The 62,676-nt window shown below is 36.4% G+C and overlaps 3 protein-coding genes across 3 annotated transcripts; 1 reads left to right on the top strand and 2 right to left on the bottom strand.

Annotated features, from left to right (window-relative positions):
• Positions 1–4,285: 4,285 nt before the first annotated feature.
• Positions 4,286–9,209, bottom strand: LOC121737112 (proton-coupled folate transporter-like). Its single transcript, XM_042128665.1, has 5 exons — positions 8,178–9,209; positions 7,577–7,678; positions 6,982–7,203; positions 6,244–6,400; positions 4,286–4,484 (listed from the first exon to the last, which is right to left on the bottom strand). Exons 1-5 carry the CDS (start codon positions 9,127–9,129, stop codon positions 4,385–4,387), a joined length of 1,533 nt encoding a protein of 510 aa, XP_041984599.1. The 5' UTR covers positions 9,130–9,209; the 3' UTR covers positions 4,286–4,384.
• Positions 9,210–19,453: 10,244 nt separating this feature from the next.
• Positions 19,454–50,448, top strand: LOC121737113 (proton-coupled folate transporter-like). Its single transcript, XM_042128666.1, has 5 exons — positions 19,454–20,583; positions 33,268–33,369; positions 36,543–36,764; positions 47,082–47,238; positions 50,289–50,448. Exons 1-5 carry the CDS (start codon positions 19,617–19,619, stop codon positions 50,362–50,364), a joined length of 1,524 nt encoding a protein of 507 aa, XP_041984600.1. The 5' UTR covers positions 19,454–19,616; the 3' UTR covers positions 50,365–50,448.
• Positions 50,449–56,152: 5,704 nt separating this feature from the next.
• Positions 56,153–59,457, bottom strand: LOC121737115. Its single transcript, XM_042128667.1, has 3 exons — positions 58,492–59,457; positions 58,056–58,189; positions 56,153–57,381 (listed from the first exon to the last, which is right to left on the bottom strand). Exons 1-3 carry the CDS (start codon positions 59,292–59,294, stop codon positions 57,215–57,217), a joined length of 1,104 nt encoding a protein of 367 aa, XP_041984601.1. The 5' UTR covers positions 59,295–59,457; the 3' UTR covers positions 56,153–57,214.
• Between the last annotated feature and the right edge of the window lie 3,219 nt (positions 59,458–62,676).

Raw genomic sequence — 62,676 nt, forward strand, 5'->3', positions numbered from 1 at the left:
TAGCCTTATAGCGCAGTCAACAGCGAACGTGAGGCATGCCCGCGACTATATTGTCATTTTTGAAGTTTTGGATAAGGTCAGATAATGCGTCGCGGGCATGCCTCACGTTCGCTGTTGACTGCGCTATAACGCATGCCCTTGACGAACAGAAAAAGGCACAGTGTGGACAAAGCTATTGGTTATGGCGTTGAAGTACCGCTGACGGCAGATAATTTCAGAGCTTTCCAGAGAAAACTTGGAGAGTAGCGCACAATTAAGAGTTTGAATAATGGTTTTCAGCCGCGTATTCCTTGTGGTCAAACCAGTTTTACGAATGATTTTAGCCACGAGTGAACACTAAACATCCACACTGATACTATACACTACCTAATATTAAAATTAATAGCAATAGCCTGGATAGTTTGTTGCTATTCGAAAATTTATTAGAGATTTAGTAAACTGCAAACTTCTATTAATGGCTACGTGCATTTTCAATGGAATAAAAATGTTAATCTCATGACAGGATACGTCACCTGATTGAAAATTCGCAAGACGAAGGGAGAGTAGATAGGAATCCCCACCCATTCTACCATGCAGCGAAAATGTAATTACAAATAAGCGCGGTTTACCAGGGATAAGACATAGCAAGACGTAATAGAAAAGAAATTTTTTTTCTTGTTCATGTTGATGTTACGAAAAAATATAATAGTTAATTGAATTTATCGAAAAGCCACTGTGTTTTGAAATTGGCCTCTGGGGCTACATGTAAAGATAAGAAAATATTACTGCTCCCACAGACTTGCCTTAAGCAACTTATTATTTTCCTTATGCTATTAAATGGGATAAAAATAATTCTTTGGCCGCTTTGTGGATGAAAAGAAGTGAAATATATGACTTTTCCTTTACTTTTTGTTGGTACAAAAAAGTTAAGGAAAAGTCATATATTTCACTTAATATACATAAAAATAAGATACAAAATATTATAACGATAAGATAGATTTTTTAATATCAGGAACTTGGCCTGCACACTTCCATGCGCTTAGATATAAAATTATTTTTTACCTAACCGAAATATTATACGAATTTTTGATGTGTAGAATTAAGAATAGTTTATTTATACGTGGGAGAGCCATGCTTCGGCACGAATGGGCCGGCTCGACCGGATAAATACCACGTTCTCACAGAAAACCGGCGTGAAACAGCGCTTGCGCTGTGTTTCGCCGAGTGAGTGAGTTTACCGGAGGCCCAATCCCCTAACCCCTACCCTATTCCCTTCCCTACCCTCAACTATTCCCTTCCCTTCCCTACCCTCCCCTATTACCCTATTCCCTCTTAAAAGGCCGGCAACGCACTTGCAGCTCTTCTGATGCTGCGAGTGTCCATGGGCGACGGAAGTTGCTTTCCATCAGGTGACCCGTTTGCTCGTTTGCCCCCTTATTTCATAAAAAAAAAATAGTTTAAGTAAGTACTGTTTTTGTGTTTTTCTAGTCTTGGTCTTACCACCTTCATGCTAAAAAATACCAACTTGTTATTCCTTGCAATCAAACCTTCAGAGATTTTGCTCTTAAAATCATAATATTACAAAAAATCATGATTTATTCAAAAAGTTACTGTAAGAGAGGCGATTGCTCAAAGGTCAGCAAAAAAACTTGAATAATTTCTAGAGCAACCTTTGAATGAGTAAATGAATAATTTGGAAAATTCGTACGAAACTTTTTTTATAATAATATTTTATTGTGTAAGTAAATTATTTAAATGTAAAACGATGAATAAATATGTAATCATAACTATATTGATATCACAACAGATTAAATATATTATGACTATCATAGGTCTAATACAGGGTGCAATTAAACCTTCCTGCCAAATTTTTTCCAGGGCTTAATTTTGTATCATTAGGACTCTCCATTTAACCAAAAAAAATTGGGTGTTATATTTTTTTTTCAATGACATATTTTATCCCATTTAAAATCGTTGCAGAACGGTCACTCGCGGCGCGAGGGAATGAGAGGGGGTGACGCGGGATGAGGCGCGCGCGCGGGGCACGTCACGCGCGGTCGACGCATCGTGTCCATTAATTGTAGTGTTTTTTAGGATAACTTTCGGAAGGTATTTCTCGAAATTTTAGAACTGAGTGACTATAAAAGAAAAAATACATGTATTTTTATTTTTAACAAGGATCAATATATCTAAATTTGGCAGGAAGGTTTAATTGCAGCCTGTATAATTACTTCTTAAAATTAATGAATATAATATTACAGATATTCAACAGTAATCTTAGATGATAATAAATGTGCAAATTGTCCAACAATTAGACATCGCATTTTGATGCAAAATCATGTTCGAACAAACTATATTGCATATTGGAGTTTAACTGGGACCGTTTTGACTATGTCTTTGGCGTTACGTTTCTTGTAAGTATTTTTAATGTAAAATCTACGTCATGCCGTATCCTGAGAGAGAATGTTTCGAAATATTTGATAACAATATTAATTGAGACGCATTACACTACAGCTAGAAGAGTACTTAGGGAGTACAGTACAGTCATGTCTTGTCTAGGTACATACAGTCTGCATGGCGCGGCCATGCAAACTGTATGTGCGTCGCAGACTCGATCACACAAAAAGTGTGCCGTCTGCGATCTCCCTTATGCTACCTAACTAAAATAAGTTAAACTTTTTAAATTGCACACCTTGTTGGACAAAACTAATAAATACCCAAATTTTACACATTTTGATGATTTTTGGAATGCATTTTGAAATATTTTGAGTTCCAAACATATTATAATAAAATCACGCATAAAAGGCTTATGACGTGTCAATTCGCTCCGGTTCATTTTGATTCAAATGTAAACAAAAGGAAATTCAACCATTTAATATAGGGTGTGACAAAGCTAAGTAATAATACTTTAGCGTGAGAATGTGTTCCTTGTAGATAGTTCAGTGTGAAAGCAGCAGCGCCGAAAGACCAAATTTTTCTTTCACTTTTATATGGGCAAGCGCCCCAGCGTCACGAGGTTCCCCATACAAAAGTATGGTAAAATAAATTGGTGTTTCAGCGCTGCTACTTTCACAGTGAACTGACTACGAGGAGCGCGTACACACCCTAAAGTATTATCACTTAATTTTGTTACACCGTGTATTTATATTTTTAAATTATCGGTAAAAAATCGTCATGATTTGCATTAAATAGCAAACCCTTAGCTTTGTTTACACTTACATCAAAAGGAATCGAAATACAAAAAAAGACGGGTTGCACTCCGGGAGTGCCGGCAGAAGTGAAAACTTAATTATAAGCGTTGTGCATTATTTTTTTAAAACAATTTTTTATGAAAATCGATTTTTTAAAAAATCGATTTTTTTAATTAATCGAAACCCATAAGTACAATTTTTTAACACATTTTTTATGAAAATCGATTTTTAAAAAATCCATTTTTTTTTAATTAATTGAAACCCGATTTTTGATGAGAGATTTTAATCGATTGATTACAATCGATTAAAAAATATCGACAATCGAAAAAAAACAATCGAATGTTCGATTAATCGATTTCGATTCGATCAGCACGAGAATCTGACGCGAGTTTCACAGTTTTTACCCATCCCACAAAAGTGCTCAACGCCGCTAAAGAAGTTTTCACTTCAAAAATACGCATGTCACGAAACTAAAGGAGTATGTTTTTAAATGTATGGAGTCTGGTCGAAATTTCCACCACTAACCTTTAAATAATATTAAAATTGTCTACTGAATACTGAATCATTATAACCAGACCGCAATCAAAAATACCCTGTCAGAGAAAAGTTGTGGCTGAATGAAAAGTCGTGTTTTTTACCATTTTGTATGAAAAATATTGTAGATATAATAAACATAAATTGAGTTTGGTGCAAATGTCCACAACCTATGACATTTGCGTAATGGTCTGCTAAATTCGGTATCATTATAACTGGACCGCAACCAAAAATATCCTTTAAGTAAAAAGTTATGACGAAATGAAAAAGTTTTCTAGCATTTTATTCCATATAAAATAGTGTTAATATGATCCATTGCACTTTTTAACTACTCAGTCTATGTTATAATATGTCATGCCGCTTAACATTTCCTATTAGGTTTTCACTGAAATAGATAAATATCAATATCAATATTTTCACTCACAAAAATAATTTTTCAATATAGGTATTATGGTCATAACTTTTTACTAACAGCTTATTTTTTAACTGTCTCATAATGAAAGTTACTCTATATTTTATATATAGAGTAACTTTCATTATGGGTCTCGTTTCAATATGGGTCTCGTTAGTGGTGAAAATTTGGACCACTTTACTTCATTCTCCTCTGTGGCAGCCCTGATTCTGTGACGTCACAAGTCAGTACAACACTGTGACGTTATCTTTGTATAAACTAGATTACTCTACAAAACAGTGATGGCGTTTTCATGTGCATACTGCTCCTTCCGCTCTGGATTTTTGACTTCATCTCGTTTCTGATGTCGGTACATGATATAGATGTGGCTGAAATAGTATAAAGATTCATTAAATAATTTAAATTTAATTTATTCGTGTAATAATTTACAAAATTATTTTTCAAGAAGAACTACAGCTAGTGCAAAATGGAAGATTTTATAATATGGATAAAATTAAACGCGGGACGCAACAAAAATAAGCCTATACTTAGTAATATTATTTTGATCCAGTGCACAAAATACTCTCTTCATCACATCTTTTATCAATAGTGCATTGAGCATTTTTTGCGTGAAAATTATAGTTAAGTAAAAAAGTAAATAAAATAAAGTAATAAAACAGTCTTTCAAACTTTTGCATCATTAATCACTAAGTACTTATTAGTACAGATTAAATTTCGATACACGAACATTAGATTTCGAAAAATCTAAGAAAACTATATTTTAGGTACGTAATTGCTAAAGTACCTTTTGGTTTTAAATAGCACAAACTTTCAGGTTAAATTATGGTATATACTTGTAAGTTATTATCATAGCAATATTAAAAATCTTTATATTATTGATATGATAATAACGGACGAAATAAATTAACCGACTTGGTATTTTATGGATCTCACAACTTTTTACGGTAGAAAAACTGAGTTTTGAGACTTGGTTTTTTACAGCATGTTTTTGATGAGATGTTATTTTACAGTTAAAGACAGAGCTGTGTAGAGTGGAGACAAAAAGCTGTATGTTGTTAAATATTTTATCATTCACACTAGGTACCACTCATTTTACATAGTTTATTTGCAGCAGTTCGCAGCTCTGTCTAAACCTTAGATATTTTTTTTTGTTTTATACTGTATACATTTTACAAACAAAATATCAACACAAATTAAAAAATTATGGGAAATGATTATTATTATGGACCATTTTCAAGCAGGATCTACATAGTTTTAATGTAATTGTTTAATCGTATATAATGAGAAAAGTTGAACATTGTAACGTAATGATCCATTAGACATCAAGTCGAAGGTTAGATGTATGTCTGTATGTAATTATGATGATTGTCATATGTAACAATAAACTTTATTGTTTATTTATTCAAGACCTAACATCAAAATGTTCTAGTGCTTATAACTTTTGCAGACAATTCCTCGGTAAATTCAATTCGCGAAAAAAATTTGATATTTTAACAGTTTAAAAGTGACTGATAAAAAGTATAGTATTTTTCCGAAAATAATTCATAATATTATAACGATAACATAAAAGGCGGAACAACAATAAAAATAGGATTCACATTATGTGTGAGAAAGTGAGAAAAAAAAGTTATAAGGGGAGATTTTTTAAAGATAGTTTGATAAGTTGAGAGCATTAATATTTTAGAATTCTATTGCATGACAGGCGATCATGATCATATCAGGCAATTAATTCTGCAGCTATTTAGTGCCTGATGTATTTCATTAAGAAGTAACTGTAACAATTAACGACAGTCGCGATCATGAGAAAACTAAAACTTTCGAGGACAAACTACCATTTGAAGTGAATTCTGTAGTTGATAATAATTTTACGACGATTACAAGAAAATTTATGCTTTCAGATGATTTTTTGTCATTAATAACTTGGTTACAAATTTATTAAAAACTTTAATTAGCCAGTGACACTCTATCAACAAAAACAAATCGAAAAAAAATATGTCAAATCAAATGCGGGAAGCTGTTGAGACCATAAAGTTAATATACCGAGTGGAACTAGGTATTTTAACTTTTAAATGGTTGAGACTTGCTATAGCATAGAAAGAAAAACAAAGAAAAAGAAAGTTCACTTACATATAAATAATGATCGTTGGGATAGTCATGATACCGCCAACTATGTAAAACATTCCTGGTACGGTGTCTATATACATCGTGTAAATTTGAGTATACATTGGTGTGTATATAGCCGGTGCAATCGCTTCGACAAAACCAATAACTGATGCCATTTTTCCTGAAATCGAAATAAACAAATTAAATAATATTGTGAAAAAATAACGTTTTGCATCAGCTGTTTGGAACGACAATCTCAAGACAAGAAACCCCAAGACACAATAGTGGCTGGTATCAGAAAAAGTGAGGGATCTTGATCCAAAAAGTTCTAGGATATTTATTAATTTCTTTAAGTCTTACGATTACGTAGTGAACAATAACGAATATCCTAACACTTCATTCACTTCAAGCTACGAATAATAAAAATTCAAATCATACCCCTTGTCTGTCGAGCGACCGAGAGTCGAGTTCTATGCTAATATAATTAAATTTTTAATATTGATTAAATACATTAAAGTTAAAGGTGTACCACAGGGGTGTATTATAAGTCTCCCTTTATGCGCAATTTAAACCAAGGTACTAAGCAGTAAGCACTTATTTTATTTTCACGACCTGTAGACAACATTCCCATTTTTTGCAATCGCCTGTTTAGTGTATTATAGTAGGAATATAAATCTCTATCTCATGGGTAGGTAAATGGCTTAGTTTGAGTACAAATATCAGCAAAGAAACTACGAAAAGTAGCAGTAACTGCGAACTTACCAATTTCTTCCGGCTTCACTACTTTAGTACCAAGGGATCTTACTACTGGAGTTCCCGAAGTTCCAAAAAGATCGAAAATGGGTCCGGAGTAGAACCAGAAATTCGTTGGAGCCCAACCATAAATAAAACTAGATGTTACTTTACTCGTGGATGCGATGATACCAAGTAAGCTGTCATGCATTTGCAGATATTTACTGAATAAAGTTACACAAATTGCACCACCTGAAATGAAAAAATGAAAATCTTAGAACCTGATTTTAAAGACGCACGTTCTTTGAAAATGTGTCACCTATGCACCGAAATATAGGTGATAGATGATTGATTAACTTAACATCTTATTATCATTCATTAGCATCGTATGCAGTAGCTTTATTGTTCAATTACTGAGCAACGCAAAGAGGAACGGCGATGATGTATACGTCTGGTATAAACAAGTTACATTATAAGCTTTGCATACCTAGACACCGTTAAGCGAGTATTTCTGACCTTCGTTTTTTAATAATTTTATATCGAGATGTATCAGGATATGATATCACGAGGTTCGGAAGCAAAAAATCGTCAATTTATTAAGAAACAAACAAGGAAAAACGCTCACCTGCAATTCCTACGAGGATGGAACATGTAACAAACACGGTGTAATCCACGACATCCATGCCATACTTTTGTAGTACGTACAAGAACTGGACTGATCCTTCGCCTGAAAATACCAAAACATTCAGTACTATAAACACAAGTATATAATGCGGGAAGGAAGAGAGTCCCTTGTTATTTTAACGCCATTACTAGTATATCAGTTATGAAAAGTCAGAATTCTTGCACCTTTTCGACTATATTATTAGACTTTTTTTTAATTTTAGTAAATTATATATCTATGATTTAACTTGTATCAGGTGTAGATAGTTATTTAAGAGTAAACGTTGAGTTTTCGACGAGTGATATATAATAATTACAGTATTCACTATATTAAATCACTTAAACCCAAATATATAGTTTGTAAACTTAGTCTATGTAACATCCTATTAAATCCATAGTAAATGAGTCACTAGCATCGGGTTTAGTGTCATTAAAATATTTATAGTATTACTTATTATTTTATTAGTCTATACCTATTTCTTAAAGGTTTCCAATGCATAAAATACTAACAGAAAATGAAACATCTAGATAATTTCAAATAAAAATAATTATATATATCTTACCGGATACAGGACCAATCACAATAATATGTGCCAAAACAATTAACCATATATTAATCAATTGCTTCCTTGGTGACAATACCAATAGGGACAACGAAGCCCAAGCATTTAAAGGATTGAAGAACATTTTCAATTTTTGTAGAAACGTTCCTTCCGTTGACACTCTTCTAACGTCACGTACTGTGAAGAAAGTGTGTATAAACCCGAGAATATACAAGCCGGCGTTGATGCCGAAAATCCCGTAATATCCAACAGTTTCCTCCAGAATACCACTTATTGAGGTACCTAAGGGAATTCCAAGGGTCACTATGATCCCCACAATACCTATTCTGAAAGTCCTCTCCTCAACAGTGGTTACATCAGCAACGTAACTATAAGCACCCATTAGGGCTACAGATAATCCGCCCGATAAAGCAGTTGGTAATGCCTCAATTACTGCAGTCGCCCACAGTGGCCATTCCAAGAAGAAATATCTCGCAAACAGTAATCCTATAGCAGAAATTATCTCCCCAATAACAGGCATTAACATCAGAGTCTTCCGGTTTCCAGTCCTGTCACTCCAAGCTCCAATGAATAGAATCATAATAGCCGGTACGGAACTCTGTAGCGGTGACTGCCATGCCGTCATATCTGCCACCAGCACTTGGGTTTCTGTCAGGGCATTTGCTGTGATATTGTCGTCAGATTCTCCCCCTATCGCTTTATTGCAAATATCTTCTGAATAACCAAGATCTACACGACAGGCTTTCTCCATGTTAAACTTCTGCACGGTCGCAGAAGAAAGCGCTAATGGTAAAATATAGCATAGAAGAAAGGGCTCTACAGTGATACCTTTAAATAGTCTTTTAATTTGTTGTGTTACCGTTTTAGGTTCAGTTTGTTGTGGACTCGCACCATTTTTTCCATTTTCACCATTTCTATCTTTCAATTCAACACCGTTCTCTATACGCGACATTTTGTTCGTTTTTACACACTATTTTAAATGTTCATATTAATTTCGATCGATCGTATGTAATTACACTCCACACACGTCTGTTAAGCTTCGAGAAAACTCGTTTGTGTTCCGACAAAAGAATATTACAACTCAACTTTATATGACCTTCATGATGACCAAAAGTTAACCTTTATCTAGGCATTCTTAATTGAGGAATTTGTAGGCTTGTTTTATTGGTTAAGTTGTATTGTATAATATGTATTTAGAATAAAGTTAATTAGATTTTAATATAAATAATTGTTAAATATTTGGGAACGTGGGATAAGCTACAGATACAATGGTAAATGTTGTTATTTAAATATTTTTTGTCATAAAAACATTAAGTTTCATGTTCCCGGTCAACGCCAACTAAAATTATTAACGACCTTTGTGGCTTCGTGGTCAGCGCGTTGGCACTCAAGCCAGAGCTCGCAAGTCAACTTTTATCATCCTCTACCTGCCTCACTTACGCAGATCTGAGTCAAAATAACACGGTAAAATATCATGCTATTTCCTTCGCTTAGTAAGAGACATAATATAACATGATGATCCCAGGATAGATATCTGGGCGAGTGAATATTTAATGTTTGATTATTATTTAACATTCCATTTAAGGAAATTTTGCATTCCAACAAGAAGTTGGCAAATCCTAATATTACCATAAATGAATGCTAAATGACGCCAAACCCACACAAAATGTCATCGTCAGGATGTTAACTCTAATGGCGTCCTGTTTTATTTAAATAATTATACCGTTAATTATATAATATGACAGGTAATTTTGATGATACATCGCAAAAGCTTTTGTTGTCTGTCTGTTGATTAAAATAAGCTGACACCAGTTATAGAAGCAGGTAGATGGCCAAAAATATTACTATCCATAATGATCAGTCCGGTAGGCGACAGGATCAAATAATATGCCTCAAGCACAGGTCATAATGACAGTCATCTTGTTGAAAACAGCCAATATGCATCAAATCTCAAAGTTCTCATCTTTCATCATTCTCAATATTAAAAAAAAATTACTCCGTGCCTTAAAGTTGTACAAAATTGTCACTCTCTTTTAGGTTGCATTGCGTTATATAATATTATGATCTTACCGCAGAGTACTTATCTACTTATATTATTAGTAAATGACGCCCGCAACTCCGTTGCGCCAAAATTCGATTATCGCGCGGGATAAAATTGATTTAAAATTTTCGGGATAAAAAATATCCTATGTTCTTTCCCGGGACTCAAAGTATCTCAACTATCAGATCAGTATCAGACAGGCAGACATGGGCGTACCCAGGTTCTGGGCCAGGGGAGGGCAAATTACCCAGGTTCTGGTGCCAGGGGGGGGGGGGGGGGGGGGGGCAAATCACCCAGGTTCTGGGCCAGGGGGGGGCAAATCAGATTTTTCATAGGCTAGGTGTTTATAAAGAATAAAAAAAATATAATTTTTAGTTGTAAAAATATTGTATTGCAAACAAATGGCAAAAATTCGTTCTTAATTTTTAATTTTTATAGATAAAAGTACTAGATAATATACTTAGTAGGAACGTCAACATGAACCAGGAGGGGGCAGCTGCGCCCCTCTGCCCCCCCCCCCCCCCCCCCCCCCTCGGTACGCCCATGCAGGCAGACACACTTTCGTATTTATAATATTAGTATGGTATGGTGTAATGTCTGAGAGAAAATGCAGAGGTGGAAATATCTTTTCCATTTTTGGGGTCGGTTAACAAACTAATTCGAATTTGGTGATAATGAGTCATTCGTTAAAAATTACAATAAATAATAACGAAGCAACTTCTATAATATATAATTATTGACGTAATGTTATAATTATTTTATTATAGTAGTGCATAATAATTATGTTTTTATACGAGTCGTTAACCTTTTGTTTCATTGGTTTTATAATAATCTATACAAATATAAAGAGAAAATGTTTGTTTGTTTGTAAGAAAAGCTTCGATTTCCGCTTCCCCTCCCCGTGTTTTCCCTCCCTACAGGTAATATAATAATATCTTATCCACCAATTCTGGAAAATGTAGAATAGAAAGACCCATAATACTTTTATAAGACTAAAATATTTTATTTTGTATAATATGTGTATCGACAAAATTAAATTAAGAAATAAAAAAAAGTTCCAAATACAAAACTAACCAGATGAACCACAATTTTTTAGCAATGAGCAGACTGATGAACTTGCTAAAAACACAAAAGAAATCAGCAAGTGCGAGTTGGACTCGCACACGAGGGGTTCCGTACTATTATAGAGCAAAAATGGGCAAAAATTGTGCTTTTTGTGTGGGTGCTTAATTTTTAATTTTATTAAGTATTAAATATAAAATTATAAATCCAAAAGGCATGACGACTATTTTTTTTTCTTGTTGATAAATAGAACCATCGGTGAAAAAACGTCTCTGATGGCTTAAAAACTCTCCAACATATCACAATTTAAAAACTCACATAATAAAATTATCTTATGCCTTCCTAAAACGCTCCACACAAAATGACAGCTAACTGTGACGCGAATATTGCATTTATGAAAGTGGTTTCATAAGAAAAATTGTTATAAATTAGATAACTTATCGAATGGTATATAAAAGTTAAGAAATTTTATTAAAAAAATTTACTTGACTATCCAACTTTGAAGGCTCATAACAAAAAAAATACGTAAGTCATGAAGCTGAAATTTTGAGAATACTTAGTTTTTATCGCTATGTCATTATTTTATTTTAAAAATCAGCTAATCTTTGACCTTGTTGTCATCCCTATTGAGTATTTTGTGATCATTTCAGGGGCCTACCTGTTGCTATCATTGATATCGATCAAAAATGCCAAAAAAATATTGTTTGTTGTATGGAAGCCAACCCTAAATATTTATTTTATTTTGTATTTGTTGTTACAGCGGGAACAGAAATACATAATCTGTCAAAATTTCAACTTCCTAGCTATTTTCGTTATTGAGTTACAGCCTGAAGACAGACAGACACATGGAACATGGACAAACAGACAGACAGACAGACGGACAGTATCGAAGTCTTCGTTTTAGGGTCCCGTTTTTATCATTATGGTACGGAACCCTAAAAACTAGATTGAAATTGATCCTATCGCATTGACGCTACGATGGAAGGTGTACACATACACTCACACATACAGGGAGACAGACAAACACATTAAATTATTATAACACCCCTCTTTTCATTTCAGTTAGAAATATGTGGTCAAAAGTTGCTATATATAGGTAATTATATACTATTTAAAGTGAACAGACTTGTAAGAAAAGGTTAGTGCAAAAAATATTAAACACTAGCTGATGCCCGCAACTCCGTTGCGCCAAAACTCGTTTATCGCGCGGGGACCGTAAATTTTTTCGGAACAAAAAGTATCCAATGTCCTTACCCGGGACTCAAAGTATATCTGTGCAGACAGACAGACACACTTTCGCATTTATAATATTAGTATGGATTAGCATGGATTTTTAGTTCCTAAAATACAATAATATTTAAGCCTGTTCTAACATTGCTCGTGAGGTACAACAGGGTTCCCTATTTTCTCCTCAAGTATTCAATGTTTACACGAGGGAAAACTAATTAATTCAATATTATTATTGTATCTTCAAACATTATGGAATATTTAATAACATAGTGAAAATACCTAAGGAATATCGAATTCATATTAATAAATCAAATCAATACTTCATAAATGCGAAAGCACCCAAACCGCTGAACCAAACATTGGTTCAGCGGTTTGGGCTCAAAGGAGATGGACAGAATATACCCACGACTAATAACTCTGAGACTATGTCATTAGAAAGCTTTTTTGTGACTATAGTACTCGGCGAAATATGGCGGTAGTGGTCATTGACTCCCTGTCAAAAACTTGTCATTTTCTATACAAAGCCGCGATTGACAACATCTGACATTTCACTGTCAATCGCGTTTTATATAGAAAATGACAATTTTTTTACAGGGAGTCAGTGACCGCTGCCGCCATGTTTCGCCGAGTACAGTATAGCATAATTCTTATTAAGGGGGCCACCCTCATATCACTGTGTTAAAAGTTATAAGTAGGTAAAATAAATCAATGTAAAATCGTTTAATTCCAGATATAAAATAACAATAATTATTTATTTTCTTGACATTTAAAATTGCTAAAACCATGATGTTAATGCGCACGCGCACTGTTGCCGTTCCGTACTCACACGGCGTGGAGACCGCTCCTGGGTTAGGTTAGGTTAGGTTAGGTAAGCCTCCTAACCTAACCTAACCCAGAAGGCTAACCTAACCTAAACTAACCCAAAATATAGCTGTTTTTTCTATCTGGAGTATAATATGATTTTTCATTGATTTCTTCTAGCTGTAACTTTTTCCGACAGTGATATGAGGCGGATCCCATAATTACAAAATATGATAGCCTCTCGGCCATCATATTTTATAATTCTATCTTCTTAGATAGTGACAGTTATTGGTGGTGGGTACACTTCCCATAGATTTCCGCCCGTCCTCCTTTGGTATTGAGTTTGTGTCCCAAATAAGAACATAGGATACTTTTTATCCTGAAAAATGTACGGATCCCGCGCGATAACCTAAAACGCAGTTCCAGGCACCAACAAGTTAATCACAAGCCTAATAATTTATTTCGGTTAAATTCGGTTTCAGTGTGATCACTTAAGACGCTCCCCCTACGGAGATGCCGTAATTTACCGTTTTAGAGCCTTATTTACTCATAAATTGAAAGCTACAAAATTATGATAAAAATACAGCAATAATCTTCAATATATGAACGTTCATTTCATAGTTATTAATTTATTTTTGTTTTTTATACTCATGATATCGGCTTCCAAAAGTAATACCAATTTATTTAAATTCAAGCATACATTCAGTAAGTATCTTCCTAGTATTTACTTACTTTCTGCCGCGCACTGTAAAACTCTGGAATGGGCTGTCACCAGCAGTATTTCCGGACCGATACGACCTGCAAACCTTCAAGAAAAGAGCGTATACCCTCTTAAAAGGCCGGCAACGCACCTGCAGCTCTTCTGATGTTGCGAGTGTCCATGGGCGACGGTAGTTGCTTACCATCAGGTGACCCGTTTGCTCGTTTGCCCCCTTATTTAATAAAAAAAAAAAAAAAAAATACAAATAACATAAGTTACTTAAGAGGAGTCCACACCGCCTTTTTTCCATACAAACGTTGTCCCCTGTTTCCTCCCTGGATAATCCTAGTAGAGTTATAATTTTTTTCCTGAATATCTACGGCCACTAATACAATGTCTCTATGTTTTCTTTTGTTTCATAATTTAATTATTAAATAAGATATGAACGTTCAAAAACCTTAAAAAAATGGCCAGATTTTCCGCTGTGTTCAAACATCCAGAAAACAGATTTGGCTGGATTATACAAAAAAAAAACATAGGAACACAGCTCAAGCCTTTTTTTAATCTTTAATGAAAAAAGTACTTAAATCGGTTAAGTTTTGGAGAAGGAATCAGGGGACAACGAATTGTTGATTTTCTGCAGTTGTCTCTATCGCGTTCTGCGGTATAGGCCTGAGGTAAGGGAGACAGCTATAGATATTACACGTACTTTTTTTTCATTTCTCTAGCCCCTGGTGTATCCTCTTAAGTAAAAAAAATGGATTTTGGCGCGATCTCGGCAACGCGGCAAATATATGGTCAAGGTCGTTTGCTCAGGGGATGGCCTTAATGATCCCAAAATGATTAGAATACAACTGCAAATTGAGTAGAATTATTATTATGGAATGCCTGATCTTTTATTCCAAGCAAAGAATTTCAGTGCCGTATCAACTTGTAATATTATATGGTGAAGGTGCTTTATTAAGAAGTTATTACTTGAAGCAGAAAATATAGAAACATTGTGCCCAATGTAAATAAAATGAATGACTACTTCGTTCCTTCGTGAATATAGTCCGTTTCCAATTTCAAAAAGTACGAATAATTTATATTCTCATCAAAATCAAATCGCCGACATAAACCTCGTAACATGAATACCATTTTTTTTCAAATCTTTAATTTTTTAAAAATTAAATTAGTTCAATCTTTTCAGATCTATAGGGATCGTGTGCAACGAAGGTGCTGTGAACTGCAGCCTTATTCCCGAAGCTGATATCAATTTGATATCAGATTTATGACACTTTAGACATTCTATTTCTTCATATTTTAGATGTCTAAAGTGTCAAAAATCTGATATCAGATTGATATCAGTTTCGGGAATAAGGCTGCTGGTGTCTTAAATCTAAATTTTAAAATTGATCATTAAGGGTGGGTTGCACCACTTGCACCAACTTACTATAACTTTAACTTTAACCAAAACAAAATGTCAAATGAACTGTCAAATCCATAGTAAAAGCCCATAGTAGACGATAACCTTAACTATAACTACGCCTCTGGTGCAACCAGGGTGGGTTGCACCAGAGCCGCACTGACTGTTCCATTTGAGTTTTGATCTGTAATTTTCTAAAATATTCTGGCATCTCTACATCCTGCACAGTCCGTACAGTTATTAGCCGTCTCTGTGTATCTACATTTATAGGTGCACTCAAGGAAATTGGATCATAGGCAGATAGAAGACTCACATAACTTGGTCAGTTTATTTCTGACAGTCGATGATGACTAGCATTGTCTTGACATAATTCGACCAAATAACGAAGGTTCGCCATCTGGTTTCACCGCCAATTTTGCGGGGGGTGAAAGAGGTTGAAAAAATAAAAGGTATGAATAATTGCTACCTGCCTTATTGCCCTACCTTATCTGGGCCAATTAGTTTTTGATTGTTTAATCTCTACATTGTAGCGTATAGCATTGTTCTCTAATGTCATTATGTTCGGGTGTTAGCCACGTGCCTGACGTCCGTACGTCGTCACACGATACGTCGGTTACTAGGGCACTTAGCCTTGCAGTTTGGCTAAGTATCCTAGTAAGAAAAATATCTAGGTTTTATAATATACCTCCTATACCTGTTTCGGTGACGGTGGCCGGTTTCATTGAAACCAGGCCAGGTACGCAAGAGTAATTATATAGTGCCCAAGTGTGTGTGCAGTATACTAGATCACTTTCTCTTCCTCTACTCTTATAAGTTACTAGCGACCCGCCCCGGCTTCGCACGGGTATAAAATAAATTATGGCCTAAGTCACTGAAAAAATGCTTAAAATCGATTCAGTAGTTTGATTTTAAATAATTTATATTCATTACTACCCGTGGCCCGCATTGGTCGGTACTGCCGCAAAAGCTACTTACGTCCCGCAATTTTTAAATCTGTAATATCTTCGAAAATATTAATTTAAATTTAAAATCGTAATAATTATGCTGTAAAGGGCCATAATCAATAATGTATTTAAAGTATAAATTGAATAAGCATTATTGTCGTATTGATTAAAATCGCTTCGAAAATTAGCCATTATTTGAAGTTAAAAGTAAATGACAAAGAATATGTTATTGTGGGATATATCCATAAGAGATATACTTATACGTGGGAGAGCCATGCTTCGGCACGAATGGGCCGGCTCGACCGGAGAAATACCACATTCTCACAGAAAACCGCCGCAAAAAAAATACCATCGCGGAGTTTTCTGTAGACCTTTTCAATGTGTACAATGCGCACCCCTGCATTGGTACTTGTACTATTATCTATTCTGTGGCATTGGTAGCGCCCACTTCGAAACGGGCGTAAATCGCAATATTTTAATTTCGCCATAACTTCTAAACCAAACGTCCAATTTTAATCATTCAAAGAGCAAATATAATCTACATAAACTGTACTTAGTGATGAAATTATTTATTTTGATAAGAATTATTAGCATGAGTAAAATAAATACGTTTAAATGTAGTCCAAAAAAAAATCAAGATTTTTAAATAAAAAAAATGGTTTTTGTGCCTCACTTGACATAGATAGGTATATTGTGTCGCGGACATTTTTGTAGATATTTATAAGATCTACATTTACTTAGAACATTGTATAGTTCTATCTCTTATAGTTTAGGCAGCGTACGCAAAATAAGTAAATTTTCTGGTTGTTTCCGAAAAACTGAAATATCTTACGGAACCCTATATTCTCCAAAATAAAAAGTAGCCTATGTTACTCGTAAATAATGTAGCTTTCGAATGGTGAAAGAATTTTTAAAATCGGTCCAGTAGTTTTTGAGCCTATTCATTACAATTAAACAAACAAACAAACAAAGTTTACCTCTTTATAACCCAGTGGGACGGATGTCCGATACGACTGCCGACAGATCAGGCGCAGGGCTGATTTTTTACATGCCCATCCGACGCAAGGATCATCCTCGTCAAAAATTATAGGATTTGATGCGTCCTAAAGTGACACTTGCAATGCCACGGGGAATTCCACATTTTTTTATATTTAACATCGCTGTCTTATGGCGGCTCTCGAAATAGGCGAACGCGTTGGCCAACGCGTTGGCAGACGCGTCGGCCCAATGTGTAGAACGGGCATTCGCGCGTTGGCCGTAGGTATTTAGACGTTGGCCGACGCGTCTGCGAGCTTGCCGCGCGGGTCGAAAATGTCGGCAAAGATCAAAGGACATTTGTCGCAAGCTTCGTGCTTCATCCACACATAGGCCGCGCGATCAGTTCGCCCGGAGTTATAGTTATGATAATTATAATAATATGTAATAATTTTTATATGTAATAATTTAATAAATAATAAGCAGGTAATAAAATAATTACTTATATTATTTTAATATTATAAAATATTATGTAAAAGTGAGTTTATTTCTTTGTTTGTTACGTTTTCTCGCCTTTTATTTATTTATTTCGAGAATACCCTTTAAAAACATTTTCTTGTCCACATTTACAAAGTAATTATATGCTGTGAATAAATATACAGCTACAGCTGTTAGCGACTCAACATCCATTTTGAATCCGTCCGCACATTGACGCGATCCAAAGCATACTGAGCGACCTTCCTATGTGTGGATTACTCACAAACGCCGTTGCAAGCGCACTGCCAACGCGTCTGCGAACGCGTTGGCCAACGCGTTCGCCTATATGGGGAGGCGGCCTTATTTGACGACAATTGACTAAAAACCCACATCCGTCATGCTATCTGCAGCATGACTGGTGAGACATGGTAAATAGTTAAAGCCCAGTAGTCCCTAAAATAAGCAGGTCGATGTCTGTCAGTACGCATATCAACGTAAAGGACATTAAAATAACATTCATATCAGCGCGCCTTGTACAGTGGCGGTTACGCGCTCGCCGCGTGCTTTGATAATAGGAAATAGGAGAAAAAAACCTTTTGTTTTTAGTATTACACAAATCAAATATATCAAATCGTTTAGGTTAGGTAACGACAAATGTACTAAATTTTTTGTTTTTACTAGAAAGTGTGTAATTTTGCCATAAAATTATGAAAAACAGCGTTATAACAGTCATCTTTGAGATAAATTTTTCTATCGAGCAGAATTTTTCAAATTGTGTACTGATATACCTTTGTGTATAGGAAATGTTCTCAATTTTAAAACGGTACTTTTTTATACTTAAATAATGACATTTTCTTTACAAAAAACATTATTTAAAAAACTCATTTTACGATGTGCCAAAATAATATGAGGAAGAGAGAAAAAAAAACTGACAATTGTCTATGACGTTTGCGGTTTGACGTCTAGGACAAAGAAGAAGACTTCTCTATCGAAATCTATCGAAATATCCTTAATCCAAAATATGCATTCGCCAATTTCGATAGAGAAGTTAGATGTCAAAAATGTCAAATTCTGTTTATAGCATCTAACTTCGCTATTGGAACTGGTGCATGCTTTTTAACTAGGGGGCTTGGTCTATCGACAACTTTGGCAATGCCAACAATACGTCGTCATCTTATTTGTAAATTAAATATGGTACCTATCGTACCAAAAACCACTACCGCTTATTAATGCGCTGCATTCTAAATTGTTTTTCAATCAACAAAGGGTAGCATTATAATATTATTATAACCGGGAACCTTGCGATAAAATTGCATTTTGTCTTCGACATTCACTTCACAATGATGTGGTAGCCGACAATGCCATCTAATTTATGAAATTACGCAATTTTCATCTTGACCGAGTTTGTGAAAAACTACGTGATGCCCGCCCGCCGCTCGGAACAATCGCGCCACGTATCTCGGTACCCTTCCTACGACCGGGGGACAATAGGTGTCGCAACCACCATCCCGAGGCAAGGTGAATTATGGGGGAGCCGCCACCGCTACCTCTCCGACTCCGCTTCGGCTGCAGAAACGATCGAGATTTCTATGCCACGTGATTACATGATAAAGTACAAATTAAACAGTAGCAGCCCGCCAGCTGATAGGCAGTAGCCGCGCCGGAACCGCGCTCGACGCCCGCATCCACTCCCGCGCACGAATAAAAATTATCGTAAAACAAATATTAACTCGCCACCGATCGGACACGAATATTTTAGACGTACGATGTAAATTAGGTCAGCCGAGTGGATCAAAGCACCAAGATGACGTTGCGGGTCGAGGTGCCTGGGGATAAAAATGGGAGCTCCGAATGCAAGTGCGTCAACCCCTACACGGAGACGGCGAACGCTAAGACGAAGTTAAACAAGAGGTTCAAGGAGTACCTGAAGAAGACTTGGGCTCTGAAGTCAAAGATCACGGTCGAGCCGTACGTGGTGACGTATATCCTGCCGAGCGTGCTGGCGGGGCTCGCCGTGCAAAACTTATGCCTGGAGAAAGCTTGCCTAGTGAACGCGAAATATGACGAGGAAACATGCTACCACATAATGGTGGGGAGCACGCAGAACGTGACGCAGCAGGAGAGAAATGTGCAGAAGATGGTAGCGGGGATGACGGCGTGGAGCTTCCCCCTGCAGACTGCGCTACCGGGAATACTGTCCCTGTTCATAGGGTCCTGGAGCGACCGAACGGGTAACAGAAAAGTGATAATGCTGCTCCCGATCCTAGGAAAGATACTGTCCGTGTTCGGTATAATTTTAAGCACAGTGTTTTTTCTGCAAGTCGGTCTGAACGAGACGGCGCTGATAGAGGCTCTGCCGCCGGCGCTGGCTGGGGGAAGAGTGGCGATGACGATGGCGGTGTATAGCTACGTGACGGATATAACGAGTGAGAAAGAGAGGACTTTCAGATTAGGCATCATAACGGCGATACTGACTTTGAGCAGACCGATAGGGCTCGCGCTCAGCGGCATAGCGACGAAGCGCTTCGGTTACTATGGTGTCTTCATAATCGCGTGTGTGTTCTATATGCTCGGGTTCGTTTACATCCTCCTCCGTTTGAGGGAGAAGAAGAAGAAGACAGTAAACAACGAGGAGACAGTGTGTACGATGTTATCCGCCAAGGATTTCGTAGCGACCGCGCAGTTCGCCTTCAAATCGCGCCCCGGCACGGGCCGCCTTCAAATTATTGTTATAATGTTGGCCTATATGCTCATCGTGGGACCAGTTCTCGGTAATATTTTTACTATTTTTAGTTTGCAAACAGTTTTAGTGATACTAGCAATAATGCTACGTTCGTTGTCGTCTGTAGCTACCATAAGCTCGCCACAGACGACAACGATGAAACTGCACAGTTTGATAACAGGTGACATCAACAATTCTAATAAGAAAACAAACTTGAAGTTAAATTAAGCAATCGTGGACCAGAGGCTTGAGTGCGACAAATTTGGTGGCATAATATACATATGTCGCAGACGACTGGTTAAAATAGCCGTTCAATCAAAACAGCTAGCCCTTTGACTCAACAACGCCATCCAATCACACGGCTATACGTCGTTTAGCCGACTTGTTGACTGCAATAATTACGTTCAACACTACAGCTAGATGACGCTTAGCCATTACTGGTTAAATGGCAAATTAACTAAGGTGACCATATTTAGTTTAGTGTAATTATTACACAAACGTAATGCTAACAAGCAGATTAAATTACATTTTATTCTAACTCATTTTGAACACAATTGCAATAAATACCTTGGTGATGCATTTCATAATCCCGTTATTTCTCCTCTAATATTTGTTTAAAATTTGATTCACTCGTACGTGCCCCCAGAATTTCTGTCACTTTAATAACACTTGTAACGTATATTTACGAAAAATATCTTAATTACAACGACAAAACACCGGCCACGCAATATTGTAAACAAAACGCACCTAGCGCCGCAGTGGTTAGCGCTCAACTAATTCAATCAAACGGATGCATTTGAATCAGCTGTAAAGTTCAACGTTTTGAGCGACTTAAATATTCAATAAAAAATCTAGACATGTGAATGAATGGCGTTGTTCATTCAAAGGGCTAGTTGCTTAGTTGGCTGCGACACAAGTTGGCTTTTGGGATCAAACAGTGCAGTTTTACCTTTTCATGTGTAGTGACTTGCGAAGTCCCAACGCTTCTTATAATTCTTGCTCTACAACATCGGACGACGACTATTAATTTATTTTCTAACGGTTTTTTCACCTTAACCTCTTCTAAAATCATATCATATTTTATCAATATTAGTGTTACCTCAAACACACTAAAATTTACATAAATTACGGATAAAAATATATTCTAAAAAATCTTTCTTCTACACACACTAATAATCACGCTGGCCTGCAGTGAATTAATTGCATACGAACGTCATAAGTCATATTTGAGATCGGGCCTCCGGTAAACTCACTCACTCGACGAAACACAGCGCAAGCGCTGTTTCACGCCGGTTTTCTGTGAGGACGTGGTATTTGTCCGGTCGAGTCAGCCCATTCGTGCCGAAGCATGGCTCTCCCACGTACAAATTAACAAAAACGTACTTTAATACAATTTATTTAAGTAATATCAACAAATCCATTTGCGATAATATTAAACTATTACATACAAGAGCCGGGGCCCAAAAATATTAAAGGGATACACATTTCTAGTTTTTAACCGTAGTCATTTCGTACGTATCAGTCTAAATATTCAAGAATCAATGGCTTACAGTTTTGATTTCTGCTAGATAAAATAACAGGCTAATTTTTAACTTGTTTATCATCTGTTATATAAAAATAAACATTTATTTATTCTTCATACGCAGATGATTTTAGAAACTGAAAAGTTTATAACTGAAAAATTAAAATAAATATTATTTGAACTACGGTGATACAAACTTTTGCTTAACTTAGTTTCATTCAGAAATTTTGCGTTTTGTCTGTTTTGCTGACGGTAGCGTAGATTCAACATTATGCGTAGTTGTGACGTAGCATGCGTACCTGTGACGTAGCATACGTAGCTGCGACGCAGCATGCGTAGCTGTGACGTAGCATACGTAGCTGCGACGTAGCATGTGTAGCCGTGACGTAGCATACGTAGCTGTGACGTAGCATACGTAGCTGTGACGTAGCATACGTAACTGTGACGTAGCACACGTAGCTGTGACGTAGCATACGTAACTGTGACGTAGCACACGTAGCTGTGACGTAGCATACGTAACTGTGACGTAGCACACGTAGCTGTGACGTAGCATACGTAGCTGTGAAGTAGTACGGGGCTACACAGGGCGCGCAGATTTTTTAAACTAAAAATTATTAAGCTTCTTAAGCGGCGTTACGCATTTTTTGGGATGTTTACTAATCAAAATACGGACGGACAGACAGACAGATAGACATGACGAATCTATAAGGGTTCCATTTTTCGCCATTTGGCTACGGAACCCTAAAAAGAGGTCGCAATATAGAGAATATTCCACCGCACTTTAAAAATGTAAGCCTGCCGTCTGGCCCTGCTGTTTCTTTCTTTCCCGTTATAAGATAGTTGTTTTTTTTTTCATAGTGTGAAAATGTATTGTTATTACTAATTATACCTTATAATTTAATTCCTTATAATGCAAATGAACGTTCACGAAATATAATTTAACAGCCCTATTTGATTGATGTAATAAGTCCATAATCAAAGTGCAAACAAAGTTTAATAAATAAAACGGCTGATATTTAAAAGCAGTCAACTCCAGGGATATTTACAATTGAGTATTTTTTTAAGATTGGAAGATAAGTAAAACCAGTACCTACACACGATTATAATTGATAAATATATTTCAACATTCTCTTAACTTATTCAAATATAGGCAGATTTTAAAGGTCTAAAACGTTAAAAGTATAATATCAAAACAAGTTCTATATTATATGTCCTGTATTTATAAGAAATGTTTAGGAGTAAGACAAATATTTTATAAATTTAATTTCATATTATGATAAAAATTCATGTCATCAGCTTAACATTATAAGTGCCGCTTTTAAATACATTTTACATAAGTTTGTGAGTCCTGAGTAGGTACTTAGTCAAGATGCATTCGTTAATAATTGCAATAGTAGAGAAACCACTAAGTTAAAAAACTAAAGCAAAAATTACAAAAATTGTCGGGAACAAAACAAACAAAATAGGTATTTTAATGCAAAAGTTGTTTATTAATAGAGTCGAATACAAAATTAAGTTATAAAATCGCAATGAAATATCAATAAATCGATGTTTTGCTATTGCCGATGCTGTTTTATGGAAGCCATTTCAATTTTACGTTACAAACACTGGACATTGGTTTTATATCATAGTCAGTTCTATAATTATTATTTCTTTTAACGCCTCCGTGGTCCGTGGTATAGGGCGCGGCTCTTGACTCGGAGGTCGTGGGTTCGATTCCCGCGTTGGAAACATGCTATTTCCAAGTTTGGTTAGGACTATGCAGGCTGATCACATGATTGTCTGACAAGTAAGATGATCCATGCGTCGGATGGGCATCTGTGATTATATTATTATTATGTATTCTATTATGTAATCTGTGATTATATTATTATGAACCCGCCCCGGCGTCGCACGGGTATAAAATATATAGCCACTGAAAAAATGATTAAAATCGATAGCCTATGATCCTTCACGTGGTCTACTTCTTATCTGTGCCAAATAACATAAAAATTGCTCCAGTAGTTCGCGAGATAAGCCCTTTCAAATAATTTCCCCCGTTTTTTCCACATTCTCCTATTAGTCTTAGCGTGATAAAAAGCGTGGCCTATAGCCTTCCTCAATAAATGGGCTATCTAACACTGAAATAATTTTTCAAATCGGACCAGTAGTTTCTGAGATTAGCGCGTTCAAGTTATAATTTTCCCCGTTTTTTCCACATTTTCCTCTATTTCTTCGCTCTTATTAGTCTTAGGGTGTAGAATATAGCCTATAGCCTTCCTCGATAAATGGGCTATCTAACACTGGAAGAATCATCAAAATCCGTTGCGTATTAGAAGTACATTAAAGGGAACAAAGGGACATGAGCAAAAAAAAGTGACTTTGTCTATACATCATAATTACATATTATACTTTCCTATAATAATTAATCTACTCTCTGCTCTAATTTTTCATCTGTGGTTTTACTTTTAATGTATACTTTACTTTATATAAATATATAATAACCTTTAATGTAAGACTTTTTGGAGACCCGAATAAATGAAAATAAAATAAAAGAATAAAACGGTAGAAATAAAAATTCTGTACATTATGGCGCATTTTCACTGGTCGATAGGGCCCGCATGCGGGGTGCGCGAGATCATGCCACGACCAATAGACATGCGCCATTCGTTGTCATAGCCGTAATAGCCGACCACATGACGTAGGTCCGTCAACTGCCTAGGAATCAATTTCCTCGATGGTACATAGTTATCGTAGAGCTATGTGTCATATTGTCTGTATTTTCACATAATAATATCAGGTATTATCGCAAAGGTTATAGTTCGCTATGCCACTGACATTATATCACAAAGTATCTCGTTTCCGTATTAAGATCCTTATCCATGAGCCGGGAGCCCTGTATAAAGTATAACAAATGATGAGTTATGAGGGGGTCAAAAGTGGCTGCATATGGTTCGTTACAATTACACACGGCGCTGCTCGCCAGCCTGCCTAGCATACGCCAACGAGATATCCCACTCTCGAGATAATTAAAAACTACTCGTCTCATAATGTCAAAATCTCGACATTATCTCGACAAAACTCTATAAAAATGTGTTATTTCGATGATAGATCTACGCGAGAAAAAATGTTTGTCATGCTAGGGTTAATAGAGATAAAGAGACAAATCATCAAACATCGAGAAAACATGTAGAGTGACTAGTGAGATATCTCGTTGGTGTATGCTAGGCAGGCTGTTATGTTATGCTGGAACTTGGCTTGATACGCTACCGCGTGTCTAGATATCTACTGTCTACTCGTATTAGTAATACTTTATTATTACTGCAAAGTTTTTACGCTAGCACCAACAGACAGTGAACAAATAGTAGTAATAGGGGAGGGTAGGGATGGGAAGGGAAGGAGGGGAATACGAGAGGGTAGGGAAAGGAATAGGGTAGGGGATTGGGCCTCCGGTAAACTCACTCACTCGGCGAAACACAGCGTAAGCGCTGTTTCACGCCGGTTTTCTGTGAGAACGTGGTATTTCTCCGGTCGAGCCGGCCCATTCGTGCCGAAGCATGGCTCTCCCACGTTTGACAACGTTTCTATCAATGAAGTGTGGAACATGTCGAATTTTGGTCGGATTATTTACTACTAGCTATTTGACCGAGCTTCGCCCGGTATTCGATAAAACACGAATAAATGACATTTTTTTAAAAATGATTTCCAGCTAGATCGATTTATCGCCCCCGAAAACCCCTATATACTAAATTTCATGAAAGTCGTTGGAGCCGATTCCGAGATTTCAATTATATTATATACTTATTATACAAGAATTGCTCGTTTAAAGATATAAGATATAATATGTTGGTAGCGCCCTCTGCTTCAACTTTTGCATAATATTCACTATTTTTCCTATGACTCTCACAGCTCTTATATGAACCATAAAATCTCCTTCCTTTGTTTGTCGCATAAAAGGCTTAAAAAGCAGAAACATGTTATTCTTAATATGATTATCTCTTTTAGTATAAAACACCCGAGGGACCATACTTAGCTCGTAGTTTTATTAATACAAAAGAATGAACATAATTAAAAATGTGAAGGTTTCCTATAATAAACCTGGATAGAATAATTGGACGCTGGACGCATTCGTGCACTATCCCACAAAAAATTACGTATTGAGCTATGAATGCAGTTATGTTATTTAGATAATTTAGAACAAGACAGCATTCATAAGTCAACATTTCTTTTGTGGGATACAGAAATGCTTAACAGCGACCAAATAGTTCTTCCAATCCCTACTGTAGGTTTTTAGCTTGTTCATTAGTAAATACAGCACCAAGTGTTGTAATACAGTAGTTTTCTTTGAGGCTCTATTCGTCGAGCCGACTCATTCGTGCAGAAGTTACATTCCACGTTATTTTGGAAATTATGCTTTCTATATTTTCTACTACTCATAACAATCTGAACAAAATATCTTTCTCACTTCCAAGAAGAGGTTATATAAATGTTCGGATGTATGTTTTTTAGTGGTAAAACTTTATGTGCATCGGGACAGACATAAGATCACTCTCCAGTACGTGAGCCATGGTTGTGGTTGTGCTATCTGCACGCGTGTGAGTCGCTGTAGATACGTCACGTTCGATGTCTTAACTCTATCGGTGCAGATACGACAGTTTTCGCCAACGTTGCAAAATATTTGTATTGAGTAAGATTGAGTAATGGCTATTGTTAGGTTAAGTTTTTGTTCGATTATGGTTTTTGTTGACAAAATATATTTTTTTTTTATGAAATAAGGGGGGCAAACGAGCAAACGGGTCACCTGATGGAAAGCAACTTCCGTCGCCCATGGACACTCGCAGCATCAGAAGAGCTGCAGGTGCGTTGCCGGCCTTTTAAGAGGGAATAGGGTAATAGGGGAGGGTAGGGATGGGAAGGGAAGGGAATAGGGGAAGGTAGGGATGGGAATAGGGGAGGGAAGGGAAGGGATTATTGTAGGGGATTGGGCCTCCGGTAAACTCACTCACTCGGCGAAACACAGCGCTAACGCTGTTTCACGCCGGTTTTCTGTGAGAACGTGGTATTTCTCCGGTCGAGCCGGCCCATTCGTGCCGAAGCATGGCTCTCCCACGTATATGTTTTGTGTTAAGATGGCGACTAACGCAAAAAATCAAACATCGTTCTTCTCTCTTCACTCAGTGAAAGACGGTTTCATATGCCAGGTGAAAAAGGACGACGCGGAATCATCGCCAAGTTAGTTTTTTACTAATAACTCGATAAATATACAACATTTTTAAAATCTCAATGATAGAATTTTATACAATGTGTTAAAAATATAATAACTTAGTTTACTAAACTTAGTTTAGGTCAGTGTCTCGATGACAGAATTTTATACAATATTGTGTTAAAATATAAACTTAGTTTATTGTTCGGTTATGGCAATATATGAAAAATTCGTGAAGATTAGATGCATCTATGTAATTCTTTTCTATCAAGAAAATTTTGAGATATCGTGTTTTCGCTCAGATCAAATTCTTGGAAATATAACTTAGTACCTATGTTTAGAAAATGAAACAATTCGGGGCTTATTTTCAAGTATAAAAATAAAATTGCCAATTTTGGGTTAGTCGCCCCCATAAGTATAGTTATTATGGTGTGACACAACAAAGTGATAAACGATAATGCTTAGGGTTTACTACGTGTCCCGCAGAAGAGTTCACTGTGAAAGTAGCAGCGCTGAATGACGTTGGAGCCGACGACGTGACGTTGGGGGATATATCATAGAAACAAAGAAGTCTAAAGTAAACTCTTACAGCGCTGCTACTTTCACAGTAAATTCTATGTACAGAACACATATTACATACACTCCAAGCATATCCCTTTGATTTGTTACACCCTACATAACAGTAACTTATTATTAAAATATATAAAAATAAGTCGGGTTTTCCTTCCTGACGCTGTAACTCCAGAACACATGAACCGATTTGAACGGTTTTGCATTCGTTGGAAAGGTCTCGGGCTCCGTAAGGTCTATAGAAAAAAAATTCAGAAAAAACCTCAAGAGAAAAGCAGGAAAACAGGGAAATCATTTTATGGCAAAACAACATTTACCGGGTCAGCTAGTATGTATAATGTATATAAATAATATAACGTGAAATTTAATTTTATGTGCAAAAGAATATTTAATTAAGTTTCCTAACTATTGACTGACTCGGCGTGAAACAGCGCTTGCGCTGTTTCACGCCGAGTCAGTGAGTTTACCGGAGGCCCACTCTACCCTACCCTATTCCCTTCCCTACCCTCCCCTATTCGCTTCCCTTCCCATCCCTACCCTCCCCTATTTTATTCCCTCTTAAAAGGCCGGCAACTTTTGCGGCAGCTTTTTGATGCTGCGAGTGTCCATGGGCGACGGAAGTTGCTTTCCTTTGTTTGCCCCCTTATTTAATTTTAAAAAAAAATTTACGCGACCGAAATTCTGCGACTCCCAACTCACAAATTACGCTCGTTTGGCTTCACCCTAAATGAATGCTGTGGAAATTTTCGAAGAGCTCATTGTGACACTGGCCTTGCCTAATAAGATGAAGTTCAGTAACCAAAGGAAAAAGGAAGATGATATCGGAAGAAAACGTGATGGCCTCTGCACATTATAATATGGAATGGAAAATCAGAGTAGATTACATAGCGGGAAAATATTTACGAGAACTATTTTGAATTTTCGAATGGAACAAAAATAATGTTGTCAATATAATATTTTAATTTTGTGAAGACAGATTTTAATGATTCTAAATGAAAATAAAACTATAAAATCCATACAAAGTTTCATAACCTCAGCTCTGTTTGTTCGTATAGTGTTTCTTTTTTAAATAATATTTTCCTTAAGGTTACATTATAAGATTACTTTAAAGATCTTTTACCTTTAAAGTTTAAACAACACTATCTAATCCCTCTGTCTAAAGAATTTACAGTCAGGGTACGTGTCCTGACGTCACTCCTGACAGAAGTTTATTATTTTTATCCATGCAAAAAAGGGCCCACCGCACAACGTCACTAAACAAGTTTTTACTACAAAAGTTTAGAGATTACGCCCAAACCGCTGAACCGATTTTGCTGAAATTTGGGTTGAGACACTTTGAGTGAGGAAAGGACATAATAATGTGATAGTTTTTATACCAGAAAAAACGTACGGTTCCCGCGCGATGAACGAATCTTGGCGCAACGGAGTTGCGGGCGTCATCTAGTAGGTAATTCAAATTAATATGTTTAAATTAATAACCTGATTTTGTACTACTGAGATTAATCTCTCTTCTAATATATAAAATTCTCGTGTCACAATGTTAGACAGCGTACTCCTCCGAAACGGCTTTGCTGATTTTAACCAAATTTTATATGCATATTCAGTGGGTCTGAGAATCGGCTACTGGGTACTTTTAATATTGATAAGTGCATTTGTTGAATAAATAATAGTAAATTACTACAACTCGAGACTGACGGCGACTATTGTTAGTGCGACGGGATAGCGATGGACGTTACCATGGTGATATACTTAGTTAGTCACTTCAATAAATAATACGGGCGAAATACTTTATATGGCAAAGAAACGTTTGCCGGGACATCTAGTTTTGTTGTAAAAAAAATAGTGATGGCAAAGTACGTAGTTTTTACGTAGTAACTATTTAGTAATCTGTGGTTGGTACAACTAATATAATATATTCTGTGTCTGTTGTAGTGTACCAAGAAGTAATCTCACTGACTTAATAGCGCAACATTTTAACATAATTGTAATACAAGCAGATTAGCAGTACCATGCAGTATAACTTAATGGCAACGGAGTTGTTTACTTTAGAAAAACAACTTCATTTGTTAACGAGACAAAGTATTCTATAAACGTAACAATATTTTACATTGTAAATGTTTTTTAAAAGACAAATTTTCCACTTTTTTACTAATTCTCGCCGGGTTAATTTCCGAACCGGTGGTTGGCAACATGTAGTTCAACGTTCTGAAAACATTTGCTCCAAATTGTAAATTGTAATAGATATGACTGTGTTTTCAACACAGAATATCCAGACAGTGGAAAATTTTATCTCGGTTATTTAAAAAATTTAAAATAAGATTAAAGAGGCTAATTTTAATTTGAAGAGACTGAAGCATCCAGTGACATTAATTGTTGACTTAACTTTAATTGAATTAAGATTATGACAGATAATTTATGGGGCTTATGTCAAAATCTTCGTTTACACAAAATCACAGTTATGTAATTTTAATAGCAGGGGGGGGGGAAGGTGCTAATTTTGTAGTCACTCGAGCGTCATGGAGACCTAGTAGGTTTGGCTTGATAAAAAAATAATAAGAGCGTTTTTTATTTTAGCGTTGGGTTCAGAAACTGCAGCCATTTTAAAGTTTTGAAAAAGAAAATATATCCAGAAAATTGCTTATTTAAGTTAATTATAAATATATTTTAGGCAACGAGGACTAAATCATTTAGTTTAGTGCAAAATAAAATATCTGCGAAGATCAGTTAGGAAAATATGAAGCTTTATTTTTTATTATTTTGAAATGTTCCTACAGGCTTACCTTTGAATCGTCAGTGCTTTATATGGAAGCTTCTTTGGGGTATACTAAATATCCCCTAGCTTAATCTCCGATCCGATGACATTTCAATCTATATCTATATACTTATAATAAAATCATAGAGGTAAAATTTTTGTACATTGAAAATAAACTTGAGAAAACGAGTCAGGGGGATTTCAGAAGAGTAATAGAACACATTTTAACTGTTTTTTAAATTTTTGTTTCTCTGTCTGTTTATCTGTTTGTCTGTTTGTACAGGCTAATCTATGAATCCGCTGGACCGATTTCAATGAAATTTGGCATGATGATTCCTTACATCCCTGGCCAACATCTTAGCTACTTTTTTTTAACCGACTTTAAAAAAGGAGGAGTTAATGTTTACTTTGATGTTTGTGGTCAGATTTTCAAAAGTATTTTTTTGTTGTATAGATTGCCCGAATCCGATACCATGTTTACAATAAAATCGGTCAAATGCGAGTCGGACTCTTGCACGAAGGGTTCCGTACCGTTATAGAGAAAAAATAGGCCAAAAGTTTTGTTTTTGTATGGGAGCCCCCTTACATTTTAATTATATTCTAATTGTATTATTAATTACTAAATTACACATGTAATTAAGGATCCTGTGAAAATTTCAACTGCCTGCCTGTTGTCATTATTGATATCGAGTAAAAAAGGCCAAAAAAATCATGTTTGTTGTATGGGAGCCCCCCTTAAATATTAATTTTATTTTGTTTTCAGTATTTGTTGTTATAGTGGCAATAGATATATACAATCTGTAAAAAAAACATAACAGACAGACGGACAGACAACGAAGTCTTAGTAATAGGGTCCCGTTTTTACCCTTTGGGTACGGAACCCTAAAAACGGTGACTTGAAGCAGCGGCGGCCAGTTTGAGCATGTCCCTCGGGCTCTTTGAGATCATATAAAAGGGTTTTCGTGGTTGGATACCGCTGTCGATACTGGTGACACAGGAGATACAGTGGTGGGAATGTTTGGTGGCCGGTGGGCCAACGCCCATAAAGAAATTACATTGTGAGTAAGTCATTAAACAACTTCAAGCGTTATTTTGTTCTGGTTTAATTGTAGGTTATGAATCTGAGAATAAGAGGCAGGTTAAAGAGAGATAGATGGCCTACATTAAATCCCGTCTTCTGAAGTCTATCCTCTATCTCCGTCACATGTTCCTTTCCTCTGTCGTGTAGTCCCCATCCCCTGTCCACGCCAAGCGGTCTTTGAAGAAAGGATTTTTCAAAACGATTAGTATTTGAGGTTCTAGTTTCCTGGGTCTTTGATGTAAATTAAAAATATCGTGTGTAATGTTAGATCCAAATGAAATAGTCGTAGATGGGTGTTCAATTTTCTAAATCTCGATTTTAATAACATACATTCACGCGGGCGAAGTTGCGGGCAACAGCTAGTATTAAAAAAAAAGTTAACCCACCATGTGAGAAATCTGATTTCTATACCACGATAACTAGACACGTGTCGGAAGCCTATACAAGCTTAATCTGACATGCTCGAGCTTATCCCGAAATACCCTCTTCCCCTCCCCAACTACAAATGTTCGTCTCTGAGTACAGCAGAATGTCCACGGAAAAAAAAGGAATCGGTAGTTCCCGTCTTGGAATCGTTATAGTTTTTAGGCATTATATTGAATATAATAAAATCATAAATCTCTAACTACGGAATCATGTTCTACAAGTAAACAAGGTTCCGTAAAATTCCGCATTTAATTATGACTAAATACCTATTTACATTGCTTGCTTAAATTTTTCGCAGAAATATCAATGTTTCAATATGATAAAAAGATGAGCAAACAATGAAAAACTATGTGTTATTTACAAGATTAAAATGGTGTTGGGACTGTTATACTATTTAATGTAATATTTACAACCAGAGGCGTAGCTACCACTAGACATATCTATTTCAATGTGTGCCCACGGTTGAAAAGCGACGGGACGGGATGCCTCAAAAAATATACTTTACGTAGTTGCTACCATTGATCTTAATTTTTAATAATTGGTCGCTGTTAAGCATATTTTGTGCAAACCCTTTTTTTAACATGGGGAAATGCTTTACGCATCCCCGGCAAATTGGGGATATCGGCCGGGGTATGTGGGACTCCTGTCTACCCACTAAAACCCCATGGTGCTCCACTCATCGCTTAAGGCAGAGTTGGGTACGATAGAACCAACCGCAACTCTACCAGATTTTGTGCAAACCCACAAAAAAAATGTTGAGTTATGAATGCAGTATTGTTCTAAATGATCTAAAGAAGACTGCATTCGTAACTCAATACGTAATGTTTGTGAGATGATACACAATAATTAACAGCGTCCAATTTTCCCGGAGGTCCCTGTGGTTAGCTACGCCACTGTACAGTCTGTCAAAAAAGAGTAGACGCTGAACTAAATTTTCTCATCCTAATCAGTATCGAATGGTGATTTTTTCGCCTCGTATTCTCACTGACACGTTTGTACATTTCAAATACAATTCTGGAACAGTTTATAAGTTATTTGTTTTAATAAAGTTTTCAATGTTTTATGTACGGTAATTTAAAATTTGAATTCGGCGTCTACTCTTTTTTGAGCTTTATTATGTATTAAGGCTGGAGGCTGCTATGCATACTGTTTGCAGGCACGCTGGCTCACTCACTAATAGATGTTTCGTTTGGAATAAAGGTGAGGGGCAGATGACTTACTGGTTCACAAGGTACCAGTTCAAATTCACCGAAGTCGACTACAGCTTCTTCCTTACATACTCCGTTGTGGTGGGATCTGTCGGTAAGTCCTCATATTTTTATAATTATAAGCCCCAATTTCACCAACGTCTGTTAGTGTTAACAGCTTGTTAAAATGTATTGTCTTCTCTTTCATTAATAAGAAAAACGAAAGAGGTAACGTGATACTAATTCGAGCGTTAACTTTAACGGTCGTTGGTGAAATTGGGGCTAAGCCTTAGAATATACAAAATAGAGCCTTAAAAAAATTAAGATAAAACAAGACAATAATTATTCTAGCGTAATTACTGACCTCCATTAAACAAGTACGCTGGACTTATGATACCCTTTGAAATGACAGCTATTTTTTGTGCCTATTTGAAGCGTTATCAGCGCCCCCAATGCAGGGGAAGAGAACTAAATCTGACATAACTTGCAAATGGCCGCTTAATTGCTATTGGTTGTAGAAACTAGTATTAGTTCCAAGTACTCCCACTACTGCTATCAACGCCAATATGGCGACTTTCAAACGTCATTTTTACGTCAGATTTAGTTCTCTTCCCCCGCATTGGGAGCGCTGATTCCGCTTTAAATAGGCACAAAAAATATCTGTCATTTCAAAGGGTCAATTCCAGCGTACTTATATAATGCAGGTCAGTGATCGTCATACAACAACTTGTAGACTATGCGATGAGAAAAAGCAAAAGTGTATGTCTTTCTGTCAGTCGATGTTTGTTTTGTTACTTTTCAAAAATCTAGACTTACAACTTTTAATTATAAAGTAACTGTACATAAAAAGATTATGAATAAAATGGCACACGTTTTCAATCGCTATTTCCATTTGAATCTATTATTACTACAAAAGTTGTAAAATGTATTTTCAAATTGTAATGTTTGTAGTTTACACTAGTTATTAGCACTCGTATGTTATTTCTTCAACAAAATTTATAAGGAAATCGCTTCTGTCAATAGACGTGTTTCCAAAATGTGCTCCAATCACGTAATTTTCCTGCAAAATAAAACGACGAGAGTTTGTCGCACTCTCAGGCATACAGGCTGAGAAATGAGACGAGTCACAGTTTTTATACGGACGGTTTCTAATTATTATTCTCCGAAGGATTATTATTATTACCGGAATTTCGGTGAACTTACTAAAATCCATACTAATATTTTAAATGTCAAAGTGTGTTTGTCTGTCTGTCTGTTACCTCTTCACACGCAAACCATTTCCTGGGTATGGAGATAGTTTGAGTCCCGGGAAAGGACATGGGATACCTTTTAATCCCGTAAAAGTGTACGGTTTCCGCGCGATAAGCGAATATTGGCGCATCGGAGTTGCAGGCGTCATCTAGTATAATATTATTTCTACGAGTATGAAGTTCCATGACTTGTCTCATAGCTATAGTGGAGTGGCAAAACGAGATAAGAATAGCGCACCGGAAGGAAATGGGTTTTTGAAAGTAAATTAGCGTAACTTTCGTCGAGATAAATGTTATATTATTTCAAACATTTATCTAAAGATTGTCTTCTATTTTTTATGAAAATTATTGTGCAATAATTGCCTAAGACAGAGAAGGCAAAGAGTATTAGTTCAGAATTCTGTCTTATTCTTCATCATCAGTATATTCACTACATAGTTTATCAAAGTCACTCGCTATATGGCCTTATATGCTCATCTCTAAAACTGCGCGACGGATTTTGATGCGGTTTATTTATTAGATAGAGCCATTGAAGAGGCGGCTTATTTATTAGATAGAACCATTCAAGATACGGCTAATTTATTAGATAGAGCCATTCAAGATGCGGCTTATTTATTAGATAGAGCCACTCAAGATGCGGCTCATTTATTAGATAGAGCCATTCAAGATACGGCTTATTTATTAAATAGAGTCATTCAAGATGCGGCTTATTTATTAGATAGAGCCATTCAAGATGCGGCTTATTTATTAGATAGAGCCATTCAATAGAAATGTTATTCAGGTAAGGGAGTATTATTTTAGAGATCATTGCAATATATACCGCGTGGACGAAGCCGCTAGAATCATCTAGGTTAGATAAGTCCGTATGTAAGGGATGCTTAGAAAAAAAAAATACTTTTTAATTTTTTATCACACAAGTTTAAACTTCTAGCAGCACTCTAGTTGTGTGATAAAAAGATTAAGTATAATATTGAGGTCAAATGTTTATAGTTTAACAGAAACGATAGTCCAAACGTTGTTCTAATTTCTGTAAATATTCCGTTAAAATATTTATTGCATTTTAATTATCATAATCATTAGATATTATAAATAATCATAGTCAAGAGTCCACACTAGTCAATAGCTAGTAAGGCAGCAATCAGCATACTCAGTTTCAATTAAGTTTGTAAAAACACTTAGGGCAAATTTCACCACTTCCTGATAAGTGCCGAATAGGCTATTCACAGATTCTCCATACTTCATCCACTTAACTTGACAGTTGAAGTATGGGGAATCAGTCAAAAAAGCTGTGAATAGCCTATTCGGCACTTTATCAGGAAGTGGTGAAACAGGCCCTAAATTTAAATATCCTGAGGCCCTAGCCAAAGTCCCTTTCGTTAAAAACGATGACGAATTTCGTTAACAAAATCGATGCCGTTTGACATAAGTCATCGCTAAATGACATTTCGCTTGCGTGAGCGGCGACAGGAGTGAGCACACTGAGACGGGCCGTGCCGGGGCTCAGCATGCCGGGGCGCATCGCAAAAATCCGCCTCCATACAATTTGTATGGAAGCGGATGCGCGTATCGCACACTGTGCCGGGGCGCATCAGCGCGGATTTTTGCTCGGCGGATTTCCGTCAATGCGACACGGTCCGACAAGACCCGCTGCGCCCCGGCAAGACCCGCTGTGCCCCGGCAACAGTGTGCTAGAGCAAGCGGCGCGCGGATGTGATGCGATGCGGCCCGGCAAGCCTCGGATCAAAATCTGTCAATGCATTGCGCGCTGACCCGCTCCGGCACAGTGAGCGTTAAAATCCGTCAATGCGATACGACCCGACCCGGCAACAGTGTGCTATAGCGCATTTTGCTTTGCGCTACGCCCCGACCCGCCCTGGCACGCCCCGGCACGCGCCGACAAAGTGTGTGCGAACCTTTAGACTAATGTCAAATCCCATTACCCATACATTTTGATAAAGGATGTTGGCTAGAGCCTATCTGTACTATGCATTTTCCTCTTCACTATATTATAGCGTAATAATCCAAAAATTTCTTCCAGGTTCCGTGATCACGATATACCTGTTCAGCAAAAAGTGGAACATAGACGACTGTATTATCGGGGTGTTCGCGTGCGTGAGCAGGATAGCAGCCAGCGTGGTGTACGCGATGGCGCCCAACCGTACTATATACTACCTGGGCCCAGTGCTAGACATGTTCAGTTCTGCAGGCGCCACGTCGCTACGGTCCATAGCTACTAAACTAGTAGGCGCCGACGAAGTCGGTAAGTCAAATATTAGAGATATAAGACCTTACTTAATGCAAATTATGTTTTTCTATCCGCTGAATATTGGTGTGAAGATATTTTATGGCACGGGAAAGGACAAAGAATAGCTTTTATCACACTGACTTCCATTTTACAAGTACGCCGGACTTATGATACCTAACTGTTTTTTGTGCATATTTAAAGCGGAATCAGCGCCTCCAATGCGGGGGAAGAGAACTAAATCTGGCATAACTTGCAAATAGCCGCTTAATCGCTATTGGTTGTAGAAACTAGTATTAGTTCCAAGTACTCACGCTACTGCTATCAGCGCCAATATGGCGACTTTCAACGTCATTTTACGTCAGATTTAGTTCTCTTCCCCCGCATTGGGGGCGCTGATTCCGCTTCAAATAGGCACAAAAAAGACTGTCATTTCAAAGGGTATCATAAGTCCAGCGTACTTGTATAATGAAGGTCAGTGTTTTATCAGCTCAAAATGCACGATTTTCATACGATAAACGAATTTATGCCCAACGAGAATGCGGTTTAATATTGCCTTCCACACTGGTTTCAGTGATGATCACATTAATTGAAACCAGACTAGATGCTCAGGAGTACTTACTCTTTCTTTCTTTCTTTCCTCTCATAAGTCATATCTAACCCAGTGAGATGGATAGCCGATACGGCTGGCTGAGATCAAGCGTAGGATTTTACGTACCCATCCGATGCATGTTACTTGTCAAACAACTCGGTGATCAGCCTGCATTCTCCTAATCAAACCCTAATTTTATAGTTGTCTCACCACGGGGGGAAGCACAAATGTTGCATCCACAACCTCCTATTTGAGAGGCTTATAGAAACGTATAACATAGGTTTTAGATCTATTTCGGATACTGAACAGACAGAAATCGTCGTTACTCATTCGTGTCAAAACATTCTTGTCTGTCTATATTTTTCTACACATTTAAATTCTAAGTTCTAAACTCTTGACACACTCATTAAAGTTGTTCTATTTTACTTATAGTTCTAGATGTTTATTCACAAAGAACAAAAGAAACCACCTCGACTCATTGAAAGGAAATTCAGTACCTATGCAATAAAACATTACACCTTTAAAAATAATATGTTTTGTACATATTTACATCGAGATACGAGCAATATGAATGACACGATAAACATGTACAAATATTAGTGCTCGCTTTCTGCTACCCGCTCGATCTAAAATATGAAAATAATAGTCTACGACTATATCTATAAAAACAAGAAGCTGAAGATGATGATGAATGAAAAATGGCCTATCTATTTTTTTATCGAATTAAAAATTCGAATGACACGATAAACATGTACAAAATATATTAGTGCGCGCATTTCTGCTAACCGCTCGATCTAAAATATCAAAATAATATCTAGTCTACGATTTTAATATCTATAAAAACAATGTGGCGGTACCCACAATCCGCCTAACATTCCTGCATCGCGCTATCGAAGTTTTCTGAGCGCGTCGGCATATATACGACAGCTGAAATGTATCACGTCGGGGTCACCACTTTGGAGATCTTTGAAATGATAGGCAGATATTTCTAGGAATGAAACTACCAGATCTTCAAAGCTCACTAAAATATAATATTTAAAAATGCGTGTTCACAAAAGAAGCTGAAGATGAATAAAAATGGCCTATCTATTTTTTTATCGAATTGAAAATTCTACATTCTTCTAAAGTAACTTAACTTTAGATGAGTGTAGAGTTTGACAGAAAATGTATGCAGTCAAAATTTTAATTAAATTGAAAGATCTGTCGTACAAGGGGATTATTAAAATCTAAAATATTTTAATTATTTGTACACTTTACACACACTTTTCTTTAAATTACAGTTCGAATCTGTCGTATAAAGAACTTATAATATTTTTATAAATATACAATGATTAAATAAATCTCAATTTCATTTAAGTTAATCGTATTCCGGGATCGTAGTATTTATTAGAAAATACAGCATTCGGCAGCCCGCTCTTAATAATAATAATCATTGTATTATGGATAGTTAAATACGCAAAAATCTGTTGTGTTAAAATTGCCCAAATAAAGTAGACTTTGATGCACGCAACTTACGTAGTAACTAATAGCTATGTCCACACTATGCAATTTCATCTTCAATTTTCGGCATCATCTTTTTATTCAACTTTCGTTTGGCATATTCAATAATTATTATTATTATTATTATTATCAGCCTACAGTGTCCCACTGCTGGGCAAAGGCCTCCCCTCTCTCTTTCCAAAGTTCACGATCCTGATCCTGACGCAATCAATAATTGAATGCGTCAAAATCCTCCCGCGTTGGAAAGTGTCATAGCGTCGCGGGCATGCCTCACGTGCGATGTTGACTGTGCTATAACGCATGCCCTTGATGAACAAAAAAGGCACAGTGTGGACAAAGCTATTTAGTAATCTTTGTCGCAACTCCGTTGCGCTAAAATTCGTTTATCTCTCGAAAAGCGTGAATTTTTCTGGGATAAAAAGTATCCTATGTGCCTTTCCGGGACTCATAGTATCTCTATACCTTTCAGCAAAACCGGTTCACCGGTTTATATACCGGTGTGAGGGAACAGACAGACACAATAATAATAATATAATATCTATGGACGCTTCACACCACGTCAGTCTGGCCCCGTGCTAAGTACCTAAAGGACTTGTGTTACAGGTACCAGACAACGGAAATATATTTAATACTTTTATACTATACATATATTTAAGATTTTTATTATATCATACACATATTTAATACACATCCAGACCCGGGAACATTGAAAACTTTTTGTTCCGTCGGCGGGATTCGAACCCGCGACCCCCGGCTTGAGCTACCAACGCGCTCACCACTGAGCCACAATATCGCATTTATAATATGAGAATGGATTAATTTCTGATTCGAGAAACGTCACTCATTGACACGTGGAGAGCCATGCTTCGGCACGAATGGGCCGGCTCAACCGGAGAAATACCACGTTCTCACAGAAAACCGGCGTGAAACAGCGCTTGCGCGTTTCGACGAGTGAGTGAGTTTACCGGAGGCCCAGTCCCCTACCCTATTCTCTTCCCTACCCTCCCCTATTCCCTCCCCTTCCCTACCCTCCCCTATTACCCTAGTTCCTCTTAAAAGGCCGGCAACGCACCTGCAGCTCTTCTGATGCTGCGAGTGTCCATGGGCGACGGAAGTTGCACGTTTGCCCCCTTATTTCATAAAAAAAAAACCTTAATATTGTATATCTATTGAAACACAACTAGAGATAAACCGGTTAACGGCCGTTCCCAATATTTGATCTATCTCTATATGGCTCTAATGTCTAATGTGAGCTATTCCTATCTCTAGTAGGGCTTAACCAGAGATAGATCAAATATTGGGAACGGCCGTAAGTTTATTGTAAACTATCTCATTGCGTTAGGATAGTGTATTCCACTGAGTCAATCCCATGGTTAAACAGGGTAAAACAAAGAGCATATCAGAGCACAATGACAGTTGAAAAACAACCACATTTTCTTTTAAGGGGCGCTCCCCCTTTTTATTTCCTGTATTTTAACAACTGTAATTTGTCTGCCAAATAACATGTCTTCCGTTATCAGCAATTTTTCAGGGAGAGAACTCAGTTACGAAAGTAGTGAAAGTAAAAGTAAAAATACTTTATAGTAAAAGTTAACGCGTGAAAATTCATAATGAAATCCATATTTCCATACTAATATTATAAATGCGAAAGTGTGTCTGTCTGTCTGTCGGTTACCTCTTCACGCTTCAAACCGCTGAACCGATTTTGCTGAAATTTGGCATGGAGATAGTTTGAGTCCCGGGAAAGGACATAGGATACTTTTTATCCCGGAAAAATGTACGGTTCCCACGCGATAAACGAGTTTTGGCGCAACGGAGTTGCAGTCATCATGTAGTAGGCTATATATTTTATACCCGTGCGAAGCCGGGGCGGGTCTCTAGTTACAACTAAATGAGATGACGCCCGCAACTCCGTTGCGCCAAAATTCGTTTATAGCGCGGAAACCGTCAATATTTCCGTTTTGTCTTTTCCCGGGACTCAAGTATCTCCATACAAAATTTTAGCAAACTCGGTCCAGCGGTTTGGGTGTGAAATGGTAACAGACAGACAGACAGACAGACAGACACACTTTCGCATTTATAATATTAGTATGGATGTGGAAGTATGTTTGTGTGTCTGTGTACAGTTATAGAAATTGTAATAAATACTTGTCTGATTCATTGTCAGAAAACATGTACCTATGTATTTTGTAGAGACTAATGTGAATTATTAAGAGCCCATATGACCCTAACTTGACTACATACTTTAACCTAGATCTCAAAATCTGTAAGGTCTAGAAAACTGATTTTTTGACACAAGTAACTTCAGTTCATAAAGATTAAATGCTCAAGACGAAAACACGATTACTCAAAAAATGCTCGATAGTTTCTTTTTTACAAATAACCTTGTTTTAGATACATTTTTGCTTGGATCTTCGAAGTTTTCTGTCTTTTCTTTAATATTTTTTAATAGGTATCTAAAAAGGTATTGATAAAACCTAAATTTGCTCAAAACACTTTTTTCATAATCATTATAGTTCGTCTTTTATTCAAGTAAAACTAACTCGGCGATGATTCCGCGCCGTCCTTTTTCACCTGGCATATGAAAGACGGCCGTGAGTGTGAAGAGAGAAGGACGATGTTTGATTTTTAGAGTCAGGTGAGCTCTTAAATTAAAGCTTTTACAATTTTTTATACCTTCAGGAATTTACTTTTTTAGGATAATAAAGGCTTTCAAATCCAAAGCCTTAATTTTATCTGCCATGCGGAATTTAGTCACAATCCTTTAGTGATATTTGCGTGAAGTGACACTCTCTTAATTTCGCCTTTCGAATAAGTATGATTTAATATTTATTTCTGGAACGTTCTTCTAGAGACGCAAGCAACGCACATGGAGGATGTTTACTCATATTAAATTACAAGAATCTGGCAATCTAAATACTTATGCACACACAAAATATTTGCTCAGTCGAATATCTACTAAAACCATAATTAGAGTATACGGTAAACTCTGAAATTTTATAGACGTGACGCATTAAAATTACAATTATTCGGATAAGAAAGTATTATGATTTCATTTTCGCAGTTTATTTCCTTTTTTCGCGACTAATGGTGTTCAAGCAAAACGAGCGTAATTTTGTGAGTCGTCAAGTGACACAAAATTACGCTCGGGTGAATCATACAGGACTTTTGTATGAAACCGAATGCAGCAGAATTTCTGCCACGTAAATATCTTTTCATACAAATTAAGACACAAAATTACGCTCGTGTGAATCAAACATTATCGCTAGCGAAGCGATGACTTATGTCAAATCGCATACATTTTGTAGCGCTAGCGTTAGCGTTAGCGCTTTGCCACTTATCTACAGGCCCTGGACTTTTGCAGCAGAATTTCTGCCAGCCGAAATTCTGCGACTCACAACTCACAAATGACGCTCGTTTGGCTTCACTCTAATGGGTGGAAGTTACAGCTGGTTCGATATCATAATAAAAATATCGAGAAAAAAATATTATGTTAAACTAGATGACGGCCACAACTCCGTTTATCGCGCGGGAACCGTACATTTTTCGGGTTAAAAAGTATCCTATGGCCTTTCCCGTACTCAAAGTATCTCCATACCAAATTTCAGCAAAATCGGTTCAATGGTTTGGGCGTGAAGAGGTAACAGACAGATAGTCAGACACACTTTCGCATTTATAATATTATAAGTATGTAAATGGATAATGGATGTTAGAAAACTAAAGTACGGTCTGGGCGCTTTATTAATTGTGGTTAATTTTGTTGTGAAATTCATAGTAAGTTTTAAATGTACGGTACGGTAAAAATTGTACGGTTCCCACGCGGTAAACGATTTTTTTCGCAACGGGGTCGCGGGTGTCACCTTGTTATGAATAAATATTATTTAGGCATATTTTAGCATATATTATGACCTTACATAGGCCGTAGGAACACGTTTCTTAATACATTTAATAAGTTTAGAAATCTTGTTGCGAAAATGTTATAAAAATCGAATATTGATTACAAGCAAAAAACAGAAAAAAATAACGTTTTGAAATAAAATTGTATGGATTATCCCTTAAATATTAATTTTATTTTACTTATTTGTTGTAATAGCGGCAACAGAAATACACAATCTGTGAAAATATAGCGGTTTTGACATAATATAGCCTGGAGCGTGGAGACAGACAGACGGACAGACAACAAAGTCTCAGTATTAGGGTCCTGTATATACGCTTTAGGTACGGAACCCTCAAAACCGACGAGCCTATTTTTAATTTCGACCTAAACATACCATCTTGATAAAGCCTTTGCTAATATGGTACGAAAATAGCGCCTGGATTCACAAAATTATGTTTTTGTCACTAATCACTAATCACTATACAACATAATACATAATACAGCATTAGCTGTGACAAAGCAATAATTTTGTAAAGCTGAAAAGTTTTTTTTTCTTTTACACTAATTTCACGAATAATGCCTTTTTTGTAGTGTATTGTTATTAACCACAGGAAAATACATAGGCTACTTTTAGACCGCGCTACACTACGCTCTTTATTAACGCGAGCGTCTAGTGTTTAGTATTTACTTTAATAAAGCCAAAAATTTGTGATAGTATGTTTGTTCTAGACTAATCTACACTGTTCCTATTTAGTAGATACTAGGTAGTAACTACGAGTATAGTATTCACTCTTCACATTTTCTTTGTATTTTTTTAGTATTTTTGGGATAGTTTTTCAGATGCAATCTCAAATTAAACGCGGTTGAGTTTGTGGTCAACAAGTTGTTATAATATTATGATCTACATCTTACACAATGGATCCATTTAGGTAATATTATTATGTCACGTAGAAAGAACAGTCTATTATCATATAATATATTCATAAAGGTTACAACTTTATATAACTGGTTTATGTTGTACGGTATGCAGTATATTTAAGCAATTACGTTCCATGTCTTTTAACACAATGATAGAACTATAATTTTATAGCGTATTAGTGGTCTTGTTATACATATTACCTAGATTCTATTCAGGGCTTAATAAAACAAAGTGATAAACTTGAGGGAGTGTATGTGGCCATTATATTATCACCTCCATCGTGGGTATAGCAGACACAATGGATTTTCAATTGTTGTGCAGCAGCCGGCTGCCGCTTGGGGATTGATGGGTTTAAAAACAAATTTACTCTTTCAGCGCTGCTACTTTTACAGTAAACTCTGTACAGGGAACTCATACAAACCTACAAATATTGTACCCGATAGGTATATCTTTCTAGAAACAAAATTTTTCTTTGTAGTTGGCAACATTAGTAAAAAATTTGAATAAAGTAGTTACCGATTTCTTAAACTTCCATGGGCATTAAGATTGCAATCGGAAAATGTTTGTAGAAAATTATTATAGGTGCTGTATAAAAAATAAAAATCCAGGATTTGATGAAATTATAAAAATTGACACTTTTATTAACGGCACCACCGGAAAGCTCTACAAAAAATAATAAATTTTAATAATAAGTGACTTTTGATTGTGCATATTTTGTGCATATTTTGGCTATTTATCGTGCATACTTGCATGCATATTTCGGCACTTTGATCGTGCATATAATCCGATGTCTAGTCATCAGTAAGCATTTCACTTACGGCCGTTCCCAATATTTGATCTATCTCTGGTTTTGCCCTACTAGAGATAGGAATAGCTCACAATTGACATAAAATATATGTCTCTAATGTCTAATGTGAGCTATTCCTATCTCTAGTAGGGCAAAACCAGAGATAGATCAAATATTACGAACGGCCGTTAATAAAGCGAGACTACTCTACTTATATACATAATAATAAAAATATTCCTAATTTAATAATATTTTTTATTAAATTAGAAATTTAGTTAATAAACGACAAAAAGTATTTTCCCGTTAGAGTGGCCTTCCATGGTTAACCCTCCTTATTAAACAAAAATGCGTTGAGATGTATCTCATCTAGATAAATAATAATAATTATGCCTACTTATTCGAAATTTCAGATTTTTTTAATAACTTTTTTTTTTATGAAATAAGGGGGAAAACGAGCAAACGGGTCACCTGCTGGAAAGCAACTTCCGTCGCCCATGGACACTCGCAGCATCGGAAGAGCTGCAAGTGCGTTTCCGACCTTTTAAGAGGGAATAGGGTAATAGGGGAGGGTAGGGAAGGGAAGGGAATAGTTGAGGGTAGGGAAGGGAATAGGGTAGGGGTTAGGGGATTGGGCCTCCGGTAAACTCACTCACTCGGCGAAACACAGCGCAAGCGCTGTTTCACGCCGGTTTTCTGTGAGAACGTGGTATTTATCCGGTCGAGCCGGCCCATTCGTGCCAAAGCATGGCTCTCCCACGTATAATTATTAACTTAAACTAGTTTGGGCTTAAACTAGTTTGGGCTCAGGACACGTTTTGAATACGAGTTAGAAAACCTTAATATTTATACTTAAGGAATTTATGGTTGTTTAGTTATCACACTTTTAGTGTGATATATTATAATAATAAATTATAAGTGTTTTAGCGAAGCCTCTGTAGCTTGGGGGTCGCCAGATGCTGAGAGAACCATTTCAGTAAAAAAGCGAAAAGTATCTAAATATTAAAAATATTGATTTATTAAGTAAGAAAATTTTAACAAAAGGACATATTATTCATAAACAAACCCTCAAAGGACGGGGTTCCGAAATATTTTTTTTTACTGGTAAACAAACACTGTATTTATTAAGCTACCTAGCTAAAAACGCTTTGCAGACGATGGGGCGGGGCGGGCTTTTTGTCCGCGGACATGCCGCGCCGCCAGTGCTCACAGGGCACCAGCTGCGACGCGGTCGTTTTGTCCGCCGTGTGCGTTGGTATTTGGTAATAATATAGGATTCCCTTTGGGTCTAACCACATTAGGCTGAATTACGCCGGCGTAAATTCCGCCGCGTTTAAATTGCATACAAAATACGGACCGAATACGAGGGGTGACACACTACTAGGTCGCGTTTTGTATGCGTTTGACATTTGCGGCGGAAATTACACCAGCGTAATTCAGCCTAGTGTGTTTAGACACTTTGTGCTATCGTTTGCGGCGAAATTGACCGGCCCGCCCCGCCCCGTCGTCTGCAAAGCGCCTAAATGTTTACTAATTTATCAATTGCAGGCGTTTTTTGCCATTTTTGACGTCACAACTCGCACTACCTACGCTACATACTACATAGTACCGTAAATATTGTTTTTCATGAAAATAATCGGTACAGCATTTCATCATATCTAAGACCTTGGTTAATTTTCCACCGCTCTCATAACAATGCACTGAAAATACATCGGTTTGATTAAGTTATTAACGGTTATTAATTAAAGTAATTAATGCGTATTTAAATATAAAAATAATAAACAACACGTGTCCAATTATTAACAGGTTTTGGTCCACGTCTTCAAGTATTAATATTTTGTTAATTATCGTGCTTTCTCTGTCTTGGCGCTGGCAAAAACTAGTTATAATGCTATTTTTTTCGAAATAAAAACCTACGGTAGAATCTCTCTCTTTTCGGAACCTGAACTATATTATAGTGAATTTGCAATCGAAATACGATACAAAAACAAAAGAAACGTAACTGTATCGAAAATGGTTCCACGAGAATGCTACGATGTCGTCTATGGACAACTGACTGACTGACAATCATCAGCATCATAAATTCATTATTTTGACCTAACCGATTCAGTGCGGATGACACGGGAGCCGTGTCATACATGTTTTTACCGTGTGGCGTATGAGACGTGAGCCGTGTCATTTAAAAAACGCTTGTATCTCTCTCAAATTACACTTTAGAAGGTTCTACTCTGAACAAAATCATCTTAATTTTCCACGTAGAACAAGCCTATAGGCTTCGCCTCTGAATATTCTGTGAATTGAAAAAAAGTAGGGGCCGTCAACCTTTTTTTAAAAGGTGCATTAAGCAGCGCCATATTTTTTATGCTTAAAAGGTACAAAATCAGAAATATAGACGTAACATTTCCGTTTCCTTTGTATAGTACCTGTTTCAAAGTCATCTTCACCATCTTTTTTTCCAAGATCTCTTTTTAACATGCTTTTATAAGTTTGGGCTGTATGTATGTAACGGAATCTTTGAGCACGATATTTACCTATCTCCAGTAGTCTAATTAATTCGAAACTTTGATAAAAAAATTGAAAATAAAAATGAATTCGAAAAAAGCGCGTTTTTTTTTAGTTTTTTTTTATTATTATTATTTTTACTTGACTCTTTTTGTTTTCAGGCAAAACAAGCTCTCTAATCAGCATATCAGAGGCTCTGGTGCCAGTGATATACTCGCCGGTGTACAGCAAGGTGTACCTTAGCACCATATCCACATTCGCTGGAGCCTTCTACTTGATCAGCGCCGCACTTGCCGTACCTGCTATAGCATTATATTTGTGAGTATATATTCTATATTATTATCACTAATATTACGTGTGTGTCTGTTCGGGCTTTTCGCTGAGACAATTTTGATGAAATTTGATACTTTAACGGCCGCACGCAGATACTTTTAATGATAAATAAACTTAAATATAATGTAGAGTTTGATAAATGTATGGGGGTTATGTCAATATCAATATTATGGTCAAGCTCGTTTTTTTTTTTTTTATATTAAATATGGGGGCAAACGAGCAAACGGGTCACCTGATGGTAAGCAACTACCGCCGCCCATGGACACTCGCAACGTCAGAAGAGCTGCAGGTGCGTTGCCGGCCTTTTAAGAGGGTATACGCTCTTTTCTTAAAGGTTTGCAGGTCGTATTGGTCCGGAAATACTGCTGGTGACCGTTCATTCCAGAGTTTTACAGTGCGCGGCAGAAAGTTACGCGAAAAACGCACTGTGGAAGACTGCTCAGGGGATGGCCTTAAATTCTATTAACTCAAAATTATTTCCTTGCTTTATAATGTTACGGAGCTCTTTGTACGTCCGACTTTATTTTAGTAAAACAATGAGTCAAGACAAAAGATTAATATTATTAAGGAAGCGTGGATGAAAACATGACAGTCTAGAGGACAGTGTATATGGTTTGTGGAAAAACTGGGATATTATGGAAATATACTAATAATAACCAAGTGTTTCTTATACACTTGTAGGTACAATAACAGGACAATGTCCTTACGATCTACTGATATCTGTGCCAGATTTTATCAAAATTGGAACACTCGTAAGCCTATTTAATGCAAGCAAACACTAATCATTAGGTACGTGCAGAGTGCGGACTAGCACACAAAAAATGTGCCTTGAGCTTATCTTACTTTAAATATACTTAATTAAGGTGAGGCCGCGTTAAAGTAAAAAACCGTGTTGGATATGTTTTAGATTGCTTTTTCATAGAAAACAAGAAATGGAACAGCAAGAAATGGAAAAGGCGTAAGCGACAAAATGGTTTTTGTCGCGTAATTTAAAAACCATATATTTCATATAAGCTATGGGCAAATTAAAGTGTATGCTTGAACCAATCTACGTTCAAAATTTGGAAGCTTAAATCACTCTCCTCGGTTGGCAAAATAAGAATCCCTTTTTTTAAAGAGGTCTTTTTGATTGATTATTCTGAGTTATAAAAGTCGACCAATCGTGTTATGTTATGGGTAATTCATGTCTTTGACATGATGAATACTGACAATGAACTTTAATTTCTTAGCTTTAGTCATTGCTGAGAAAAATCGATATCGCTACAGCCAAACTATCAAGGCGTCGCCTTAACGACAAACTTTAACAACAACAAAATAGATATGGGATTTGAAAGAAATGCAAATAAAGATTTACAAAACTATATTATGTGACTTTGAAAGGGTTTCTCGATCATTCTGAATAGTAATTAGCAGTAAGATCTTTGGTTTATAAACAAAACACTTTTCTCTGCGGACTGTCGATAATTTCAACATCAACAAAAAACAGCCTTGCGGTGAAATAAGCCTAGAGATTAGATTTCTATTAGCGTTAAACCTTGAATTATTTCTAAATTTATATAAAAGCCCCATAGATGTCCTTCTAACTTTCTGCAATATAGAAATCTATATAATAAGGTATGGTTTCTCTCGCTTTCCTACTTGTTATTGCCGAAACACGATGGTTTAGTTGCTTGGAGGTTGATTTTGTAAGCGGAGGGTTCGATTCTCAAGCAACAAAAATGTTTTAAAGTTTGGGGCACAATAACTTGTTGGTTTGTTTTGCACGGCATTATAATGCACCAAAAATGTGAGAACACCGGAATGGCAGCGGCGAGGCGAGCACTTTCAGTGTTATATGATTTTAAACTTTATCTTCATTACTGTAATACATAGTATCGCTTGAGAAAACACGGCCACGAGCGGCCACGGGCGGCCACGAGTGGCCACGGACGGTCGTAGATTTTTCAAGCGGTACTATGTATTACAATAATGAAGATAAAGTTTAAAATCATATTATAACACTGAACGTGCTCGCCTCGCCCGCGCCGCTGCCATTCCGGTGTAGTGCGACCCTAACACTGGTGTTTACGGGAACACCCAGAAAGATCGTATTTTGGATTTCTTGCAACGTACCTATAGCGCAGGGGCCGCAAGGTCCCGATTGAGGTACTTCGAATGTTAATTATTCGTACTCGAACTGTCTGAGTCCAAAGCTCATGTCTTGAGGCATGCCGCATGCCATGTTTAAGCGGGCCCTTAGACGATCAATAATTTTGTTGCGGAATATCACGGTACAATATTTATTGAACAACTTATTTGACACAAAGATTGAAAGGCGGGCTCTTTCAATATTAAACCTGGACCATCAATAATATTGCACAATACCACACAATACGTGATATTGCACAATCAAATTGATCGTCTAGGGGCCCGCTAAGCCAGCCAGTGATAGAAGTTCGAGATAAAGGAATCGGATCCAATAGCTCTACTCACAGCTTTGTTATTTGCAGCTTTAAATTCTTAATTATTAGTCCAAAACTAATATTATCTCCGTTTTGGCGGGGGCAGGGCGGGTGCCACTTGTTCAACAAAAAAGACTCCTAACGACATCTAGTGCGGAGTATTGAAGATGTTTTTAAATCTGTTTTGTTGATCGATGGATATTGGAACAAGGCACGGGCGTATATATATCTTTGAAAAGGGGGGGGGGGGGGTCCCTAACGTAAAAAAGCGGCCAAGTGCGAGTTGGACTCGCCCATGAAGGGTTCTGCTGCAGCCTAAATACCTACTCTGCCTACGGACGCGCTCCACATATAATAATAGAAAAAATACATGTATCTCGAAGATGAAAATCGGTGGGTACATAATATATTGTCGATTGGACAAGTAAGATGGATAATAATAGTCCGGACCCCCTAGGACCCCCCCCTTATATACGCCCATGGAACAAGGAATTTAGTGGTGTTCATAACTCGAAAAGGCCAATTTTTGAGTTAGCTCTGTTTTGGTCTGGGGGTGCGATATTACATTAAGAATATATATTTTTTTTGTTACAGAATCCTCTACGCGTTAAGAAAAAGGGAAGCAAAACAGTGTCCAGAAGAGAGAGAAAACGAAGTTACTAGGTTTTAGATACAGTTTAAGTTATTTATTGTTAAGTTTACCTATGTGTACCTTTCAAAAAAATCTCAATAAACTTAAGGTTTTTATTTTGAATCAATATTTTATTTAATCGCCGCTTTAAAATAGTTTTAATGTAGATTAAGGGAGGTACACTATTTTTAGGGTTCCGTACCCAAAGGGAAAAACGGAACACTATTACTAAGACTTCGTTGTCTGTCCGTCTGTCCGTGCGTCTGTTTGTCTCCAGGCTGTATCTCAAGAACCGCTACAGCTTTTGTGTATTATCTGTTGCCGCTATAACAACAAATACTGAAAACAAAACAAAATTAATATTAAAGGCTCCCATTTTTTTTTTTTTAAACGGGCTTTGGCCCACCACACATTCCCACCACTGTATCTCCTGTGTCGCCAGGATCGACAGCGGCATCCAACCACGAAAACCCTTTGATATGATCTCAGGGAGCCCGAGGGACATGCTAAAGCTGTCTTGGGACCCGCAACGAAATTAATCAGAAGAAAATAGGAGGAGTAGGAAGAATTCCAGATTCCCTCCCCAATATAAAGCGGGAGACAGCACAAAGTTGCAGTGACCGAAAGTCAAAGAACTGAAGGGGAGAAGCACCACGGGAATTTAACGTTAATAATAATAGTGACTACTATGCTACAGCTAAATTAATTTATTGTGTTAGACTGTTGCCAATAGTAATTGTGACAAAAACGCTTGAAGGCACGGAAGTTCCTAGCGCTGTCCACGAGATCACCGTAGTATGCTACACCAGATGTGCAGAGTAGGTTGTTTAGCATTGTAGTTCTTTCGTCCTGCCAGAGACTGCACTCCCAGAGAACATGATGAGCTGTTTGTTCAAACATGTTGCCTTCGGTCGAGCACTCGCACATGGGTGATGCTACCAGATTAAATCCGTAGAGTTTGGCCTTAAAATTTCCATGACCGGTCAGGAATTGAGAAACGCAGTGATCAATATCCATCCAATGTTTGGATAGTCGTTCACGAATATTAGGGAAAAAATTATAAAGATGTCGCCCTTTGGTGGAACAGTCCCAACGCGTCTGCCATTCGGAGATTAGGCTTTGCAAAGAGTTTTCTAAAGGTTCAAACAATCTTGCTATTTTATTTTTATCGCGAGCGCTTAAAAAGAACGGGTTGTCAATGTTTTTGTTATGATAGTACATTGTCGCACGACGCTGAATCTCAAGGTCAACGGGTAAAACTCCGGCTAACACGGGCAAGGCTTCGGTGCTTGTGGTTCTGTAAGCTTTGCACAAGAATATAAGAGCAAGACGTTGGCTTTGTAGCAACTTGCGACGAGCCGCGCCGATAGTTGCTCTGTCAGCCCACACGGGGGCCCCGTAGCAAATGCTGCCAAGGTAAGTAGCAGTGTAAATTAATTTTAGGGTTTTGAATGAAAGGCCCCATGTCGAAGTAGATATTTTGGTAAAGGAGTAAAAGTTGCGTTTCGCTTTCTCACCGGTTTGAATTATATGTTCTAAAAATGTAAATTTATTTTCTAAGTAAAAACCAAGATAACAGAGCGACTGTTTGCGTTTAACGTTAATATTGTCAAGTTTAATGCTAGGGGAAGATATAAGGGAACCTTTTAAAAGAATTTGGTAAGTTTTTTGCGCGGCGAATTTCAGACGATTACGCTTACCCCAGTCAGATATTAAATTATATAAAGGCTAAATATAAAGGCTCCCATACAAAAAACGTAAATTTTTCGGCCTTTTTCGCTCTATATCGTAAGATAAAATAATATTAAACTAAAATAAAAAAAACACAATTTTAGCCCATTTTTGCTCTGTATCGGTACGGAACCCTTCGTGCGCGAGTCCGACTCGCGACCGATTTTTATCTTATCCTGTTATTTAATTGTTTAGATGTAGCTTATTACCAAAAATTAAAAACTGACTAGCTGACTTGTGTCGTTTAGCCCCACGGCGCTAATACAAATTAGCTCCGTGTTTAGCCCATTATTGTAAATCTAATTAGCAGTGACTCTTATCTTATCTAAGTCAGATTAGGGGAATAGGCTGGAAGAAACATTTTCACACAATTATAGTTACAAGAGACAGAAAAAACGCACTAGACTGCAAAAGTTGTAACTCATAATTATTTTATTCGTAGTCGCATAAGACAACTTTCTAGTTATGCAAAATTTTGGTACTCGTGACTAATTATTATCTACCTATAGTCTGTCAAGAAAGTCATGACAGGCGGGAATTTTTTTAAATGAAATAAAAAATAAAAGAACTTTATTAATTCGAGATAAAAATGTGCAAGGTGACAGTATTTAAAATGTAATAAGCGTTCTCTGTGAAAATACAAAGAAAAAAATACACCTTTTAAGCGTGATTACGTTTAGAATCTTTTCCCGCCTGTCATGACTTTCTTAACGCACTATACCTACACGAGTTTTTGCAAGTCACTGGTTTTCCCAATCTATTATTAGGACAGAAATTTGTATATCTTATAAATAACTTGTTTTAACCCTAGGATGGTAACAGGGGTGCCCCAACACCCCACGCAAGCAATCACGCGCCGATTTCTTGAACATTATTGGCTATCTTGGACTAGCATTTGGTGTATTCTTTTGTTTTACTGTAATTCATCAGTAGCCGTTGCGTGGTGAGAGCAGCACGCGTCAATTTCGATCTGCAGGTATGTGTAGGGTGATGCGACACCCCTGTTACTATTTACGTAGGTATTTTTTTGTTCACGTATTTTATTTATGCATTATTTTCAGTTCATACTTCATAATGACATTTTGTAATGATGAAGAGCTTGAGCGGTACTTAATTACTATTGCTGAAGATGATGAGAGTGAAACAGAGCCATCATAGGCCGAGCAACCTTCTGAAAATGAATATTACGTCTCCGTGCATTCTGAAAAAGATGATATTGTCTCCGATTCTAATTATATGATTCTCTATCTATGAGTAAAACATCCAAACACGCCAGCTAACAAATTTAAAAGCAATCTCCTAAAAAAAACTAGCAATACAGCTAGCCGAGCCGCACATAAAACGACGTTTCGAGTCGAATTTACCTCGACTACTATCGAGAAATATAGGGATCATTCTAAATATTCCCGAAGAAGTTCCAGCAAGCGAACCCCCCGCCAAATTACTAAAGCTTGCTCGATGTACTATCAGAGAAGTTGATTCCTATGCAAATCGGGGACCTAAGTAGTTTGGTTGCGTTACGTCAAACCCAGCTGACAGATCACAATTAACATTGAATTGACATATTTGACCAAATGACGTTGGTCTGTCAATTGCATAGGAATCAACTAACTCGATGGTACATTGTGTCCTCGAAAAAATGACAAAAAAGTAAATATTTTTTGTTCCAAATCCAAAAGGCCTGCGTGAACTGAACAACGCTTGGAAATTTGTATTAATTGTGTTTTATTAAGAAAAACTAAATAATTCCAAGATTTATTTCGTGTTGTTACAGATTGATCTAAAGAAAAGTGTTGCTTTATTTTGTTTTTACATTAAAAAGTTTTAGTTTTCATGAAACAAAAGTTTTTTTATTTATTCATAACAACTGGGGTGACCTGGCACCCCTGTTACTATGCGCGGTCGTGTACATTATGTTACCATCCTAGGGTTAATTGTACCTAATATAGTATATTTAAATATAATTATAGTCTATCAATGTAATAAATAAACTATAGCAATTTATAGTAATTAATTTCATGATAACCTCAGAAAATTATGGGTCTGGTGGTCTGGTCGCACTTTCAATACACGTGTTTATAATAGATACAAAATTATAATTAGCTATATCTATAATATAAAAATGAGTCGCTGAATGTGTTGCTAAGCGCAAAACTCGAGAACGGTTGGACCGATTTCGCTAATTCTTTTTTTTTAAATATTCCTTGAAGTACGAGGATGGTTCTTACGGAGAGAAAAATTCTAAAAAAAAATAAATTTCCTGAAAAAGTCTAAAAACAACACTTTTGTGTTAGTAACGCTAAAACTCGAAAACGGCTGAGCGGATTGGGCTAATTTTAGTCTTAAATATTCGTAGAAGTCCAGGGAAGGTTTTAAAGTGACACGAAGTTCACCGGGAAAGCTAGTTTAAATATTAATTTAGTTAAGAGAGCGTAGGAATCAAAATTGGCGAAATTATACTTAATTGGATAATTTTTATATGCACTTCTTGATACTTCATGATTCGATCGGATCGGATCACATACACATAACACCTTGTTTACGTGTTAACAGGTCATTGGTTTTCTTAAACGTTTAAATAGTTTTGCAATAACATTAGTAGCCCCCGTAGACAAGTGGCAAAACGCTAACGCTAACGCTAGCGCTAGCGCTACAAAATGTATGGATTTGACATTAGTATTCGCTAGCGAAGCGATGACTTATGTCAGATCGCATACATTTTGTAGCGCTAGCGTTAGCGTTAGCGCTTTGCCACTTGTCTACAGGCCTAGGTAAGTATACTTTTTAATTACGCGAATAGGAACTCGTTCTGCCTTTAAAATTAGCTATGATAAAATACTTACCTACCTTACTTTGTTATGTTTACACCGGAATCCGGATACAACACAGCTCAGATCAGCGGTTCTCAAACTTTTAAGCTATTGCATAGCTTTCAGGTTTTGAGCGCGGCAACCGAATCAAGAAATTCCGTAACGAAAATAAACCTGACACCCATGAAAAGCGTTTTTATCGCGGCAAATGTTCGGTCCCCGGGTTTTATAATTTGTTTGTGTAAAGCCGCGTTAGGGCCGGGACACAAAAACACGATACGATACGACGTCGCATCGTGAAACGACGTCGCGTCGTGGTACGACACGAAGTCGTGTCGTGTTTTTGTATCCCGGCCCTTATTGCTGCGTCAACGTCCTATTTCTGACCCAACGATTTAACTCGGAAATAATTATAATTATCTTACACGATTAACAATAATAAAATAAATAGTACTACACTTTTTAGCACAATTACTTACCTTTAGATAACCTCTTTATCTAAATAGAATAGATTGCGAATACAGTACGTTCAACTTTTATAACTACGTAATAAAACATAATAAAAAAAAAAACACCTCTGTCAGCTGCATTCATTCCTTCTCTTCACACGCATAAGGAAAGTAGCAGCTATCTCACTCTGTGACGTCACGAGTATTTTGTTTCACCTGGAGGTATAGTATAGCATTTAAAATGATACATTTTGCCAAATTATGTATGTAATATAACATAATATAGCAGATAACTGAATCTTAGTGATTTAGTCGAATCTAAAATCCATCTAATATTAAAAATGCGAAAGTGTGCCTGTCTGTCTATCTGTTAACGCTTCACGTCTAAACCACTGGACGGATTTTGCTGAAATTCGGTATGGAGGTACTTTGAGTACCTGAAAAGGACATAGGATACTTTTTATCCCGGAAGAATGTACGGTTCTCGCGCGATAGACGATTTTATGCGCAACGGAGTTGCAGGCGTCGTCTAGTTATAAATAACGTTTGTGTTAATTACTTGTGGACTGTATTAGAAGTTAACATGTAAAATATAAGGTATATAAAAAAATGTTATTACGTTGAAAATAGAAGTGTTGTATTCTAGGATGAATGGTTCGATAACAGACGTCAAGGTGAAGATCCGGTGTTGCTAGCGCTCTTGTGTTGCCAGATGACACGACCGGAAGACGTCTTGACGTAGGCTGGATTGCTTGTGTGTTTTGCCCGTTAAAAAAGGGAATATCCGTGTATGGTTATTCTAAATCGCGGAATCTCGTACAATAAAACATAACATTATTCAGTCTAAATAAATATATTTTTACACAATCGTCATTAAAATATTTGATCTTATTTACAGTACCTTCAATTTGTTTTTTGTACAATGCACAATATTGTGTTTCTTTATATTTTGGTTGATAGAGTAAAAAATATGACGCTCTCTCTGCCCTTTTCATTTTAGCTTAGCAGCTGTGAGAAAGATAGCCTATAGTCTGTCTCTTTCACTTATTCTCAACAAATTAATCAAAGTATATAGCAATATACTTTGATTAATTTGTTGAGAATATGTCATTTAATAGCAATCCCAAGTGTAAACGCGAAAGCGATTTGTACGACTAAAAGAGACAAAAAACTATAGAATTTCTTGCACAGTAGTTTTGTAAACAAAAAGTATAAAAATGTATTTTCTTTTCATTAGTAAATCGGAGGCAATTTTAGTGGCTAATCAAAACCATTTAAACGATTTAAGTATCGAGATAATACTGCACTAAACCACCAGCAAATCATTATAAGTAAGTACTCTGTTTCAAATTATTATGATCTAAAATCTAAATGTAAACAAATATTAAGGCAATTTTTATTGTAGTGTTAACTTGTATAATCAACAACTCAATGGTATGTTCTCAGGGAACCAAAAAATCTGACACAAAATGATCAGTACATGACATTTAAATTAGTCATCATAAAGCCTTTTACGTAAAAGGTGAAATCAGATTGAAAGGAGTGATCTGATAACTACAATCTTTATATCCTTGCAAGACTGAAGATTCTTGTGCTCGGTTCCAGAGCATTTTAGATAGGCTCCTAATAACCCAAGTTTATCTACCGCAAAGTCACAAAAGCGCCATCTAGTGTGCAGTAGATGAGACTTCCGAATTCGACTTTATTTTAAAGTTGTTTATTGATTGGTCTCATAGTACTAAAAGTTGATACTAATAATTAATAAATACATACACTACCTACCAATCCACCACACAAAAAAAAGATATAAAACTGGAACACAAAAGTACTTGCCAGTTTTCTGTAAGTCTGTTACTGTTGGTATATTCATTATTCATGTCAAAGCACATTCACAAAATTCTAGAACTGTAGTTTAAAGGTCTTGGACTTAGTCGGACTATCACTAGGTTCTTCTCGGTCAATGAGCATCTTAATATAACTTCCCTGCTGTTTTGAAGGTAGCGCTATGCCCAGCATTTCGCAGTTCTTAACAATCTCCGTGCATCCTTTCAAATCTTTGTTTCTCACTGTAATTAATATAATGTCATGTTAATTTACAAGTAATAAAATAATTGTTATGGAATAATAATATTATTTTTATTCATACTACTTTTTTAAGTAATCATTTCAATGTTTCAAATTTATGTAAACGGCTAGCAGAATGTCAAGATTGATCTAAAATAAACTGGTTGATGCTAGAAAATAGTGGACCAAGATGATATTTTCAACCCCTATTAGGTCAAAAATCAAGTGAAGACATAGATAACTATTAAACTTATTAACACTTATTTTAATTATTTAACAAGTAGGTATTCTACGATCTTTTTGACTTTTCAATGTTATTGTTAAGTATTAATGCCATATTAAGGCATTATGTCTGCCTTTGTACCTAAGTAATAGTATATATAATAAAATATTAGTGAATAAAGTGTAAAAATAATGAAATAATATTAATCATTCGATTGTGGTTTCTTGGAAATCTATTGTTATTCTATAGTGTCTCGCTCACCGGTGAGCTTATGAGGCTTGATGGGTTAATACTAGATGTCTGAATTTTTTGTATTAAGTACTCAAACTTAATTTGCTAATAGACACAATGTGTAGCAAGATTACAAGTTCTTTTTTGTTTGTGTAACTGGTAACACTAGTGTGGCAAAGGCTGAAGTTAAAAATTATTTTGTGAAAATATTATGTTACTTACATTTATAAGCAAAGAGGACTTGTAAGACTTTAACATATTCTTCCATCATTTTATACTTCAGTAACGTCTGTAGCATCCTCACTACAGCATCTTCGTTAAACTCCCTCAAAATATTAGCACTGAACACCAATGATCTGAATATATGGAAAGTTTTCCGTAAGTATGTGAGGTTTGTGAGTCAGCAAATAATATTAACATAATACTTTTCTACTAAATGTAATTTAAATGATAATGGACATCCTACACAATCATTTATCTTAGTATCATAATATTTTAGAAAAGTTACATTTAAAAGAAAAAAAATGTTTGGCTTGTTTATCCTTGTGGCACCTTCGCTGTTTCTTATAATAAAATGCTATTTGTTGAAAAAAAATTAGGTGCCTATTAAAAAATTGTTTTATATTATAATACAATTATATGATGTAAGCTTGCTTACCTTTCTTTAACAATTGAGCGAAGTGCTTCAGATGTCTCCAATAGCTCATTAGATAACATTTGATCGGAAAACCAATCACTGCACCAACAAATATGCCAAAAGCAGACCAGGGGATAGTGATCTTTCCACTCTTCACTAAATTCCAGCACATACTTTTTAAAAGTAACAACAGATGCCTCCGATCTGTTGAGCACGGAATCCTGAATCAGTTCTCTTAAAATAATTCTATAAAAATTCCTTAGACCTTCATACTTTTCATATGCGCCTTTCAATATGGACAAACCTTTGTCTGAATTACCTTTCATGCACTGCGCTTTTGCTAAATAATGTATAAACTGTCCATTCCGTCTGTACAAATTGGGGTTTACTTTTTCTACATAACTCAGCAAAACTAGAACTGAATCTACGTGGCCCGCAATACTGACGCTTCTGAAGATTTCTTTGACTGTTGCAGCGCTAATAATTCTTTTGCTTTCAGTGCACTTTTTTATTACTTTTACAGCAGCTTTTGTATTGTTGTTTTGTAACAATTTCTTTAGTAAATTATCAATATCCTCAACGGACATGTTGGTGATGTCTTTAGGAACTGTGTTTTCATTATTGTTGAAGTAGTTTAAGTTGAAATCTGTTGTGAAATGACTTCTTACTTGAGATTTTTGCATTACAAGAAACTCGTTTGTTGTGTCGTATGCCTCAAGGTGGGTGGCATTACTTGGCATCGTGAAGGCTCCCACCAGCTTTTGAGACATCAAAAGTAAACGAAAAGAGGCAGGGTTTACTCTTAGGCACAGCATTTTGGTCATAACCGCTGAATTTGGTTATTACTTGCAGCTGGTGCAAGGCAGAAATTGTAAAATAAACTTACTGTAATGTAATAATAGGCACTACATGTTTTGACTTTCGAGTTTCGATATTAAATTTTCTAAACAGAAATGTTTTCACTTTTCGGATTTTAGTAATCTGCAATTTGATATCATTTTTCTGACAATTGACATTTGACAGTTGACACTCACTTGACAGTTTCGTGACAACTGACATATCGGTTTTTAGCATAGATAAAGTATTATAGTATAGATGTAGTCTTAGCCCGTCATCGCGTGGCCATTTTGTGCTTATTTTCATACAAGTAGTGTGCATTTATTTTCTGGAATATTTCTATTTGTCGATTATTTCGAAGCACATTATGATACAGGAAAGAAAGTCAATTAGTTCATGATATCGATTAACTATAGTTCAAGTGATGAGAATCCGTAAACACACGTAAAAAGCTATGCAATTTTTATAGCCAAATTATTAATTGATGTGACATATTAGCACTAATGCTTTATATAGCACGAATAAGGGATTAACAAACTTATAAATTATATTTTTAGCTTACAAAAATACCGATTGAAAAGCCCAAAAAACGTTGTTCAAAACTTACGTATTTAATGTTAAATCCACGTGTTTGAGGCATTCTTTGACCATTTAAATGTTCACTAAAAACCTTTATTAACACTTTTATTACATGAAATATGCAGACCAACTCCTTAGTTATGTCCTAGTAAGTAGGACATAACATTACACGCTTTTGACGCTTATACACCGATATAAGGCTCTCTCCAGTCTATAGTACCTCAATGGTTTTTAGCATGCGTTCCCTTCCACGAACTATGTACCAGTGTATAAATTACTTATATTACAGGGGCGGATCTACTATAAGGCTTTTTGGGCTGCAGCCCAGGGCCCCGCGAATACAGAGGGCCCCCATCCGAACTGAAACCAATAGACGATATTGTCAATAATTTCGTCCCTATTTGTATCCTACTTTCTTACTATACCAGTCCTCAGAAGTCCTATCAGTCCGCCAGCTATTCATCATGCAGACAATCTTGAGACAACACACTAAACAACATTTTCATAAAGATCTATACGCTAAAAGACGAAACAAGGCTATAGTAGAACTCCCAAAACATAGACATGCTTTTGTCAATAAACATTATTGTTTTCTAGGCCCATTCCTGTATAATAAAATAAATAAAGAAATTAATATACACCCTTTAAGTAAATCAAGATGCAAACAAAAATTATTTGAATATCTACACCAACTCATGTTTAAGGAGACGGAAAAACTGAACTATGAAATAACTCGTAAATTATTTTTAATTAAATCCAAGTACATAATTTCTTATTGTTAATTATTTATAATTATTATTCTCCAATGGTTGTATTATTAATTTTATTTGTGATAATTTACAATATTTTATATTTTAAGTCCTTTATTTTGTAAAAGATGTTAAACTAATTTTTAAGTTGTAAACATATTTATTATTGTAGTAATATATTTTTAGAAAATTAATTATTATTATGATTTAAATAGGGTAGCTTACAGTTCGTTTGTAATTATAGAGTCTTGGAAAACTGAAGAGCACTGTGGTCTGAAATACAGATTTATCTAGTTCGGACACAGAAGAATTACATTAAGACGTGTACATTATATATCAAAATTATATTTTGTCAATTTTATACCTGTAAGTTATTCTATGAGCAATGTACTTTTTAATTTTTTATTAATTTTGATGATAAATAAATTATTACTTATTATTAAAAAAAAAATAGAATTTAAAAAAATCCGAAAGGTTGGCGCATTATCCAATTGCCGTAGACGAACATTTAGTGAATGAGTGCATTCAGTTAAAATCCTACTTAGTGCAGTCTAAGACAGTCTTAACTCTGTGCCCGTACCTAGGAATTGACGAGCAGATATGCGACAGACCTGCCCGTGACGGGCGGCCCGTAGCGGGCGGGGCGGCCCGATAGTCAATTCCCCGCTTTACACCTCTTGCAGTGAATTTTTTTGGCTAATTTATGAAAAGAAACTTGTTGATGTTTTTCCAAACTGCTATACCATCTTAAAGATTTTTTAACGATGCCGATCACTAGCTGACACTAGCTAGCAAAGGACCTACTGCAGTGCGATGACCAAATAAAAGAATTTGCAGTTTGTTTGTTAGTTTGAACGTGCTAATCTCAGGAACTACTGGTCTTAAATTCTTTCAGTGTTAGATAGCCCATTTATCGAGAAAGGCTATATTAATACTAATAGGAGCGAAGAAATAGAGGGAAGTGTGGAAAAAACGTGGGGAAATTATTTGAAAGGGCTTATTTGAACGCGCTAATCTCAGGAACTACTGGTCCGATTTGAAAAATTCTTTCAGTGTTAGATAGCCTATTTATCGAAAAAAAAAACTATAAGCTATATTTTATTCCGCTAAGATTAATAGGAGCGAAGAAATAGAGGAAAGTGTGGAAAAATCGGGAGAAATTATTTGAAAGGGCTTATTTGAACGCGCTTATCTCAGGAACTACTGATCCGATTTGAGAAATTCTTTCAGTGTTAGATAGCCCATTTATTGGGAAATGCTATAAGCTATATTTTATCACGCTAAGACTAATAAGTGCGAAGAAGTAGAGAAAAATGTGCAAAAAAAGGGGGAAATTATTTGAAAGGGCTTATCTCACGAACTACTGGAGCTATTTTTCTGTTATTTGGCACAGATAAGAAGTAGACCACGTGAAGGATCATAGGCTATTTTTTGTGGACTAATTTGTCTGTGAAATATCTAATTTACGCGGGCGAAGCTGCGCGGAACGTTATATTATTTCGCGTGGTCACATCACGCGTAAACGGCTGGACCCATTTTGCTAAAATTTGGTATAAAGATACTTTGAGTCCCGAAAAAGAACATAGGATACATTTTGTCGCGGTAAAATGTACGGTTGCTGCACAATATACTTTTATGATTTGCATGAAACTATTCAGTCTATTTTGATGAAATTTGGTATGGCAATACTTTCAGTCTCGGGAAAGGACAAGGGATACTTTTTATCCCGGAAAAAATACGGTTCCCGCACAATAAACTTTTATGATTCTCGCCTAAACTATTTAATCTATTTTGATGAAATTTGGCATGGAGATTGGAGATACTAATTTGAATCTGGGACAAGGAATGTTTTTTGTCCCGGAAAATGTGCGGTTCCCACTTTACTTTTCTGATTTGCGCGTAAACGACTCAATCCATGTACGGGAACAACTATAAACTAAATTCCACGCGGACGAAGTCGCGGGCAACAGCTTGCTATAAAATAATTATAGTCAAAAATATTAAAGTTAACAAGCGCCATCTGTATGGCGTATTTGAAACA

Source organism: Aricia agestis, chromosome 20 (assembly GCF_905147365.1).
Source record: "Aricia agestis chromosome 20, ilAriAges1.1, whole genome shotgun sequence".
In the NCBI taxonomy this organism is placed as follows: Eukaryota; Metazoa; Arthropoda; class Insecta; order Lepidoptera; family Lycaenidae; genus Aricia; species Aricia agestis.

Coding starts and splice junctions, on each gene's coding strand:
- LOC121737112 (XM_042128665.1), bottom strand. CDS start 9,129: ATGTCGCGTATAGAGAACGGTGTTGAATTGAAAGATAGAAATGGTGAA. Junction 7,679..8,177: donor TGTGATTGGTCCTGTATCCG/GTAAGATATATA, acceptor TGGTATTTTCAG/GCGAAGGATCAGTCCAGTTC. Junction 4,485..6,243: donor CCAACGATCATTATTTATAT/GTAAGTGAACTT, acceptor ATACTATTTCAG/CCACATCTATATCATGTACC.
- LOC121737113 (XM_042128666.1), top strand. CDS start 19,617: ATGACGTTGCGGGTCGAGGTGCCTGGGGATAAAAATGGGAGCTCCGAA. Junction 33,370..36,542: donor CGTTGTGGTGGGATCTGTCG/GTAAGTCCTCAT, acceptor AATTTCTTCCAG/GTTCCGTGATCACGATATAC. Junction 36,765..47,081: donor AGTAGGCGCCGACGAAGTCG/GTAAGTCAAATA, acceptor TTTTGTTTTCAG/GCAAAACAAGCTCTCTAATC.
- LOC121737115 (XM_042128667.1), bottom strand. CDS start 59,294: ATGACCAAAATGCTGTGCCTAAGAGTAAACCCTGCCTCTTTTCGTTTA. Junction 58,190..58,491: donor CGCTCAATTGTTAAAGAAAG/GTAAGCAAGCTT, acceptor CCATATATTCAG/ATCATTGGTGTTCAGTGCTA. Junction 57,382..58,055: donor AGTCCTCTTTGCTTATAAAT/GTAAGTAACATA, acceptor TATTAATTACAG/TGAGAAACAAAGATTTGAAA.